This window comes from Neolamprologus multifasciatus, chromosome 17, assembly GCF_963576455.1.
Source record: "Neolamprologus multifasciatus chromosome 17, fNeoMul1.2, whole genome shotgun sequence".
NCBI classification, from domain to species: domain Eukaryota; kingdom Metazoa; phylum Chordata; class Actinopteri; order Cichliformes; family Cichlidae; genus Neolamprologus; species Neolamprologus multifasciatus.
Window position 1 is genome coordinate 10,324,501 of NC_140455.1, and position 58,947 is coordinate 10,383,447.

Here is a 58,947-nt window from a genome sequence, read left to right on the forward strand (position 1 = left end):
CTGTGGTCCCTCCACCCAGCCCCCCTCGACAACAACAACAAAGACAGCAATTGGTGCTGACAGCAGTCAGGAGAATACTTACTTGACACATTGTCGTAACCTTCCCTAAAACAAATGTCACCGTCGATGGCGGGGCTCATCTCGGCTGACACAAGCCATGTCCGGTCTTTCAGCAGAGGCATTTAAAAAGCAAAGATGACACACAAGCAGGAAGCAGGGCAGCAGAATTCATTTAAAGCCTGCAAATAGAATTGTGAAATTGTGTTTCTGATTTCCTTCAGCTTGATCTTTCATACCGTGATTTCCTTTTTTTTTTTTTTATGGGGGGGGGGGGGGGTTATATATTTGGGAGAGACTTTTGATAATGTATAATTGAGAAAATTATATATTTCGACAAACCTTTGAAAATGTTTCTCATAAAAAAAGGAAAACATTCTGCTATTAAGTGCAGCATCACTGGGAGGCCAAAAATAAAATAAATATATTTTCAACTGTATGCGATGGACATGGATGTGCTTTAACCGGAAAATAATATAGTACAGTCTGACATACAATGCTGCACAAAACTCCTGAGCCATGCTTCATTTCTTTAAAATTATCTTTAAAAATTTACTAGAGAGTCTGGATTCTTAGAAGAAAAACAAAAAGTGGTCTTGAGCAATAGTTCTCCAGGTTTTTCTGAACATCTTTCAAAGTGTTCTCTCATTTTCAGTCCAGTCCTTGAACCTGAGTATTTTCAGATCAGTGTTTTTTGGATGTCATGTCATTTAACACTGACCTATAAATCATTCAAGCATAAAAAATACATAATTCGAGGGATGAACCAGTATTGTCCATCCATCCATCTTTCTCCAGCATGTCCTGGGTCTCCTCCCGGTGGGACATGCCCGGAAAGCCTCACCCAGGAGGCGCCCAGGAGGCATCCTTGTCAGATGCCCGAACCACCTCAACCGGCTCCTTTCGATGTGGAGGAGCAGCGGCTCTACTCTGAGCCCCTCCCGAATGGGCAAACTTCTCACTCTATCTCCAAGCGAGAGGCCAGCCACCCTTCAGAGGAAGCCCATTTCCGCCGCTTGTATTAACAATCTCGTTCTTTTGGTCACTACCCTCAGCTTGTGACCATAGGTGAGGGTAGGGACGTAGATCGACCAATAAATTGAGAGCTTTACTTTTACACTCAGCTCTCTTTCACCGCAACAGACTGGTCAGTGCAGCCAAAGCACCAATCCGTCTGTCGATCTCCTGCTCTCATATCACTCATGAACAAGACCACGAAATCTTCCACTGGGGGCAGGAACTTGTCCCTGGCCCGGAGTGGGCACTCCACCCTTTTCCGGCTGAGAACCATGGCCTCAGATTTGGAGGCACTGATTCTAGCTTTTGTTTTTGGCTCAGTCCAGTATTTGAAAGGTTTATGGTCACAGCTTATGGTCACCAAAAAGGGCTTTCTCAGAAGCAGCGTTAGATTTCTTGCACATGCCAAACCGAAACAGACAGAATAGAAGAGGGACAGATGAGAACAGGTGTAGTTGACATGTAAATGAAATCAAACCACAAAAATATAGATGCATAATTGTACACATATCTTTAACTATATGTAGTGGCAATACCTGGACCCTACAGAGGTTGCACAGTTCAACTCCTCCACATTAATAATGTAGAGGAGCTAAACAGGGCTGTAGAAGATCCTTAACCCATCATATGCTCCTGTGTGCAAGGAGGAACAAGATGAATACTGCCAGAGATACCTCAAGCAGGTCACTGATGTGAGTGTATCTGACCAAACAAACCTCATGAGGGTGACCGGAAGGCCCGACATTCTCTAGTAGACCCAGTGCTCACAGCCCAGCACAATGGAGTCCAACAGGCATTTCCCATAGAATACCAGAATTGGCAGGTGACCCACTGGTGCCCTTGCTTTTCATAGATGGGAGCAGGTTCACCCTGAGCACATGTGACAGATGTGAAAGGGTCTGGAAAAGCTGCGGAAAATGTTATGCTGACTGTAACTTTGTTCAGCATTACCAGTTTGGTGGTGGGTCAGTGATGGTCTGGAGAGGCATTTCCATGGAGGGACATGCAGATGTCTACAGGCTAGGCCACTGCACCCTGACTGCCATTAGGAATCAGGATGAAGTCCTAGGACCCGCTGTCAGACCCAACGCTGGTGCAGTAGATCCTGGGTTCCTTTTTGTGTATGATAATGCCCAGCCTCATGTGGCAAGAGTATGCACGCAGTTCTTAGAGAAGGGAGGAAATGATACCATTGACCGTGTCCCCACTCAACCCTGATCTAAATTCATTAGAACACCTCTGTTCCATATGATGCATCTACACATATACATATCTACAAACATATAGATGAATATCTGCACATGGATCAAGGTAATTTTGGACCCTCCTCTGCATTTTAGTGCTGCATCTTGAAACAGTATAAAGTACAGTAATTTGGGAGAAGATATGTAGGCCAAATTACATAAAGAGATGACAGTATTGCTGGTTGGAGGTTCTAATCCTCATTGTAAAGGAAACTATTTGGTTAAAAACAAAGACTCTACAAAGTTCACAAAAAGCCAAAGATGTGCATAAAATTCTAACCGATGCAGCAGCTCCCCAGATGTTTTTGTCTGAACCACATAGACTGTCCTGCTGGTATCACTAGAGGCAAGACCAGAGATTCATGAAAGTTATTGGCTGGAAGTGAAAGAGTCTGTTCCAGTACTTTATCTACATCTCTCAGTGAGTATAGCAATGGTTACACCAACAAAAGTTCTATGTTAAAAAGAAAAAAGAATGATGTGGAAACGCTTAAATTAAACTGAAAAATATTAGCAAGTATTATATTTGGCCTTTGGAGTCTTTACTGCCAGCAGGATCTCACAATTTGTTTGGCTTCCACCAACTGAACACAAAAGCGCTTCATTATTCCAATATTCAGTGTCAAACCCCCGCCTGCCTTCCTTCCTTTTAATACATTTTTTTCTTGTGAGGTAATTTGCATTTCAAAACAGTCTCACTAAATTTCCAGAGACAAAGCTGCGCCAAAGAAAACCAAAAAAAGAAAGAAGGCAAGAAAGAAAGAAAAGACGACGCTGTGCTTGATTGCACCCTGACAGCCAATCGGCAACCTGACTCATGAGTGTAATCAGGAAGGGCTGCTGGATCTGCTGCGTCCTGCTGGCGAGCCAGTGATTGTCCACTGTAGGCAAGGTGGGAGGAAGTTTGGGATGGTGGGGGTGACTTTCATGTCAGCCTCCTGCAGAACCTTGTGGACTGATTACACGTCCAGGAAAATGCATGCGGCAAATGGATATTAAATCAGCACAGCTTATTGCCATGCCAGTATAGGACCGACCCTGAGCATGGGCAAAATGCATCTGCAGCCAGCCCCCATAAACAGGCAGTGGGAAGAATTACATTACTATGGGGGCTCCAGATGAGTTAGACGATCTTTCTTTCAAAGGCAATGATTAATAGTGATGGTACCATAAATTGCTTCGTATGAGAATCGGTTGTTTTGCACTTGGAAGCCATTCTGTTCTGTTTGAGGTCAGCAGTTTGATAAGCCTTCCACAGTAATAGCACAGATCCAGTGAAATCCACTCATCCTTCAGGAGAGCTGGTGCCTGATCCATCGAAACTTATTGCCACATGCCGTGCACTGATTTTTAAGCCCTTTGGTATAAAATTAAGCTCCCAGAGACCAAACAATACAAAGAGAAATCTGGCAGAAGTATCTCATTTTATCTCTAACCCAGTATGCTCTTACAGACTGTCTGCTGTCATCTGTACAGAGAAGTCTATTTTTGGACGTGTGCAGGGCTATAGTGACATCTCTTTCTGACATCTTTCACTACTTACACTGTTTATTTAAGAAGTGCATGTGCCAGTCTGAATTATTAGTGTCATATAAAGCACTCCATTATATTAAGAAATCTACTATCACAAAAGAAAATCTAATAGCATTAACTGAGAAGAAAGCCAGTCTTCCCTTGAAATCTAGCCAATTTCCTTATTAGGGCCTTTTGTCAAAAGTTGTGTTTTATGTTTAGTATTTCAAAAATTCATGAAGTCATGAAGATGTCTGTTTGTACTCTATTTGTTAACAAATGGCCATCTACTTCAAAGTTGTTGTTTTGTGCTTTTTTAAAGCAACGGATAAATCAGCTGATTTTTTAATTAGGCCTTTTTTTACTTAAGGGTTTTTTCTAACTAGAAACATTTTGTGTTATTCAAGTTTTAAAAAAAAGTTTATACATTTCTGTAAATCTGAATGACCATGGCCGTATTGGTGGAGGAAGTCAGTGAGGGAACTGTTCTCTGTGTGATTAGGAACCTTTCTGCATCAGGAAGGTTCCTGGTTTAGACTCCAGCCCATGCCTTTCTGTGTGACTTTACAAGTTCTCCCTGGACCAATGTGCATTTCCTCAGGCATTACTCCAACTTCCAGGCACAGTCTAAAGACATGCAAGTTCCAAAAAAAAAAAATGCAGATGCATCATCACTGAACAAAAATACGAACGCAACACTTCTGTTTTTGCTCCCATTTTTCATGAGCTGAACTTAAAGATCTGAAACATTTTCTACATACACAAAGGACACATTACTATCAAATATTGTTCACAAATCGGTCTAAATCTGTGTTAGTGAGAACTTCTCGTTTGCCGAGATAATCCATCCCACCTCACAGGTGTGGCATGTCAAGGTGCTGTTTAGAAAGCATGAATATTGCACAGGTGTGCCTTAGACTGCCCACAAAAAAAGGCCACTCTGAAATATGCAGTTTGATCACACAGCACAATGCTACAGATGTCACAGCTTTTGAGGGAACGTGCAATTGGCATGCTGACTGCAGGAATGTCTACCAGAACTGTTGCCTGTGAAATGAATGTTCATTTCTCTGCCATAAGCCGTCTTCAAAGGCGTTTCAGAGAATTTGGCAGTACATCCAACCTCACAGCCTCACAATCGCAGACCACATGTAACCACACCAGTCAAGGACCTCCACATCCAGCATGTTCACCTCCAGGATGGTCGACCAGGTGAAGACCAGCCACCCAGACAGCTGCAGCAACAATCAACCAAGCCACCAAAGTATTTCTGCAATAATTGTCAGAAACCGTCTCAGGAAAGCTCATCTGCATGATCGTGCGCCTCATTGGGGTCTGGACCTGACTGCAGTTCGTCACTTTAACCAACTTGAGTGTGCAAATGCTCACATTCGATGGCGTCAGTTCAAGATAGCTTGTGTTGCGTCGTGTGGATGAGCAGTTTGCTGACGTCAACGTTGTGGATTGAGTGACCCATGGTGGCGGTGGGGTTATGGACAGTGAACACGAGTGCATTTTATTGTTGGCATTTTGAATGCACAGAGATACCGTGTTGAGATCCTGAGGACCATTGTTGTGCCATTTATCCATGACCGTTACCTTATGTTGCAGCATATTGCAAGGATCTGTACACAATTCCTTGAAAGGTGAAAACATCCCAGTTCTTGCATGGCCAGCATACTCACCAGACATGTCGCCCATTGAGCATGTTTGGGACGCTCGGCTCGGCGTATATGACAGCGTGTTCCAGTTCCTGCCAATATTCAGCAACTCTGCACAAGTATTGAAGAGGAGTGGCCAACATTCCACAGCACACAATCAACAAGCTGATCAACTCTATGCCCATTGCACACCATTTGCCTCACACAGTGCAACACAGATGTGTTGCACTGTGTGAGGCAAATGGTGGCCACACCAGATACTGACTGTTTTGCGACAACTGTAGCATTGTGCTGTGTGATCAAACTGCATATTTCAGAGTGGCCTTTTATTGTGGGCAGTCTAAGACACACCTGTGCAATATTCATGCTGTCTAATCAGCACATTGACATGCCACACCTGTGAGGTGGGATGGATTATCTCGGCAAACGAGAAGTTCTCACTAACACAGATTTAGACACATTTGTGAACAATATTTGATAGTAATGTGTCCTTTGTGTATGTAGAAAATGTTTCAGAACTTTAAGTTCAGCTCATGAAAAATGGGAGCAAAAGCAGAAGTGTTGCATTTATATTTTTGTTCAGTGTAGTACAGTTCGTTGATTTAGTCATTTTGTGTCTACGTAGATGAGAACAGATACAGAAACTGTTTCCTCCCACAACACCTGTGTTTATTTTGTTTAGATTTATTTTATCAATTTTCTAAAATCTTTTCTACCCCTTTACTTTCTACTTATGTTTTTTTTAACCTTATTCTGCTAGTTTGTTTTTTCACTGTAACTCTACACAATTTAAATGTATGTCCTGCATTGCCTTTTGTTTTGACTGCTGTAACTCATTCATTTCATTCCCCAGTTGTGGGAATAAATAAAATATTTATAATCTTAAAACCATTCTAACCTCTTTCAGTTGCATAATGTGCTTTTTTTTGCCACTATGGGGCCGAAAAACATCAAGCTGGAAGGAGAGACCACATATACAGTATATCCACCCATCCATCCTAAAGTTTAAATGACTTGTAAAGTCCATTCGTCTATAGAAGACAGTTGGAACTCAGCTGAAGTCAGGCCAACAGAGAAGTGTTCATTTGTCAGATATTTCTGGTCTCCATTCATTTCAACCTAAATCTTGCTTTTCAGCTTTTAGATATTCACTTAATGTTGTTTACTCCCAATGCCATCACGTGCTTGGTAAGCATCTGACTGTTAATTGCAAGAAAAAGCCCCGGTTTTCCATGCAGCTGAACAAAATCTCAGATGCTCCACAGATTCATGTAATTTGACCTTTCTAACAAAAATACTGACTGATGCAAAAAGGTTGATAGGATTTTCATATTTGGAAAACCTCATTACTGCAGATTTTGGAACAAGTATTGGCTCATAAAAGTCTCGGAGCTTTTCTGGCTGTAGCTTCGGCTCAGCTTTGAGTCTTTTGGACATGATCTGGCAGACTTGGACTGAACCCAGGCCCTCCGCACTGTAGCCAGTCTTGACTGACAGTTTTATCAACACATAAAAATTGAGAATCTGACTGCAGCCAAGCTCCAATCCTGACTGAAGCCCACATAGAGTGAATAAAAACCCCACAGTGACACACTCTTTACTTATCTGTATGATAGGTGTTATAGATTTTAGTGTTAGCTCATTGAGTAACTGACTAAAAATTAGTTATTATACACTATGGCAATTGTCAGTTAGGCAGAAACTCTACAGCACTCAATCAAACTATAGCCAAGAGCCACACTTTGATCAATGAAGACTGCAATTGAGATATTTCTCTACTATTGGGTTATTTGGCCTGAAGCAACTGCTAACTGTAAAGAAAATATAATCGTGTGCAGAATGTGCAGAGAAACTCACAAAGCAAACAAGTAAAAGCTCTCCCCCAAAGCAGCTATTAATTCACAAGTCATTTTTCAAAGCTGGCAAAGATAAAAGTATTTTACAAACATTCAGGAGTGTGATTTCAGCTGGGCTTAATGGTGGTCTGTTTGATTATATAACTCCAGTTCCAAAAATCTGGGATGCTGTGGAAAATATAAATATTATCTGAATGCTATAATTAGCAATAATTTAATTAATACAACATGGAAAATATTCAAATGTTTATAAAATCAGACATTACATGAAAATATAAGCTCAGTTTGAATTTGATGCCATCAAAACATCTAAGAAAAAGAAAAAGTTGGGCCGAGGCCACCAAAAGGCTGAAAAAGTATGCGATACTAGAAGGAAACTGCTGGAGGAACATTTTGCAGCTAGTTAGGTTAATCAGCAACCTGGAATAAACTGTGTTTATCAGTGTGTGCTCTTCAACATAAAATTGCAAAGATTTTTAATGTCTGATCATCTACGGTTCATAATATCACCAAAAGATTTGGAGAATCTCTAGACAGCCTAGAATCAATATTAGATATCTGTGATCTTCATTCCCACAGGCAGCACTACATTAAAAGCAGGCATGATTCTGAAATGGAAATCACTGCATGCGCTCAGGAACACTTCCAGAAATCACTGTCTGTGAACATAGTTCACTGTGCCATCAGCAAATGTAGTTTGAAGCTCTATGTGAACGTGATTTATAAAAACAGACATGTTTTCTGGGCCAAAGCTCATTACAAGTCAACTGAGGCAAAGTGCAAAAAATGTTCTATAGACAGACAAATCGAAATTTTAAATTATTTCTGAAAAAGACTCCTCTCTGGTCTATAGGAGAGGAACCATCCAGCTTGTTATCAGAACTCAGGAAAGGTACATACAGACGATGTCTTTTCATTGTCTTCTGTATCAGCATGACAATGCTAAACCACATACTGCAGCTATTACAGCAGCATGGCTTCAAAGTAAAGGAGGCCAGATGCTAAGCTAGCCCATAGCAAAATTGGTATGGATCGGCTCTCGCCCACACAATGTGCTTACACGTGGCCCACATACCGCAAAGAATGATGGCCCTTTGGTGGCCCAGATCTGGTTTGCCAGATGTGGCCCACACATGGGCCAGCACAAGACCAGTTGCAGACAAACTGGTGGTCCTGTGCCGGCCCAGAACAGTTTCAGCTCTGGCCCCAAATGTCAGCCTAATGTGTACCTAAATCAAGCCATGTAATAACAACATGTGCACAATAGTGCAAAAGTAACACGACAAACCTCTGTTCATACAGTGAATGGACTGATTCTTATGTAGCACTTTTCATTATCCCGGATTACTCAAAGTGCTCTATACAACATGCCACAGGGGAGGCCGTGGGTCTGATTCAAACCCTGGCTGCTACTCTTCAACCCGCTTAGTGGGTGGGCATGTGGTTGCCTGCCCACCCACTGAGCGAAACTGGGACCCTGAAATGCACATTTCTTATAGTTGTGGATATACTTCCTCAGAAGTGTTTGATGCTTTATTGATTTGCTTCCGAACATCTACCAGGAGACACTGTCTGGGAATGGTTAGGATTGTTGTTATCCCCATATTTAAATGACAATGTGTCACCTCTATTTGGATCATGGCTGGTTTTCCATGATCCAAATAGGAAATGCTTGTTGGCATGGTCCTACAACATAAACTAAAAATAAGTATAGTTCAACCTCAAGTCACACAGTGTTTACAGGCTGAGATCATGACTTAAACTGAGATGGCATAGATGTCCTGTTTTAACTATTTTTTCTGCATGGCAAATCACTCCTATTTCATGCTTATGCAGTACTGACTGCCATGTAGTAGTACACCAGAAGGACTCATATGTAATGAGATTTTTATATAGCCCTCCACTGATTAAAAAGTCTGGAACAATTACATAAGTTGTTCTTTTGTAACTGCTGATAAGATCGTTACGATTCACTTGGCTGGTTCTGGTGTTGCAGTGCTCTTTTGGGAACAAATGCCTTAACAAAATAGTTCCCCTAGAATTGTTATGCTCAACAAAAATATAAGAATATAAGAAAACAAGACATGTTAAATCAAACACAATAATGACAAAGTGTAATGTCTCATGTGTTATATTTCATCTGAGCTTATATTTGACCTGATTCAGACTAGATTTTTATTATGATCTATAAAACCTTAAAAATGATAATGGGTGTACTTGTTTTATACTATGGCTGTATGTCCTCCTGCTGGATTGTAAATACATGGCGTTTGTCCAACATTGCAAGCAGAATCAGGTGTATTTGCAACAGGTCCACTGAGACGATCACCAGCTGATGTATGTATCCTAGAATAGTCTCCAACCCCACGTGACCCTGACAAGAAACAAATGACACAGATAAATGAAGTCCATTGAAACAGATTTGTATCTCAAATAATGTTAAACAAGAAGAAGCAGAGTTAAAAATGTACCCCATGCTGACTCTAATTCGTCAGAGTGAAGCATCAGCGGACTAATGACAATGAGATGTGTGATATAGATCACACTAATGGCTTCTCATTCTTTTCTAAAAAGACAAATTATCCACAGCGGACAAAGTCTATTCTCTGGCTTCTACTGTCAGATTTTAAAGCTCCTCTTAAAGTGTCCAGAAATAGTCGAAACTGTGAAATGTCCATGTAAGGCTTTTCTGCGGTTCATTGTCTTGTGTTGTGTCACCAGCATCCTGCAGTTAAAGTTTACAATGGCAAGGATATTTATGGTGCTTATGTAAACTTGTTTAAATCACACTATGCCAAGGGATTGTTTATATGTGTTGGTGGCCATTCCATCACATATGTCTCATAGATTTGATTGGTCTATAGCATTCAGTGGTGCAAATCCATGTACCGACAATTCGTCATAACATGGCAGCATATCACTGCAGCTTGAAATGGTTGCGGATGCCTAATTTGCCAGCCTGTTTTACATGTGGGGGGGAGAGCACATTTTCCTGTATGTGTCTGAAATGTTAAATGAATTAAGCTTTTTTAAATTCATGTCACTTTCAAGTGTTCAAGCTGATTATCATATCCTCTGGCCAACAGCTTTTTAGACAATTCAACCATGCTTTCTACAGCTGTACTTGGAAAATATTACAAGACTGCTGCATCTAAACCAGTGTGAGATAACATGCTTTTATGATGCTTAAGACGTCCGGTAATAAAAATGTGCTTTCTATGTACATGACATTAATGCATTTAAGGTGTATGTGCCTGTTACTGGTAACTATTAGCCAGTAAGAAACGTCTTTCTTGCATTTTGGCCAACCTTTGGACAATGTACAGTATGGACACCCCAGGTTATGTTGACTGAATGTTTCAAAGATGATCCTTGGGAAGGATGATAATCTATGCATTGGCACACTGCTGACTGAAGATGATAGACAATAGAGGCACCTTCCCAGTAAAGAAATCCTCAAAATGACTGTCATACACCAGTCAGCCACAACATTAAAACCATGGATGGGTGAAGTGAGTAAGTTCCTCTTGTTTAAAGGCACCTGTCAAAAGGGTGGGGTATATTAGATAGGGAGCAAACAGGAAAGATAGCAGTGTAAGGATGTGAGTAACTTTGACAAGGGCAAACGTGTGACATGATGAATGGCACAGTGTTCCTACAAAAGTGGTTTAAGAAAGGACAGCCAACATAGTGGTAGTACAATCATGGGTGTGCAAGGCACAATGAAACATGGTTTCACTCAAATAGAAGAGTTTTTGTAACACAAATAGATGGAAACTTTACCTTTCAGAGTACCGACATGTGTCACGTATGAGATATTTTTTTGAACGTATAAGTGCAGAACATGGTAACTCAGAACGAGTCTTTAATGGTGATTGTTTGCTACTCAGGATCAAACAGGGAATGAAACATGGCAATCAAAATACTAGACATTGCCAGAAAATACAGAATCACTGGGAGATACAAGTACACCAAGAAATTTTGTGGTAAGTTATACAGAACTGGGGTGTACACAGTCATGACAGATGAGGGCAACAACGAACAAGGCTATAAGGTAATCGGAGAAATGGATAACATCAGGGAAACTCAGCTGAAACCAGTCATGGAAGATGAGACACAGGAAACAAAACTAAAGACTAACAAAATAAATTCAGAAAGTAACTGAACACGGGTACATCTAACACCGAAACATTGACTTGCTGCGCAGAATACAGGAGGTCAGGAAAATAAACTCAGGGAATCAACTAAAAGGATAACTATAATTGCAAAAGAAAACACAATCTAACTGAGAATGGGAATAACATCATGGAAATAAGGTTAGAATATGACACTCCAAATGACAGGAACAAGTAAGAAACTAAGCAGATTCCTTGATGGCGGGGGCCTCAAAAAAAGTTTGAGGAACATGATAAGAAGTTCTCATTTGATAAGGCTTCAGTTCCACACATCTGCAGGATGTAAAAACAAGTAATCCATGACAACTTGACCCCACAGTTTCCAGGACTTAAAGGATGTGCTGTTTAAGTGCTGGTGTCTAATACCACAAGAAACTTTCAGAGGTCTTGGGAAATCCATGCCTGAATGGATCAGGACTATTTTGGCGACTTTGAGGAGGACCAGCACCACATTAAAGTTTGTGGTGGTAATGTTGCGGCTGATTGACTGGTGTGGTTAGACAGCTCTCTCATCTATCAATGCTGTGAGCAAGTGTTTGAACCGTAATGCAATTCTCCACTTTCTTTCATAACCTTTTGGTTCTGTCTCTGGATGTTATCCACTCCAGGGCAAAACTGTTGATGTCTTTGATGCTGTGAATCTGTGATGCATTTCTTCCTCGGCTTTGAAGAATGAAGGCATTTGAAGTGAAGAACTCCTGTGCTGCCTCGTCACGTATCTTTAGATTTGTTTTTTTATTCAGCCAAGCACAGACTAACACAGCAAATGTTTCCCATTTTGCTGTTACAGTTAATCCTGAATTAACTCCTCCTCCCTCTCCTGTGTTTGAAGAGGGAGGGGGAACAGAAATCTTTGAGGATATAAAAGAAGCCATGCATCCACGCCAGGTTTCATGGCTGTGCTCTACAAACAGAGTGTGAGACGGGAAGAATATTATACTGTCTTTCCGCTGATTTCTTTGCAAACATCCCAGGTTGCATCTTTTTTGGCTTCAGATTTATTGGTAATCTCGAGGCATTTGCAGTATTTTAGAGAGAAGGTCAATAATTCATCTACATGCAAGCACCTTGTGACAGTGGGGAGGAAACCCAGTGATGATGGCTCTTTGCTTCAGCAGGTTATGGTAGTGAGGAGTAGAAATGGGTAGAGAGGAGAGCAAAGGGAAAGCTGTGTATTTAAGGTAGCCACACTATTGGATGAGCATCTCTCACAGTGCTGTGTTGCTGTTGTTCCGACATCATAAATGATGTCGTTCTAGAAACAAGGTTATTAGAGTTCACTTAAACTAAATGAAAAACAAATGGAACATTGTTTAAAGCTTCTTCAGACTGACATACCACCCTGGTCATTCTACCTATAACAAACACATTTTTAGCAAGTAAAAATCAAACGCAATTAAAAAAAAGAAGAAAAAGAAAAAGCAAACCCACACTAAATGACACTAAAGTAAAATGAAAACAGCAGTTTTCCAGGAAGAGCCCAGCAACTGACCAATCATGTTTTCATGATGTAATCACCTTGAGACTTAGTTTTCCTACATGGCCCTGGAGAAAGATCAGACTGCAGCACACAGTTAATGACTATATTTCCGTCATGGTTGTTATTAACAATATTACATTTTACCACTTCTGTCAGAATATGCTGCTGTTCTTTTAAGCTGAATACAAACGTCTGTGCTTTTGAGCACTATCATCTTCAGTGGGGAGGATGTTTTTCAGTTTTAAAGCGTGCGACCAGCATGGCACTAAAGCTGCACTACAATTATCAGGAGACAAGGGAGCAAAAACTAACATAACAAATACAAAACAAAACTTTTTGCTACAAAAATAGTATTTTACGCCTTCCCAACTGATTCAACTAAAGACATTGAAACAAATGATGTGTTTTTGCAACAGGATGTTAGTAACAAAGTGCCTAAAGATTAAATTTAAAATTAGTTCTTTGCTAAGTTGTGTGTTCTGTCAAGAAAACATTGGTTCATCTCTTGATGCTAGAATGAGTCATAGGTCAGTCATAGGTTAAATCAGTGTGTTTTTCTGAAACAACAGAGCATAGTAAAGCATCCCAAAAAATACATGTTGCAAAATGTAATAAATTCCTTCTTCAGAAAGCTAAAGTTATAAATGTAAATAGTATTGAAATAAAAAAAAAACATATTTATATTAAGCAGGGCTGTCAAACTCATTTAAAATTGTAGTTCAGGCACAGCCCACTTTTATCTTAAGTGGACCTGACCAGTGAAACTTCATGTGTAAAATGTGTAATGTGTAAAATTACAAAAATTTGTTCTAACAGTTCATTATACAGACTATCCTATAATAAACTTAAAGTTTTTGTTTATTTACCATGCACTCACTAGTAATGGAAAAACGGGGAACGGGGAATTTAATTGTTCATCTGTTAGTTGCTGTGGCATGAACAGCAATGGGGCAGGCAGTTAAAAATTAAAAATCTATGCAAGCCTCCACATTTTTTTAAAGCTGTCCATTGGTCCAGATTTGGAGTCTTTGCCTGATCAATCTTGGCCCCGAGCCTTACATTTGCACTAAAGCTCAAATGACATATAATGTAATTTAATTTGCCAAATGATGTATTCTTTATGAAAAAATAATACCGCAATTAAAGGATTACACTGCTATTTTAACTGTACTTAAAGACTGCTTTATAGTTTGTTTGTGTTTTTTTAATTCGAGCGTTACATTCACGCTGCGACTTGCGTCAGAAACTACTTCCGGTGTCCACGTAAGGTAGGCATCAGGCGTAAACAGTGTAAGTATCGTGCTATAGTAAGTGTATAGCATCTGGCAGGGCTAGTGTAGCCTCAGAACGGCTCCTACACTAATCTTATGTTTTATCCAGGGCAAAGACGTAGTTGTTTTGTTGCGGTGTGCTCTGTCTTCGCCATGTTTTTTCACGCAGGATGTCTTCGTAGTTTTCTATGGACCGGCTGTCGAAGGTCATTCTCACTTGTTTGACTACAGCAACTAGCTGTCGATCTGAAAAATCACCCCCACACCAAATTTAGAAAGAAATATTCCTCTGCCTGGTAACGTAAGCAAATAATACTACATGAGTGGACAACATTGCCCGCTCCCAGGAGCTCATAATTCTTGTTAATTCACTCCCGCATGCTGCATGCTTTACCGTCTGTCATCATAACATCTCGTGCTTTAACATGAAATTCATTTTTAAATGATTTTCTCATTAACAAATACACCTATTCGCGGCCTCTTGATCAAAAGGATCCTTCTGAAAAATTCGGCATACATAATATAAATTAACTTTACATTATTGTTTTAAATATCAGTCTTTATCCCCGGCGTGCCGGCTGTTATTAGCGTTAGCAAACGCTACCTATACAGTCTTAACACGATTAAGCGGTGGTAGCTAAGCATTAGAAACGATAAAAATGACACTAAAAGATATGCCGATTATAAAAGAAGGCGGTCACTTTTCATTTAACATACAGAGCCACGTTTTATGGAGCGTTGTTAGTTTGTTATTGCCGTGCCGCCGGCTCAGTGTTGCCAGATCCTGATGGTGTTTGGCGTGTCTTGCCCAGTGCCAATGAGAAGCGAGTGCAGTGCTAATCCTGGATTACCAAGCGCACGAACCTTACTGCAGTTTAAGACCAGCGGCACAAGTGAATATTAAAATTGACCTACAGTAAACATGGTTATAATCAGAGCAGCAGTTATCCTTCAGTTAGATCTTATTTTGATGGCTCTGATATGTCCTCTCTTCGTCTCTTCCTTTCACATCTTCGGCTTCTTCTATGGACCTCTGCCTGCTTCTTGTGTGTCAGTTAATTCCACTTGATTCATAAGATCAGCACTGGACTAGTTGCCTCAAACACTGCATTTTATAATCATGTGAGTGTGATTTTTCTTTTCCAGAATGGGAAATTTAACCTCCTCCCATCCAAGGGGTCTGTCCAGCACTGCCTGTTTACAGTACGTTCAGGTAAGACCTGCTACATACAAGCAGCTTGTTACTTTGCTGGGTATGGTAGCTGCAGTGGGTCTTTATGTAACTTGTTTTCAGTTGTGTGGGTCTCACAGGCTTATGTATTTTTTTTATGGATACACAACCACGACATATTCTGTCTGTCTGATCCAATACATGTTTTACCTGAAGACTTTTGAATTAAACATATGTCATGCAGCACACCTAGAAGTGACATTTGTGAATACACGTGTTCACAAACAAATATAAATAAATCTGTGACAAGGCCCTGTAATGTTTCAGGGGTATGTCCACCTTCTGTAGACTGCATGAAAATGGGTGTAACGTCTGGGTCTGAAAAGTGAAGCCTTAAATCTGCATTCTTTCTAAGTGCCACCAGGGGGCGGTATGCGTGGCTGCAGAAACTGAAGGTATTGCAGAAATTTATGAGGAAAACTGGCTCTAATTTAGTAAATTATGGTTATTCATCTTGTGCGGCTGCATTTTACATACTTGCCTCTAGTATAGGTGTTATATCGGTCCATTACACAGTAGTCAGTCAACAAATCTTTCCATTAAATGACCTGAGTGTGATTACAAAGTGCACAACTGCATGCATCAAGATGCCTTGAGTTTTTCTTGTGCACATCAGTTTTACACTTCTCCAGATTAGTCACTCTGTGGTATCAGAGCATGTCATCTTGTCAGTGGCATGTTTAACTTTGAAGGCGGTCTGCTTATGAGTGAAGGTGACATCCTAAAATCCATTAAGACATCACCGACTCATCGATAATTAGAAATGTGTTTTAGCCACATGAAGAATGAGCAATCTTTTAGAAACTTCTTAACCTTAAAACAAAGTCTTGTGCATTCAAATTGACTGCATCCTTAAACTTAAAGGCCTTTGCATTCAGGTTTTCTAAACAGGCAAAAATTCGAATAAAACTGGTGGTTAATCAGAATTCTTTCTACATCTGTTGACTATTTTCCAGCTAAAGCTATAGATGTGTGGTTACTGACGTTATCTCCTTTACCAGCTTACCCTAAAGTGAGTAGAGCAGACAACACTCTGGTGATGAATCATCAATCTGCTAGAAAGAATACAAAGAGGAGGAGCCGTCCTCATGCTGGTGTAGAAATGTGCTTGTTGCCCTCAAAAAGGAAGCCGTGAAACTTCCACCATAATTCTGCAATTGGGTCTCTGCCCAAAGTGGAGATAAGATCCTTCTCGCCCTTCACCAACTTGATTCCTGCTATGCTGAAGCTGTTTCTAGACTCCACACTCATAACTAAGTATTCTAATTGTGTCTGCCCTTTCAGGATGTGGTGGCACAGAACTGTGTTGTGATATTTTCCAAGACCACCTGCCCATATTGTAAAATGGCCAAAAACGTCTTCAACGAAATTGGCGCAACCTACAAAGTGATCGAACTGGATGAGCACAATGACGGGCGGAGTCTGCAAGAGGCCCTAGCTCAGATGACCGGTGCCAAGACGGTAAGAAGGACCTCACCTTCGTGTGCTTTTTTTTTTTTTTAAAGTAGAAGAAGAATCAAAACACACATCTCTGACAGCTTGTTTGTTCTGGCAGCTCTGCCTTCAAGTTAAATTTAGGTGGAGTTAACAAGCATCTTTGTTGGGGTTGCAGCCAAGATTGAGGACTTTATAGGCACTCAGAATAGCTGATTCTGAGTCAGGATGAATCCCCATAGCAAGTCCCATCTTTTTACATCATAGCCTTTGCTCTGTTGCTCTTTAGTCACTTTCAAATATGCGAGAGTTCTGAAAACATGGAAACGAGGAAGGTTGTCCGCACATGAACACTGTGCATTAAAACAATGAAGCTGAAAAACACATACATAGGCCGTCTGCTTTACCTTCAGGTGTATGCCACTGCAGCCTTGCTCATGTTCCCTGGCCTCAGCTTGAAAGCTGTGAAAGTTGATAATGAATTTTATAATTCAAAATAGGAGCATCTCGACTCAGGGTCGCTGTTAGGGTATGTATTTGTTTTGTTTTTTATCAGAGAAGCCATGCGTGTCCTTGTGCTCGTACACGTTATCTGTGAAGTGTTATCGAACCAGATGTTTCAAAGCCCATGTAACTAATAAAGAACAGCACCTAATTTAAATCACCTTGATACTTTTATAGTCTAAATGTTTAATCATTACATTTTCATGGCAAATTGAACAACATCTTGCTGCCCACCATCCACAAGGGGGCAGCAGCCCACATTTTGGGGCTCATCGATTTCAACAACTATGGCTGTTTCCCAATTCAGGGTCTGCAGCCTTAAAGTACGCAGCCTTAACGGTCCACAAGGGCCGCGTACTCAAAGACCGCTAAGGCCGGAAGTGCGAGGCTTGTGAAATGGGATGGTCTAGCCTCCGTCGCACTGCCCAGGTTGCCTAGCAACCATGATACTAACAGCTGGAAATGTTTCATACAGCATTGTTTGTCAGAGATGAAGGAGAAAATCTTTTGTTCATTTGTTTGTTTGATTCTACATGAGCTTTGATCATTCTCTGTAAGATTAAGGTCAGCTATTGAACAGCGTATATTTTAAAGTAAAGGCTTTGAAACCAAGTTAGTACAAACGTCACTAATGTCACATAACTTTGCCGACATGTGGCCAACAGTAATGTTTTAATGTTCTTCGTTATTAATCATTTGCACATAAATAAGTGACATAATATTCAGTACTTACTAAAAGTTTACTCTTCAGGTGCCCCTCATCCGCCGTTTTTTTCGGCAAAATTATCCACACCCACTGCCGCGCTATGCATTCTGGGATATGTTGGGCCACGAAGTCTACACCGCCACATCCTTAAAATTCAGGGAAATGAAGAACGCATTTGAGGGCCACATTTCGAGCGGCCTTCGAATTGGGACAGCCTTCGTCGCGTCGCTGTGACGTAATTGGCCTTAAAATGCGGCCTTTAAGGCCCTTGGAGGTGGCCCATTTCCTCTACTTGTATTCTTTAGATCACTAGCTGCTCCTACTTTAAGTTGTAAAAATTCATTAACAGCTCATACAGCTGTCAAGTTGGGGCCAAGAAAGAAGACAAACAAAGTCTGCAGTGGCATAAACCTGGAGCTACAAATAGACTGTGTGTGGGTCTTGAATGCAAAGACACATTGGAGATGTGAGATGGCACATGAAACTTGGGGAAAAAAACCTAACCGAATCTGAAATTGTTGATCATTAGCAACTCATTCATAGCATGCTAAAGTATGTATCCCCCTGACACCCTCCCCCCTCTTTTTTTCTCTGTTTAGGTCCCAAGAGTCTTTGTCAATGGCCACTGCATTGGGGGCGGGTCTGATACCAAACAGCTCCATCAGCAAGGAAAGCTGGTGCCTCTGATCGAGCAGTGTGCTTCCTGCTGTGCTGCCACGGACTCTGAAGGCTCAGGCACCAGACAGTTTGAGGCGGCAAAATGACTATCCGTTCTTACGGTTTTTATCAATGCACCACTTATCACATGTTTGCTTGAGCTCATGCTACAAGGTGTACATTGCTTGAGCATGACTATAGTATTTATGCATCAAAGTGCAGTGGATACTTGATGTAAAAATACATTTTCATCCAGGGATGTACATTATTATGATAATAATGATGATATTGTTTTTAATATTATTGTTATGGCCTCTGTATTACCTGTACAGCACTTGTACATGTTTGTTTTATTGAACAATATTACACTTCACTGAACTGTGAACATCTTGATGTATTGATTCTACCTTAGCGGTTGGTTTTTATTTCAGGTAACTTTTCATATTTTGCAAGAGTAAAAGAGGTACACTTTGTAAACATATGCAGAGTATTGTGCTGTTATTTGCATAAAATGTGAATAAATTTAGTAATTTGTGTATTTTTTTTACAGTTGTCCTATTGCTTTCTACCACCCCTAAGCAGTCGCGGGGGATTGCTGCCCGTTCCTGGTTCTGCCAAAGGTTTCTTCCTGTTAAAAGGTTTTTTTTTCCCTTCCTACTGTCCCCAAGTACTTGCTCAAAGAGGGGTAATTGATTTTTGAGGTTTTTGTTGTATTATTGTAGGGTATTTTCCTTATAGTAGAAAGTGCCTTGAGGCAACTGCCCTTATGATTTTTCCTATATAAATAAAACACAGTTAAACTGAAGTAGACTGATAAGAAATCCTGTTACAAATATACGCATTTACGGACAATCTTTAGGTCACGCCAACATTAAGAAGTTCCTGAATCTTTGACTTTAGAGCTAGACATTGAATTCATTAAATTAGTAAATAATAATTACTACAAAAAATAGAGTGAATAATGATTTTCACATATTAAATATGAAGGAAATTCCGTTATAAGGTCGCAATGTGTCCCTTCTACAAAGGGCGCTCCATATGTCAATTCTTCACCTCACATGAGGGCGGGTACTGGTTGTCGTGCCGGGAGAAAGAGATTGTTTTTATTATTTCTATATTTGTTTTTATACATTTATTTCTTTTAACAATGTAGTCACGGATGTTGTTAATAGGATGTTAGTAATCGAATTATTATTTTTTTCCTTTGCCAATTAAACCATTCCCGTGCGTTGTACGCTGTGAAACAAAACGCGCGTAACCATCGCGTCCACATTGCGCCGCATCACGGTGAGGTCATTGTCGTGCTGCGGTTAAATTAGCCTGGCTAACGGGAGCAGTGCACTGCTAAGCTATTAGCATTTCGTTTATGTGCGCTGTAGGCTGAATAAGTAACAGTGTGAAGGATGTCTGGAAGTGCAGGAGAGTGGTGTCTCATGGAGAGCGACCCCGGGGTTTTCACGGAGCTCATAAAAGGTTTCGGTGAGTGACTCGTAGGGTGACGCTAGCGGCTCATTGCATGTAACGTGGCTGTCTCGACAAGCTAGCTAGGTGGTTAACTGGAAACAATAAAGCTAACAGTAGCTTCCAAATTGCTACTTCTTACTTTTGTATTGCAACAGGAATTTTTTTTTACATACTGTGCATCTTTATTACACCTTAATGTTGAATGATTTGCATGTAATAATTGGGTCGCTACTTTAATTAGGCGAGCTAAATAGCTAGCATTACTCAGCGTTCAAAACAACGCGCGTGAAAGCAACCCCTTGGACATGTGTCGTGCATTCTCAGCTGTCAGACTACAAATGCTTTCGCTCTGTTAGTTAATGGTTACTTGAACGGTAATTAGCAATGTAAATAAATGTTCGCTGCTTCACTTGTCATTGTCAGGCTGCAGAGGAGCCCAGGTTGAAGAGATATGGAGTATGGAGCCAGAGAACTTTGAAAACTTGAAGTATGTTCATCTACACCTCTTATCTTGCATGCCTCTGCTAAAGACAGGTCTTTTTAATGTATGTGTTTTGTTACAGACCCGTTCACGGGTTGATTTTCCTGTTTAAGTGGCAGCCTGGTGAAGAGCCAGCAGGATCAATTGTCCAGGATTCAAGACTTGATCACATCTTCTTTGCCAAGCAGGTACTCTTAGCATCACAATTAATGTCCCTGGGTTCATTTAGATGCATTTGACTCACTATCTTCACTGCAGAAGCAATGCATTTTCCAGTTAGTTAGTGTTGGTGGCGCTTACCAGACGAGAAATGAAGTGGCTCTGCAAAAGGCTCTAGTTCATGCACATTGGAAAATGAATGAGATCATAAATTGCAGCACATCTTACTTGGCTGGATAAATCTCACTAAGCCCACACCAAAGAATGCTGCTCCTCAGTGTAAAAAAAAAAAAAAAAAAAAATTATATATATATATATATATATATATATATATATATATATATATATATATCTTGAGCTACCTGATCTGCAGAAAATGTTTGAAGTTATCGTTTTTTTGTTAAATGTTTATGTTCATTATGTTTATGATCAACATGCAGATCCCACTTCCAGTCTCGTGTCATAGTTTGTTTTTAATTGGTCTATTTATTTTGTGCCTCTCTGATCTGTGTGTTTTCAGGTCATTAACAACGCTTGTGCCACCCAGGCCATCATCAGCGTTTTGCTCAACTGCTCTCATCCTGACATGTTGCTCGGCGATACGCTGACAGAGTTCAGAGAGTTTTCACAGAGTTTTGATGCAGCTGTACGTCAATGGTATTTTTGTCTCAAATCCAAATTAAAAAAAAAAAAATTAAAAGAGGAAGGGGAAAAATCTAACCGAAAAATAGATTTCAAGACATTTTATTATTTTATACATTTTATGAGATGACTCAGCCATCTGTCCTTCAGATTGTCATGAGAACCATACTGACTCAGTATAGTTTTTTTGTTGTTGTTGTTTTGGGTTTTTTTTTAATCGCATAAAGAGGAAAAAAGAAAACATTTTCAGCAGCATTGTAGTGTAGCGGTTAGCACTGTTGCTTCACAGCAAGCTAGTCCTAGGTTTGAACAGCCATCGCGTACCCAGGGCTTTTTGGTGTGGAGCTCTGTTTTTCTGTGCAAGTTCTCCCCTGGTGCCCAGGTTTCCTCCCACAGTTCAAAGGCATGTGTGGGTTTGGGTCATGTGTGATTCTAAATTGGCAGTAAGTGTGAATGTGAGCGTAAATGATTGTCAGTCTTGTGACAGTCTGGTGACCTGTCCTGGGCATAGATAGCCTTTTAGCTAGTCTTTCACACTATGAGAGCCGGGATAGGCTAATATTTTTGTTGGGAAGCCTTAGCTACTCGAAGCACTTAAGACTACAAGCCACATTTTACCCATGTATACATCGGTTTGCACTCTAGACTCTGAGCGCTCACACCCATGACCACCTTAGAGTCACCATTTAAAATGAAATGCATGTCTGTGGATTGTGGGGGAAAAATGAATACCCAACCACACTGAGAACATGCAGACTCCACAAAGAGAAATCCCAGCTAATCCACAGACTAGATTAGGAGTTATTCATGGACCACAGCAGTATTCTTGGGCAAGATTCATTTATTGGAGTCTTAGTGTTGGATAGAAAGCACATAGACAAGGGAAAGAAACACTTGTAGAATGAGACATGTTGTATAAAACACTCGAGTTGAGTATAAAAGTGCTACATAAGAACCAGTCCATTTACCATTTTAAAGATGTTAACTTTAAGATGTTTAACTGTATCATTGTCAAAGTTCATGCATTTGTAACAAAGATCAGTTCAAAATGCAACAAGATCTGAGGATTATGTTTTTAATTGTATACGGACCTTGGCCTCTATAGACAGACATGGGAAGGCTCGGCGGCTCCACAATCATGTTGACACATTGTTCTAATGAACAGTAGCATCAGTCTGTTTATTATATGTACTATACGTTGGTAGCAGTCAGTAATATAATAATTTACTGTAATGACTTGTTAACAAGCTATTTAAACACATGATGAGAAAAGAATTAAGTGGTGTCTTGTGACGACCCGTAAAATCAGCATCTTCTCCTCTCCTCAGATGAAAGGTTTGGCTCTCAGCAACTCAGAAGTGATCCGACAAGTTCACAACAGCTTTGCCAGGTGAGGCTCTGCTCCTGTCATTTCCAGCTGGGGAAAATGAAAAATAAAAGAGATTGGTCGATTTGTTTGCCAGTGGACGAGTGTGCCTTTTTTGTAAGACGGGCAAATGTGAGAGTCACTTCTGTTCTGTCCTGCATCCTCGCTTACTCGATAATTTGTGTATAAGGTTTTTTGTAATTGTGTTTTTTGCATTTGCAGACAGCAAATGTTTGAATTTGATGCAAAGTCTTCGGCGAAGGACGAGGACGCATTCCACTTTGTGAGCTACGTTCCTGTAAATGGCAGGCTATATGAGCTGGACGGGCTTCGAGAGGGGCCGATCGACCTGGGTAAGCAGAAAAATGTCATTTGTTATTTTTTTCATTATGGTTTTAACAGCTTAGTACAAACTGACAGTTTAATGTTTAAAGTCCCTCGGTGTGCAGCCCTGCTGTGCACAGCTGATTTTTGTCTTCTTGGCTGTGCTCCATTCCTCATAAAGCTGCCTGGTTTTTTTTTTATGATGATGTAGAGTGCGTGCTTGGGGTTAGTGCAGGTGTCAGTGTATGTGCTATTATTTTTTTTTCCTGTTTTTTGTCACCAGGTGCATGCAACCAGGATGACTGGATCAGCGCAGTCCGCCCTGTGATTGAGAAAAGAATACAGAAGTAAACATTGTGTGTTGTACATGTATTTCAGGAACGGCTTGTGTTAACCAGATACTTTGTAATTACACGTCATTGTTTCCTTCTTCAGGTACAGTGAGGGTGAGATCCGGTTCAACCTAATGGCCATCGTGTCTGACAGAAAAATTATATATGAGAGGAAAATTGCAGAGCTCCAGGCCCAGCTTACTGAGGTGAGAGGCAGTGAAAGGGGTTGAATCCAGTGAAGACGTGACAGAGAATCATTTTTTATTCTGTTGCTTTCTGCCTCTGAGGCAACCTGTATAATGCGTCAGCAGCTTTCAAAAGTTGGAGATCATAAAGCTCTGCTACACTGGAAGTGAACAGAAAGAAAGAAATGAGGCAAGAAATGTTTTGTGGACTTCATCTATTCTTTTATTTTTTTTCCCCATAAGTAATACGATGGGTCAGAGAGGTTGTCTGTCATGTTGATGGACAGGGTTGTAAAAATTCTGTCATCTCATTTACCCCATTTAATTTTTTTATTTTTTTTGATAACAGGAAATACTTAATAACATTGCAATTTCAAACCCAGCTGAACCAAAATAACATGCAACACAGAGTCCGCTTATGGGGATATGCAACCGAAACAGACTGCACATGTGTCATGTTGTTATTACAACAGGCAAAAATGGACTGAAGCACAGTGCTTGCTTGAATATAAACAAATATAGCAGGGATGTTGCTGCAGAGGAAATTACGGGTAGGGGTATAAACGGTATATGGTAGAAACGATATAAATTTGGCCAACGGTAGAGATTTTTACTATACCACTCTACCACGATAGTTGATGATGCCATCAAGCTGCGCCTGTTTTGGTGGAAAGCATTGCAGCGGCTGCAAACAACATCATCTGCAAATTATGCCGGGCGACAGTCATAGCAAAGACACGAAGCACTTTTGGAATATGAGGAAAGCCAAAAACTGCGCTTCCTCCACTTCCGTACCATTGATTCATTAATGCTGAATTCTCTCGCAGCTGTTCTATTCCCATGTTGTTGCAGTATATCAATGACTAACCTCATATTGTGGATGGATTATCTCATTTGTTCTCCTGACTGAAATTTGGTCCGTTTATAGCCTCTAACCACCAGAAACCCTCATGTTAACTTTTATCGAGTGGAAAAAAGTTAGCATTCATCCTTCAGCTTCACTGTGCTAATGTTATGCTAACATAGCTGTTTTGCACGTAGGACATCATTATATACCAGCTAGCCCATCTTTAGTAACCCTACAAATGTCACTGCTTAGTTTTCTGTCTTCATTTATGTTGGAAGTGATAGCAGAGCTGTACGTTTTCATTTTTTCAGATATCTCTGTTAGAACATGCTATATCATGATTAGGTGGAAGCTAGCGAGCTAACTTCCTGCTAACTTCTAACTCTGTTGAGTTGAATAAATTCTGTTTTCATGGATGCCTGGATGTTGAACTTAATTGTTACACCTGGTAAAGCAGCAACGCTGATCATTTTATTAAAGATGAAATAATTTAGACAGTTTTTAACTCTCAATGATGCCACAGTGTTCGTTTGACTTTGGGACCTGAAGCAGACGGAGTTTTGGACCCAGATTACTCCGCGAGGCTCCTCATTACGGCAGCCATAATGCTCCAACAATCCATCAGGCGGTGTGGCTTTGTAGCTTACCAAAATCGTACTAAAACATTTTTGAGTGCCGTGTACCACATAAAATCTGTTTGAGGTCAGTAAGCACAACCAGAATTCATACATAAGGCACACTGTCAATTTTTGAGAAAATTAAAGAATTTTAAGTGTGCCTTATAGTGTGTAAACATACGTTATACTGAAGAAAAGAATATATCGCAATATATATCGTTACCGCACATGCTTCAAATTATACCATGATATGGATTTTAGGCCATATCCCCCAGCCCTAGAGGAAATTCATTTGTCCCTCTTGTTTCAAAACAGCCGCAAAATAACCTCGAGAGAGGTTCCGAGCTCCATCTGAACCAACTTTCAAATGTACACTTCAAGTTTGAACTACAAAACATTCATAGCAGCGTATACTTTATTATTATTATTATTATTATTATTATTATTATTATTAGTCCTTTATTTATCCAGGTAAAAAGTGTCATTGAGATTAAAAATCTCATTTTCAAGAGAGACCTGGCTTCATGGCAACGAAAGTCAAAATACACATACCACATAAGTATATAACATTTAAAACAAATACAATATCTCATACCCATTTATATTCTTAATGCGGGAACGTTCTATAGATGTCCAAACATTTGTAGGGGCTAGCAACTAGCTGTGAAACAAACGTAAATTCTCAGTCTTCTCAAACAGGAAACAGACTTTTGTTGCTCTGCCTCGGTGGAAAAGCTACATGTTTAAAAGCTTTTTAAAAAACTCACTTTTTATATAAACAAATAAATTGAGATAAATGTGTAACTGTACATACTTGTGATTAATTTCAAACTGAATTTCTGTTATTACTGTGGCCGACCTGCAGTACCATCATGTCCCACCAGGGGGCCCCAACGCACACCTTAAATCAGTGCTGAAATGATGGGACTGAAGTACTGAAAACGTTTTACCTTTTGAATGAATATACAAGCAGAACGGCTGTAGAGGGGGAGAAACAACCCTATTAGGCTTACTGTGAAACAGAAGCTCTGCGGGCCACTTTGAGGCCCATCTATGTATTAGTACATAACGACAGCCTAACAGCTTTTTAAAATGGTAAAAGGAAAAGAAGCAAGCCGCTCTGAATTAAATTTAGGCTAAAGTCCGGCTGCGGATCTCTCCGTTCACTGCTAAGTTCTCCCTTCTCCTGTGTCACTTTTCCTTTTTTGGATGTGGAGCCCAAAGCTTGGGGAACGGAGCTTTTTGCCATTTATGTGTATACAGCTGTGCTCCCCACCACTGTCGAGGTTCAGGAAAGTTGAGACGATAAAGCATCAGGTGATGCACACATTCACTTTTGTGTCTGTATAAGCTCGACATCAGTCATCATCAATGATGAATAAAAATGAAATGCCCACTGTTCATTTTCATATTCATCTATTTTTTTTTCTTTGCCCCCCCCCCCTTATTAATTAAAAACCACAGTGAGCCACTGAAGATGAGCAGAGAGCATCATGTGGCTCTGGCTGTGGTTCAAGACTCCTTTTAGCTGTGAGTATTTATGTTCATTGGTTCAGGATCAGAGATTGCATCAAAAAGACAAGCGTGGAAAAGTTTTACATCGGCTGCTGGTTTACACGAGTAAAAACTAAAAGTTAACCCAACTTTTCAAACAACACAAGAACTGCATATCATCTTACAGTAATGGATACTCTGCTGAACATAACTGGCCTTTTCTCATTCCTTCTGTTTAATAGTGAGACAGTTCCTTTTTTTTAGTCTCTCTGCACAGAAATTTAGTTTCTTAAAGCTTTTGAAGGCAAACATTTGTAGGAACTTGTTTCAGAAAAGGAGTTTAAGACTGTCTACGGCTGATCTTTACGCTCTGACACTGGTTAAAATGTCAAACCTTATTCCACTGCTTGATAACGTATATTAGATAAAATATTGAGTTTACATGACCTGACATGAGTGAAAGATTTCATATTTATGAAATCAATGGGATTTCATGTTTATGAAAGGGGCTGCACAGATACATGAGCCAAACATGGATAGCAGCTTATCAGCAAATTGCCTGACATTTCTTTATCTGTTCACATTCAGTTAATGATTGGAAGTTTCTCAAAATCTGTGATTTGTAAAGGGTTATGGATTTTAAGTCCCGGCTCCCCCTTTTTAAGAGGGCGAATCTTTGAACTTCAAATTAAAATGAAAGAGTTGGAACAAATACAACTTGGCACCTTTTGCGCTGTTAGAAAGCGGCCTGTTTGTTGCTGTTGTGCTGACCTTTATTTAAATACAGTTCAGGCTAGGGCTGTGCGATATGACCAAAATCTCACATCCCGATATAAGACATCTATCGTCCGATAACGATATAAATCACAAAAATTTAACATTTTCTGTAAATTCTGTGAATCTCGGGCAGCTCGACGTGTGTGAAGTGTTTCCAGCTGGGCGCCACGTACCTGGAGTCGAGTGTTTTAACTGATGCATGAAAAGATACATTTTTAAACATAAGTTGTAACGGCCACCGTTTTCTTTGAGTATTTATTACACGGCGTGCTGCGGGGAAAAGCCTGTTCTAATGTTTGAGTCTAAGGTTTATTTTTTTAGCACCTGATGGCTCTTTTTTGCTTCTCATCCGTAAACATTCTGCAAACTCTTTCACGTGATTCAGTTTATTTTGAAAAGTCTCAACAGGATCTTGAGCTTTATTGTGAAAGGTTTATGTGGAAAATAAACAAGCGGACACGCGATGGTTTTACCGTCGTTGTTGCTAACGACAACGCATAAAAACAGGCGCTTGTCTGTCCGTAGTGTGGTTATATTAAATATAAGAGAAAGAGAGAACTTTAAGAAATTAATATAGCCACTACAGTGACCATCAAAACGGTGAAAAAATATTGCTGTAAACAGTTTATTTTGCAACACCACGAAACAAACGATAGCGTAAAATGAAACAATAGATGTTTTTATACCGTCATCCGATATATATTGTTATATCGAACAGCCCTAGTTCAGGCTGGTCCTGCTGACTGATCAGAATAGCAGGGCGTAGGTTTGAGCTGTTTTTATTTGGGTTTTCAAAGTGGGGCCTGCCAGAGAAGAGCAGGTGTCTTAAGAGAGTGATGAAAGAAAGCTGGCCTCTCTCTGATTGAAAGCTTTAGTCCGTTGCCATGGTCCTGTGCACTGTTATGGGATGTTGCTGTAACTAACCACACCTAACCTTCACAAAAGTTTTCTGAATGATGGGTGGAAGAATGTAAAAATGACTAAACATATTGTTCACTGCAGCTCATTATCTAGTGTCTTGCTTCTGTTAAGACTAATAAAATCGTTGCCTGTGTTATTTTTCCATATCTTGGTGATTAAAGCCGTTTGCAGAGGTTTAGCTGCTGCGTGCGTTTCATCTAAGTATCATTACCGTTTGTTCTGAGTGCAAGTATTCAGTGAGTGGACGGAAACCTTCTCCCGCCTTCTGTTTCCAGGATGAACCAATGGACACAGACCAGAGCAGCACGTTCCTCAGCTCCATCCAGTCAGAGATTGCCAAGTACCAGCTCCTTATTGAAGAAGAAAATCAGAAACTAAAAAGATATAAGGTGGGCCTCTTCTTCACTAATAATTTCATAATGTTGCATGTGACGGGTCTTACAGAAAGCCGGTCCATGAAGAAGTAATTCTCCTTCCAGAAAGATTGGTGGATGCGGATTTTTTATTTTTATTTTTTTCTTACAGATTGAAAATATTAGACGAAAGCACAACTACCTTCCTTTCATCATGGAGCTGTTGAAGACGCTGGCAGAGTACCAGCAGTTAATACCTTTGGTGGAGAAGGTAATTCCCCCCCACTTTCTCCAGCTTTCCACGGCCCTGTTTACTTTGAGCAGGCGAGTGTTCTCAGAAGACTCGAGTACTTTGACATTTTAAAACATTGTTCTTTTAACAAGCACGTTATTTTAATTAATAAGCCAAGTGCTGCCAGCAGGTAGCTTTTATGAGCATTGGAGGAGTGATAATGAAATACCTTTTCTTAATGTGAAGGGTCTCTGTGAATTAAGAATTCCCTTTTGAGATTTTGGTGAGGGCATTTCTTTAAGAACACGCTGATTAGTGAAACTGTGTAGAAAGCCAGACTGTAATTGGCTTTTGTGTCCACTAGGGGGCAAACTTGATTTGAAAAGTAGGCGCTGTCTTTCAGTGAAGTCATTTCTGTTTATTAATACAGGACCTTTTCATGGGAAATAACTTTTCATTTCATTAATTGATTCCAACTGGACAACAAAAACAGAAAATAAATGCATTTATTAATCTATTAGTAACTAGAGCATATGAGTTTAATTGTTGTGACTATGATAGTTTAATGGGAAATAACCAGAGGAATTATACAAAGAAATTATATGTGAAATGAGAAGGTCCTCCGTTGCTATTAATAAAAATGTCTCTGGGTTTGTTTCCCCAGGCGAAAGAGAAACAGAGTGCCAAAAAAGCCCAGGAGGCCAAGTGAACAAGAGCACACTATGATGTATACACACACACACGCCCATCCTGAACCCTACAGTCATCGCGCCCCCCCCCCCCCCCCCCCACACACACACACACACTGTACCTGTCACATATGTATTAATGACCGAAGATGGTCTGCAGCACACTCTCACCATGGCAACCCATTAAACCATCCAGAGACTGAGGACTGCCCTTCAGGTGTAGCTGAAAGACTGTCTGGCAAGGAAAAAAATAAAAATCATGTGTCCATCAGCGCTAATGCATGCTCGAAGGAAAACTGTTATCAAATGATGTTCTGTCTTATTTTCATAATAAAAATGTCTAGATGTTTGTGGACTGCTTGCTTTTATGGACCTGTATTATGCGTTCCCCTGATGTTTAGATGTGTCTGCAGATAGTTTACCCATCAGTGCTGTGTAGCTAAATTTCTAGTAGTGGATCTTTGGCTCCATCTGGTGGCGTAGCAGTGAAATAGCAGGGAATGTGTTTACTGTACTTCTTGAAGGCCGTGTATCAAGACTATTTTTTTTTCAAGGCTTTGTCATTTAATTAACGTAGTGGCACACTCGTACTACAGCTGTTTTTCTAAAAGAGCTCCTACTTAAGCAATCAGACATTCAGATCTTTGTTTTAGAGCTGGACCTGATGGGAGGACACAATCAAGCCGCGAGGTCCTTATAAGTGCATCATCAACAATGGACTGGAAATTTAATGACGTCTGTGTGGCTTTTGGATACATTCCCATTGCAGTGTTTTTTAACACTGAAGGCAAAGTATCTCCTCTTAATTTGTCAAGTAAATCAAATTTGGGACGGCGGTGTACAGAAATTGGCTGCGCTCGAACAGTGTGTGCGTCTAAAGGCCTGTGCAGACTGATGTATGTGCAGAGTGCTGACCAAAGTAGGACGTGGCCCGTTTCTAAATTTGGATCCAGCATTTACACACCTTTTGAGTACTCCTGGGATCTGATCCCAGTAGTCTGTTGCCATGATCGTCCATGGCAACAAATGAGAACCCACAGGTTTTACTACCAGTTTAGAGAGAGAGGCAAAGACAGTTTTATTTTCTTGCATCAAGCCATGTGGATCAGCAAAGGTGTTCACTATGATGACATACCAGTTTTGCGTTTGTGAATACCTTTACCAACACCCTGTGCTTTTTTTTTTTTTTTGGACTATCTGCTGCTGTGTACACTAATTGCCATTGTTTTTTCACACCTACTGTATCCATTATTTGGCTGTTGTCACAAAAATGAGTGTGATGATGTGGTAGATGGATGCAGATGTTAGATAAAAGAATTAAGATTCTAAAAATAGCCAGGCATCTGCGTAATGGAATGTGTGCTGGGTAAGTCTACTTTAAAGGTCAAGGCAAGTTTATTGGCACAGCTCATTATCACATACGATTCCTCAAAGGCCTTCAGAGGCCTGAAGCGATGACGTTTCCATAATCAGACATGGACAAAATGTGCGGCAGAATAACATCAGCACTAGGACACAATTCACTTTTTTGTATTCCCTTACTGTTAAATTTCTCGGTTGCTTTCTTTTTGTTCAGCCAGCATTTCAAAACCCAAAAGAACTCGATTTCACAGTGACGCATAAGCATTGAGAAACAGGAACCATCGAATGTTTGGCATTGTTTGTTGACTAAGATTAGGAAGATTCATAGGTTTTCATGATTAGTCTTTGGGGAAAAAATAGAAACTCTGGAAGAAATACTTCTGTAAAAAAGTTTTTTTCTCCTTTGACAACTAGATGTGCAAACTGTATAAAAAGTCTAGCAGTGCTTTGGAGATGTATCTATGGGCTAAACACAAAGCATTAGTTTACTTTGTTTTGGGGGGTTTATTTGTTTTCATTGAGCATTAACCTTCAGCTCACTCTTCAAACCAAGTGCAAGAAAGCAGCTTTCATCTGTTGTGGTGAAGAGAGCTAAAAATGAAAGCCAAGCATTGAAATTAAAGCTATTTACTGTAAATTTGTGTTTCTACCCTCACGTATATGGGCAGGAACTGTAGAAAGTCACCAACAGAAAACAGTCACAGATGCTAGAGGCGGAAATGGGCTTCTTCCGGAGGGTGTCGGGACATGCCCTTAGAAATAAGATAAGTCATTTGGGATGGACTTGGGGTAGAGTTGCTGCTCCACGTTGAAAGGAACCAGGGGATTTGAGTAGACACACCTTAGGCAAGGTGTTTCAGACATGTCCAGTCACTACGACATACTGGTTTCAAAGTACCTCAGGGGGTCTCCAAGGCAATGGAGGTCAAATAAATATGACGTGACTAGAAGAAATTTTCACCTAAATTACTGGTGTATCAAACATCTTTGGAGACTCCATATCCTAAACATCCCTCACCCCATAGATGTTCTGCAGTTTTATGGGAAAATGAATCCAGCACAAAAACAAAGAAAGAGCAGAGTTAAACGCACTGGTATAAAATCGCTGGCTGATGGTGCTCACATCACAGAGAACAGCAGAACATATGGTTCTGGAGAGCAGCTGCTTTAAAAGATGATTCCATCTCGTCACGACAGCAGGGCAGACGTCTGACAGAGAGAGCAGAAGCGAAGGTCTGGGTGTCTGGCCACTGTCAGCCACCACTGTGAGTTCACAGAAGGGGACTCTCCCTGCTGTCAGTCAGGCGGCCCTCTTCTCCTACACTTATAAATTTAAACATAAGGGGTTACTGTTACAGTGTGTGAACCCAACTGTACAAAAAGGAATGCAGTGTTCTAGGAAAGACGAGGAATGTTGTTGTTGGGCAACTGAACATGCTGCACGTTATCTAATTTCAATTCAATTCAATTCAATTCAATTTTATTTATATAGCGCCAAATCACAACAAATGTCGCCTCAAGGCGCTTCATAGATACAGAGAAAAGCCCAACAATCATATGACCCCCTATGAGCAAGCACTTTGGCGACAGTGGGAAGGAAAAACTCCCTTTTAACAGGAAGAAACCTCCGGCAGAACCAGGCTCAGGGAGGGGCGGCCATCTGCTGCGACCGGTTGGGGTGAGAGAAGGAAGACAGGATAAAGACATGCTGTGGAAGAGAGACAGAGATACAGAGAGGTCAATACAGAGAGGTCTGTTAATACATAGTGAGTGAGAAAGGTGACTGGAAAGGAAAAACTCAATGCATCATGGGAATCCCCCGGCAGCCTACATCTATTGCAGCATAACTAAGGGAGGATTCAGGGTCACCTGGTCCAGCCCTAACTATATGCTTTAGCAAAAAGGAAGGTTTTAAGCCTAATCTTAAAAGTAGAGATAGTGTCTGTCTCCTGAATCCAAACTGGAAGCTGGTTCCACAGAAGAGGGGCCTGAAAACTGAAGGCTCTCCCTCCCATTCTACTTTTAAATACTCTAGGAACAACAAGTAGGCCTGCAGAGCGGGAGCGAAGTGCTCTAATAGGGTGATATGGTACTACAAGGTCATTAAGATAAGATGGGGCCTGATTATTTAAGACCTTGTATGTGAGGAGCAGGATTTTGAATTCAATTCTGGATTTAACAGGAAGCCAATGAAGGGAAGCCAAAACAGGAGAAATATGCTCTCTCCTTCTAGTCCCTGTCAGTACTCTTGCTGCAGCATTTTGGATTAACTGAAGGCTTTTCAGTGAGTTTTTTGGACATCCTGATAATAATGAATTGCAGTAGTCTAGCCTGGAAGTAATAAATGCATGAACTAGTTTTTCAGCGTCACTCTGAGACAGGATATTTCTAATTTTAGAGATGTTGCGCAAATGGAAGAACGCAGTCTTACATATTTGTTTAATATGTGCGTTGAAGGACATATCCTGGTCAAAAATGACTCCAAGGTTCCTCACAGTGTTACTGGAGGCCAAGGTAATGCCATCCAGAGTAAGAATCTGGTTAGATACCATATTTCTAAGCTTTTCAGCGCCGAGTACAATGACCTCAGTTTTATCTGAGTTAAGAAGCAGAAAGTTAGTGGCCATCCAAGTCTTTATGTCTTTAAGACATTCCTGCAGTTTAACTAATTGGTGTGTGTTATCTGGCTTCATGGACAGATAGAGCTGGGTGTCATCTGCATAGCAGTGAAAATGTATGCTACAGTGGGGCAAAAAAGTATTTAGTCAGCCACCGATTGTGCAAGTTCCCCCACTTAAAATGATGACAGAGGTCAGTAATTTGCACCAGAGGTACACTTCAACTGTGAGAGACAGAATGTGAAAAAAAAAATCCATGAATTCACATGGTAGGATTTGTAAAGAATTTATTCGTAAACCAGGGTGGAAAATAAGTATTTGGTCAATAACAAAAATACAACTCAATACTTTGTAACATAACCTTTGTTGGCAATAACAGAGGTCAAACGTTTACTATAGGTCTTTACCAGGTTTGCACACACAGTAGCTGGTATTTTGGCCCATTCCTCCATGCAGATCTTCTCAAGAGCAGTGATGTTTTGGGGCTGTCGCCGAGCAACACGGACTTTCAACTCCCGCCACAGATTTTCTATGGGGTTGAGGTCTGGAGACTGGCTAGGCCACTCCAGGACTTTCAAATGCTTCTTACGGAACCACTCCTTTGTTGCCCGGGCGGTGTGTTTTGGATCATTGTCATGTTGGAAGACCCAGCCTCGTTTCATCTTCAAAGTTCTCACTGATGGAAGGAGGTTTTGGCTCAAAATCTCACGATACTTGGCCCCATTCATTCTGTCCTTAACACGGATCAGTCGTCCTGTCCCCTTGGCAGAAAAACAGCCCCATAGCATGATGTTTCCACCCCCATGCTTCACAGTAGGTATGGTGTTCTTGGGATGCAACTCAGTATTCTTCTTCCTCCAAACACGACGAGTTGAGTTTATACCAAAAAGTTCTACTTTGGTTTCATCTGACCACATGACATTCTCCCAATCCTCTGCTGTATCATCCATGTGCTCTCTGGCAAACTTCAGACGGGCCTGGACATGCACTGGCTTCAGCAGCGGAACACGTCTGGCACTGCGGGATTTGATTCCCTGCCGTTGTAGTGTGTTACTGATGGTGACCTTTGTTACTTTGGTCCCAGCTCTCTGCAGGTCATTCACCAGGTCCCCCCGCGTGGTTCTGGGATCTTTGCTCACCGTTCTCATGATCATTTTGACCCCACGGGATGAGATCTTGCGTGGAGCCCCAGATCGAGGGAGATTATCAGTGGTCTTGTATGTCTTCCATTTTCTGATGATTGCTCCCACAGTTGATTTTTTCACACCAAGCTGCTTGCCTATTGTAGATTCACTCTTCCCAGTCTGGTGCAGGTCTACAATTCTTTTCCTGGTGTCCTTCGAAAGCTCTTTGGTCTTGGCCATGGCGGAGTTTGGAGTCTGACTGGTTGAGGCTGTGGACAGGTGTCTTTTATACAGATGATGAGGTCAAACAGGTGCCATTCATACAGGTAACGAGTGGGGGACAGAAAAGCTTCTTACAGAAGACGTTACAGGTCTGTGAGAGCGAGGGATTTTCCTTGTTTGAGGTGACCAAATACTTATTTTCCACCCTGATTTACGAATAAATTCTTTACAAATCCTACCATGTGAATTCATGGATTTTTTTTTCACATTCTGTCTCTCACAGTTGAAGTGTACCTCTGGTGCAAATTACTGACCTCTGTCATCATTTTAAGTGGGGGAACTTGCACAATCGGTGGCTGACTAAATACTTTTTTGCCCCACTGTATGTCTTCTAATGATGCTGCCTAGGGGAAGCATGTATAATGTAAACAGAATTGGTCCTAGCACCGAACCCTGTGGAACTCCATAATTAACCTCAGTGTGTGAAGAGGACTCTCCATTTACATGCACAAATTGGAGTCTATTAGATAGATATGATACAAACCACTGCAGTGCAATACCTGTAATACCTACAGCATGTTCTAATCGCTCTAATAGAATATTATGGTCAACAGTATCGAATGCTGCACTAAGGTCAAGAAGGACAAGCACAGAGATGAGTCCACTGTCAGAGGCCATAAGAAGATCATTTGTAACCTTCAATAAAGCTGTTTCTGTGCTGTGATGAACTCTGAAACCTGACTGAAACTCTTCAAATAAACCATTCCTCTGCAGATGATCTGTTAGCTGTTTGACAACTACTCTTTCAAGGATTTTTGATATGAAAGGAAGGTTGGAGATTGGCCTATAATTAGCTAAGACTGCTGGGTCTAGAGATGGCTTTTTGAGTAAAGGTTTAACTGCAGCCACCTTGAAGGCCTGTGGTACATAGCCGATTATTAGAGATAGGTTGATCATATATAAGATCGAAGAATTAATCAATGGCAGGACTTCTTTGAGCAGTTTTGTAGGAATGGGGTCTAAAAGACACGTTGATGGTTTGGAGGAAGTAATTATTGAAGTTAACTCAGAAAGATCGATTGGAAAAAAAGAGTCTAACTTAACATCAATGAAACTAAGAGTAGCTGTAGATAATATTACATCTGTGGGATGATTATTGGTAATTTTTTCTCTAATGATAAAAATTTTATTTGTGAAGAAGTTCATGAAGTCATCACTAGTTAACGTTAAAGGGATGGTTGGCTCAACAGAGCTCTGACTTTTTGTCAGCCTGGCTACAGTGCTGAAGAGAAACCTGGGGTTGTTCTTATTTTCTTCAATCAGTGATGAGTAGTAAGCTGTTCTGGCTTTGCGGAGGGCTTTCTTATAAAGCAACAAACTATTTCTCCAGGCTAAATGATGATCCTCTAAATTTGTGACACGCCATTTCCTCTCCAGATTACGAGTCATCTGCTTTAGGGTACGTGTTTGAGAATTATACCACGGGGTCAGGTACTTCTGATTAGAGACCTTAGTTTTCACTGGAGCTACAGTATCCAGAGTCGTACGTAGTGAGGAGGTGAAATTATTAACAAGATAATCGACCTCTGTTGGGGTAGCGTTCAGATAGCTGCTCTGCTCTGTGTTGGTACAGGGCATTGACGATGATAACAGTGGCTGGATTATATTCTTAAACTTAGTTACAGCGCTTTCAGAAAGACATCTACTTTGATAAAGTCCACTCTCCACTGCTGCGTAATCAATTATTGTAAATGTAAATGTTATCAAGAAATGATCAGACAGGAGAGGGTTTTCAGGAAACACTGTTAAATGTTCAGTTTCTATGCCATATGTTAAAACAAGATCTAGAGTGTGATTAAAGTGGTGGGTGGGTTCTTTTACATTTTGAGAGAAACCAATTGAGTCTAACAACAGATTAAATGCCATGTTGAGGCTGTCATTTTTAGCATCTACATGGATGTTAAAATCACCCACAATAATTATTTTATCTGAGCTCAGAACTAAATTAGATATAAAGTCTGAGAAATCAGACAGAAACTCTGTGTAAGGCCCAGGTGGACGATAGATGATAACAAGTAAGACTGGTTTCTGAGTTTCACAGCTGGGGTGGACAATGCTAAGCATCAGGCTTTCAAATGAATTAAAAGTCTGTCTTGGTCTTTCATTAATTAATAGACTGGTGTGAAAAATTGCTGCCACACCACCCCCTCGACCTGTGCTTCGAGATTTCTGGTAGTTAGAATGACTCGGGGGTGTTGATTCATTTAAACTAACATAATCATCCTGCTGCAACCAGGTTTCTGTAAGGCAGAGTAAATCAATTTGTTGATCAATTATTAAGTCATGTACTAACAGAGACTTGGAGGAGAGAGACCTAATATTTAATAATCCACATTTCACTGTTTTACTCTTTGGTTCAGATGTGGATACTGTATTGTTCTTTCTTTGTGATTGTTTAAGTTGTTTGTTGCTGGTTTTTAGTTTGTTTTTTGTCTTTTTGGAAGCAGACACAGTCTCTATGGAGATGGGTTTTTGGGGGGGTAGCAGGAGGAGAGAAGCTGCAGAGAGGCGTGTAAGACTGCAACTCTGCTTCCTGGTCCCAACTCTGGATAGTCATGTTTTGAGGGGTTTAATAAATTTGTCGATATTTCTAGAAATGAGAGCTGCTCCATCCAAAGTGGGATGGATGCCATCTCTCCTAACAAGACCAGGTTTCCTCCAGAAGGTTTGCCAATTATCTATGAAGCCCACATCGTTTCTGGGACACCACTCAGACAGCCAGCAATTTAAGGAGAACATGCGGCTAAACATGTCACTCCTGGTCTGATTGGGGAGGGGACCAGAGAAAACTACAGAGTCCGACATTGTTTTGGCAAAGTTACACACCGATTCAATATTGATTTTAGTGACCTCCGATTGGCGTAACCGGGTGTCATTACTGCCGACGTGAATTATGATTTTATTGAATTTACGTTTACCCTTAGCCAGCAGTTTTAAATTTCCTTCAATGTCGCCTGCTCTGGCCCCTGGAAGACAATTGACTATGGTTGCCGGTGTCTCTAGCTTCACATGTCTGAGAACAGAGTCACCAATTACCAGAGTTTGACCCCCGGCGGGTGTGTCACCGAGTGGGGAAAAACGGTTAGACACATGAACGGGTTGGTGGTGTACCTGGGGCTTCTGTTTAGGACTACGCTTCCTTCTCACCGTTACCCAGCCTTTCCCCAGCTGCTTGGGGTCTGCCGGGGAACAGCTAGCGGGGCCTACGCTATCTTCGGCTGCACCAGCTACAGGGGCCTGGCTAGCTAAGGGTGAGAGCAGGGTGCAAAGCCGAGTCTCCAATTCAGTAATCCTGGCCTCCAGAGCTGCAAATATGCTACATTTGTTACAGATATCATTACTGCTAAAGGAGGCCGAGGAGTAACTAAACATCTGACACAATGAGCAAGAAAGTGCAGAAGGGACAGGTGAAGTAGCCATGGTGCTAACGGGTCGGCTACGAGCTAAGCTAGCGAAACAGTACAGAGACAGTGAGTGAATACTATAAATTAGGTAGTGAGTACACAGAAAGTGTGCTTCGGATGAAGCACGTGAAGATTATACTGTGAAAAAAGAATGTATTTAAAAGTTGTTAATTAAACTGCTAAGCAAATAAGCTACTCAGAAACACCACTGTGTTTGAGCAGGAACAGGAAGCGATACTATACCACAGAGCGAGCGAGCGAACACCAAGTGACAGCGCCACCGACTAATAAGTCTGACTGCTTTGTTAAATATTGTGAGGTATTTATCTCAGTAATCATTTGTTATTGCTATTTTAAACAAAGAATTTGGGATTTTAAAGATCCTCTAAAACTTTGTTTTGGTACGTATTTCTTCAGCATTTCAGCATACATTCATTTGTATTTTGAATGTAACACTTTCCTCGAGCTCGCATTACTGTGCACAACCTCGACATGCTGCACGAACTGGGAAACATAACTCGTATATAGAAAATGTATGGAAAGAAAATATAGAACAACTAAGGACGTATTTCCCTTGAGGCCTGGTGGAGACCAAAATTTGAGTTTAAAGACTAGAAACTAACTTATTGTATCAGTATGTTAGGTAACATGGCAGAAAGTAAAAAACCACCAACAAATGTGATTTCAATACTGCTGGTGTTAGCTAGCTAGCTAACACCAGTATTTTTAGGCACAGGTGTTCAAGTATGTGAAAATATCACCTTAGAGTAGAAGAATTTAGTATTATATGTGTTATATGTATATGATAATGTGTTCTGTCATGAACTCTGCAAATGCTGCATAAAAAGAGCTGGCGTGACAAAGGCAGTCATTATTTCCGTCAAGTCTTTCCTGTTTGAAACATTTGACGTTGGGTGTTGGGTCTGAGCCAAAAGTACTCTGTCAACACTTTGCAAAACGAGTACCTATGCTTTAATGTACATAGCGTACTACATTCAGTTGTAAGTATGCAAACTCAGACAAACTATATTTGACTATATTTATGCTGTAGTGTGGTTTAAAGCAACGGTATACTAAACACTTCGCACATATTAGCTTTGTACCTTGAAAAGATGTCGACTATGAGTTTTTCTTACAGGCCCCAGTTACCCCAAAAAATTAGCTTGGGCACAAGCTAGCCTCAGCTAGTTTATTTACGTCAGCTAGCTTTTTTTTTGTTTTAATTCATTATTTTAAAATTTACTGTTGAAGTGAGTTAAGAAAAGCTCACTCTGGCAGTAATGTAGATTTTACATTTCCGAGTAGTCTGCTAAAAGAGGATCCAGCTAGAGAGCTACCTTAAATCCCTTTTGCTGACGTACTACTTTTTCAGACAACTGGTGCATTCTTCAGTGCTACATATTTTGTGCATTAAACTGGTAAACAAACACATCCAGAACATTCCAGTGTTGAAGAAAACATTTTAATAACCAAACAGTCCAGCTGCTCAATGCTTAAATTCACATTAAACACATAGTGCAACATCACATATTTACAGTATCTTACAGTATCACAGTAATTTCAGGCCAAACATAGGCATTAGATGAAACTGTGTCATATAAATTACAATTGTAATTTTGTTTTAATGTAAACTGCTGCAACCAGCAGAGAAATGCAAACTAGAGTTACACGTGAGGTGTGTTTGACCGTACAAAGCCTTCAAATGGATACTGTGACAGAAAACACTTCCTGTCACTGTGTTTGGTTTGATGTAAGGTAAGAGATGCAGGCAAGTGTTTTGACTTTGAATGCAGTGGAACTAGATCTGCATCATTGGTCAAATTGTCTATTGGTATTGAAAAGAAGGTTCAGGTAATGGCTCAGTGATAAAAGCTTAGCATTAGTCCCATCTGCTTGAGACGTTGAGAGCTCTTGACAGCACTTTGCATTTTCCACACTCGTCCGTTAATGTTTATGCTACGAATTTGCATTCAGCTGTATTATACCGAGGTAGCGCCTGGAATGAACACGGTGGACAGTCTATTTACAGTCACAGGGGTAAGCAAATGACTCCACAAGTGGGTGTCTAGTTATGCTAGGACTTAACGTCCATGTCCTCTCTTGCTGCAGCTGCATACAGTTCTTTGTAGAGGTCAGAGCTGATAAACCTGGGGTAAGAGTTGTTTTCCATCAGGTTGTAGATTTTCCTCTGAGCTACCAGGAAGCTAGTTGCAGTGGGCTTGTGGAGACTCTGTGCGATGGCATTTTTGGTGTGGAAATCCAAGTTGACCTGTGACCAAAGACAAAACATCCAGAATGAGCCTTTGACCCCCATTTTAACAAAGAATATCTTTATTATTAAAAGTGTGTGAATTCTGATTAAAATCAGCTTAAAAAGAACAAACAAATCCGAAGCCATCTGTTAGCCGTTACCTCCTTTGGCGCTTCACTTTTAATGAACTCCTCGTAAATGCGGTTTGCCTTGGACGCCATTTCCTTCCGTGACTTGATCTTCTTGAACTCCTCGCAGGCCGACCAAAAGTCAATGTTCTCATCGCAAAATTCGGACCTCAGAAAGATACAAAATGCAATTTTCCCATCTGCGTGAGAGATACAGAGAGGGAGAAGAGAAAGATTAGAAAACTACTTCCGTCACACCTACTGGCTCTTTGCCCATTCATGTAGGTGAAAGGAGTGCCAGCTTTGTTTTACTGATGACTATAAAAAGATTTCATTCGGCTCACAGTAACCGTGTAACCTTAGTGACTCAATGTGCCAATAGAAGCGTGAATGATACTTACATTTATGACTGAGCAGCTTGTCAAGCGACTGCGCCCATTGGTTCATGTCATCTACGCTTGGCCTGAGGGTAAAGAACGCAGCTCACGTAAGTGAAATTTGATACATTAAATCCACAGAAATCATTTTAAAACAACTTGTAAAACAAACAGGGCTTACCGGCAGAGTCTGTTTTTCACACGCTGTGTAGAATTTGTCTTCAGGAGAAGTCGTATTCTGTTCCTCCAGTTTTTCCTCCTTTATAAAAGAAAATTTAAAAACAGAGTTCACTCATCTGCTTTTAAAGATGTGCAATTCTTTTACAAGAACATAGTGACCAGGAACGTGCTCATTAAACAATGCATCAACTTACTTGATCTCCTTGTCTGCGGCCAGCTCTGTTGGTTTCATGCAGTCAGTAAATGCCATGTTTGGGGATGACACACTAGCAAGGTTCTCTCTCATTGTTCAGTCCTCCTCTCTTTCTCCCTCTTGACTTGTCTGGCAACTTTATAGCTCAGAATCATGCGTCGCAGCAAGGCGGAACTAGAACGGCGGGTCTGTAATGTGATTGGCTCTTCCTGAGTAAACAGCAGCTCGCCCCGCCGTGACTCTCAGCCCGAAGCAACGATAGGCTGACACTGCATAAATATTCCCTCCCTGAGTTGCCTGCGGGCTTCCATTTTTAAGAGTAAGGTCAAGACGTGACGTATATAGCACACTCAGTGCCCCTGTTCTTAAAATAAAGTTGTGTTGGGAGAGTAATGGAACTTTTCTCTTCTTTTTCTTCTTCCCCCCTGTGTTTATAGCCAGACACAATCACAATATCTTTAAGACTGTAATTGGTGAGTTGAAAACGAATAGATGAAACAGGTGATTCATTGTTACAAACACTACCTTCTGTGTTGATGTTTAATTAATTACTCATAGAGGGTGTGGATCAGTCACTTCGCATCCTGACTCCTGTCTTGATGGCATGTTAGATATGGGCAAGTTGGAACAAACGTGACGATGTAATATCCTCTTACCTCTTAGGTAGAAATGTAGGAATGTTTTCATTCCTCACATTATATTCTAATAAAAAAGCTTTAATTGAGTCCACCAGTAAACTTTAAGTGGTTACCGCCGGTATTGTTATAAAGCTCAAAAAAGGTTTACTTGTTTTTAAAGCATAACCTTATCTAGAGGGGAGTACTACCTGCTTCACTTGTGTGTTTTAGTCAGTTAGAAACACAGTAGTTAAGGAACTGACCATTTATAGCAGAAGGTTACGGAGGCGAGATTTAGTGGATAAGGCCGTGCCTTTTGAGGGAGCTCTCAGAGGGATCTGAGCTGCAGTAAGCTGCTGCTAAAGAACTGATCCGCCTTCACCAAACACATGCTCAAACATGAGATTTTATTAAAGCGAAGACAGCCAAAAACTTTCAACACCAGAGGCAGAGATCTGAGTAGCACTCCAGCCCAATTATGTTAGCACGGAGGTATCAGCAGTCACATGTGAGAGATTCAACTTATCAAAGCTTTCTCAGGCACCACTATGAATACCAAAGAATAACGCTGGTGACTGATCAGACACGAGATTACAAAGTATGACTGAGGTATCTGATACTGATCACGCTGAGATTCCTGTCAGGAGTCTTTCACTGATACTCGATTAGATTTTATATAAAACATGGATACAGCCACCATGAGCCCACACACACGATTGGCATGCTGATTTGACTAGCAAGACACAGGCTTGTTTACTGGAAAAACTAAACAGTAGACTCCTTAGAACTGTTGCTCAGTAAGAAAAAAATGACATCCATGTCACCCTGAGCCTCAAGGCCTTAATTAGTCATAACTTTAATGTGTAAAACAATTTAAATGTGTAGCTTATATCTATCTATCTATCTATCTATATATATATATATATATATATATATATATATATATATAACCATCCTTGTAAATGTTAATGTTATCAGCATTAATTTGCGCTTGTAGGCTGTCTGTGAGATGTATGCATGTAACTCAAGCATATAGCTCTTAGCCGCTAACATTTTATTTTCTACCTAGTATTTAAATGTTTTCTCTTAGGGTAAAGCCTATTCTTTTTCTTTGGTCTTTTTTTTTTTGCTTTCTGTCTTTTAATCATTTTCTTCAAGCAGCCACGAGCTAGCACTGGAAACTGAATTGATATGAGCTCACTTTTGAGCCAGAAAAAAATTCAATGTTGCTAGCAACATAGGGCTAGCAACATCAAATTCTTAAATGGACTTAATTGGGTTAATTCACTTAACTATATGTAATTAATGGGTCAAACTATTTTTGGATGTGTATTAGATTTAGCTACACGCAGAATAAATACTCTGTTTCTATGAAAAGAACTCCAGTCTGTAAGCTAATGCTATTCCAGCTTTCAGGGGCTAGGTTTTGACTACGTTACTGATATTATTGAAAGGACATTGTGTTCTTGTTACCAAACATGCCAGTCATGTTTAAACCTGCCTATCCTTGTACACGCATTCTGTTGATTTGCATATTTTGGCACAAGTAGCCAGGTGTCATATAAAGAAGATGAGTAACTGTTTTGCTAAACCTGCAGGCCCGGTTTTTATATACAGTCAAAGAGTAACCCATACCACCTTCACGTGGCACTAACCCTGCCATCTTTCCACTCGCTTGTTGTTTGTACCGATCAAGTAGGAGAAGTGCAAAAATAATGTGATGGTCCACTTGGTTCAACCATCTGGACAACATCTATCACGTTTTAAAAACGACTGCTTGTAAAAGTCACCTGTTCAGCTTAGTGAACCCTTTGTTCTGGGAACTTGAGTTGAAAGTGACATCACAACCCAGAAAGCCTACAAGAACGTTTCTGCCATTGAACGGGATGCACGTATGTAAAAATCCTCACATTTTGTCCCCCAGTATTGGCAGCATTTGCAACTGCGTCACCTGCTGTGTACTGTTGTGATAATCGCTGGCCTCCCTCCTTCTCTCTCAGCTCTGCAGGGTGAAAACACTGGTGTTCGCCTCACATGTTTATTATGATGTGCAGACAGTGTATAAGCAGCTGTCTGTCTAGAAGTGGATGAAGCGCAGGGCCAAGTTTCCATTAAGGCGCGAGTTGTGTCCAAAGGGGGCTTACGCAGAAGAAGGTGATTCCCAGCACCAGTTTGCAGAGTTTGTCCTCTTTGTGTTTGGACTTTACAGTTGCACTCATTAACCCTTCCAGGTGATTTTCTTTCGTGCTTTATGGCTTGTCGAGCCAAGTGCCAACAGCCATCCTAAAGTTAGCATGGAGCTCCAAACCCTTAACGAAAGATTTGCTCCAGACCATAGGGGGGAAAAAAATCCCTAAGAGCCATTCTGGCTGCATCACACGCACTCGTTCCATTCTGCAAACTAACACAAGCTACTATCACCTTTATTTCAAAGCTAGTTTGTCTGCTCTGAAGCACGTGATACTGGTTAATCCTACGTGCTAGGAGAAGCTGATTAATTATTGAAATGAATCGTCAAAAAATTATATCATTAGTAAATTGCAGGCTATTTATCATGAATTAGCACACAAAGAAAACACAGATATATATATATATATATATATATATATATATATATGTATTTGTACGAGAGACTCTCCTTTATTCTTCACTGGGCATGAGGATACATACATTGTTGAGCACTATTCACAAGTAAGTGTCATTTCTCCTAGTTACATAATCTAAAGAGGCTGCTTTAGTATCTCAGATGAGGAATTGATAAATCTTTTTTTTTTTCTTCAGGCTGATGCCTCCGCAGAGCCAGTTCCGCTTTACTGACTTTTAACAGTCAGCCCATATAACAGAGAACCAATCATTCAAGCGTTGGAGTTACGTAGCACAAGTGTTGTAATTTCCACAGGACACAATGCATTTGCTTTGGGATTATGGGTGTAGCTAACACCAGTATCAGCAAATATTAGCCTTCTAAACCATCGGGCTATTTTCGTGATGTAAAATGGACAAGAAATAAACAAAAGGTCTTGGACTTGCTTTGGTATTGAGTTTATCATCCTTGTGTCAAAGACTACGTGAAAATGTCTGGTGGCACGAGCTTTCTATCATTTTCTGCACATACCAAGAAATGCCAGTGTGCTTACCCATGTGGGTATGTACTGTGGAACTGGGGTACTGTGACACAAGAGATCACAAGGTCAAAAAAAACAAGTGCCCTCTATAGCATGACTGGTGGAGTGTGTTATCTGCGGAGCATCCTGTGAGTGTCTGTCTATGCCCTTGTTTAGACACTGGATGTGTAATATTGCTGCCTTAAATCCCACTGATGTCATCCTGCCTTTTAAGCAGGTACATTTTATGTTAATGTTCCTCGTGGATTCAGAGAGACAGATGTCCAAGAATGGAAAGTACATAAAATGGCACATGAGGTCATAGTGTATGCTCACTGAGTGCTCACTGAACACATAATGTAGCAATGTGTGCTATCCTTTGTGCAGCCAGACCTGAGCTGGGTGATTTGAATACTTTATTGGCATTTGGTGTGACAAAGTAAGACTATTGCCGCAACTTTTTATTAAGACGGGTTAAGATGCCATCAGATTAACAGAAAGGAGAGGTAATGGTCTTGTGAAGTCCCCAACTTTAGGGCTCATCTTGAGTATACTTGAGTATACAAGTGAAAGCGAAAGGTTCTGCATTGTCACTTATCTCTGACCCCTATTTCCTGTATTTTTCTGTATCAGCAAAGCTAAGACGAGAATAGTATATACTGTCTATTTATGCTGTCTGCTGTGCCCTGGGATAGCAAAAACCTCTCCATGGCAACTGATTCTGCTATGTTGTTGTTTTGGCATATTAACAGGAAGTACAGGTTGCTGGCTTACTCATAACAGTGATCCTGTCCAAGTGAAAAAAATAAACAGTGGTGCATACTGGCAGCCTGTTTCATTAGCACAAGCATTTTGCTCTAAATTTGCCTCCATAATTGCTAACTCGGTGGCTTGAGACTCAGGTCCTGGCACATCTTACACAAAGGCTCGGAAGGTTTTGTGTCAGGTGGGTTGACAGAAGATGCCAATTTCAGCACATTCTACTATGGAAAGCTGTTCATTGTATTTTTATCGTCATTATTTATTCATTTGTTTATCATGCGGACATATTTAAGTCTCGGAGTCATAAAAGTCGTAGCTGGTCACTGGCAGCAGAGGATGATAAATTTCATGGGTCCACAGGGGCAGTACGGGCAGTCAACAACATAGAGGACAGCACTAACCCATAAAAACTCTGAAAGAAATACAAGAGGACATGATATTGTTCAAGAGGCAGACAGAGCCAGCAACAATTCATTGTGGCACCAATACAATAAACACAAAAGCCGTTTGTTTATATAGTGGAGGCCAGTACAGAGTCAGGGCAAATGAGTAAAAACTACACCTAATCTAATCTGCATCTACAATAAATACCCACATATGCAGATGATGTCACCTACATAGTAACAGCTTTTATTTTGCATCTTCAATTGTTCAGTCAATCACTTTTCTCTCAACACCACAGTAATAACCATAAAGTATGAAGCTGAAACATGAACACCACCAGTTTGTTGTCTTCAACTTTTAGCTGTTAGTTACAGCGTGTAACTCTGGAGCTTTCTTCGATTTCATCTTGGGTATGATTATAGGCACTATAAAAGGCACAATAAGTCACAGATGTCAAAAGACCTCTAAAAAGATGCCGTACTAGAATGTGGATTGCCCTTTACGCTAAATTTTAGTGTCTTTACACAAGAAACGCTTTAGTCAGTTTGTCAGAAATGGCATCTTTCTTCTAGTCATGTATAATATCCTTAGAGGCTTAAGTCAAAGGCGTCACTGCCAACTTAAAGCTCTTACATTTATTTCTGACAATGCAAAACACACAAATTAGTTACACAAGTTGGATTTAGTTTTGGTTCTAAATATCAAAAATTGTTGGTATGAACTCTAAGCTGTCTCACATCTGCAATCCTTAGCAGTGGTACTGTACAGATTGCACTCTAAGCAAATGCATATTAGGACATGCAGTAGCAAAAATATAAGTGACTCTTAATTTAAGCGAAAACAGTCCTGATGCTTCCAAGTAAATATTGGCAGGGTTTCTCTCGGAGGTTTTACAGTACTGTTTTTTGTCCACTTAAGACTAATGAAGAAATGACTGATGTATTATTTTCTTCGGTCCTCAAACAGCCAGCCTTCACAAGCATTTGTAGATATGGCCAATTTTTATTTATTTATTTATTTTTTACCTTGTTTGCAATAGGTTTCCCAGTAAATCCTAAAGCTTTTCAAATTTCATGCCAAGGTTTTGCATATTGGAAAATATGTCATGTCAAGGGGAAGCTCAAAAGCAACCAATATCTAACACAACAAGAGCCATAATATATGCACATGTGACTGTGACTGCAATATGCCTTATTTCACTCTTATTGACCAACCATTCTTGACCTGAGTGGCACTCTTTTATTCAGGGAAACTCAATATTTGCAGTGTGAACTGTGTGACTAGCTGTTGTCAATGAGAAAACATTAAATAGTTACATTACCCATTTGACAATTTCTTTAAAATCTTTTTTTATTGTGTGCTGTATTTAGCTGAAATCCTAGCTACAGCGACGCTCATCAATACTAACATTTTTTAGCTACGTTTTCAAAATTACATTTTCACTGTTGGCTAATTTAGCTGTTTTTCAATCCTTTTATTGGAAACTACAAACAATATTGATCGGTAGTGTTTTGGATGTGAAATGTAAGATGTGGCCAAAGTTGTGTAATGAATTCATACTCTGCAATGGCAGACATGTACTGTATTGGGAAGTCAGACAGACAGTGCATGCAAAATGCACTGTGTGTAGAAATGAAGGCTGCACCCTTAGCATTGATGTTAGTCAAAAGTTACAAGAAATTATTAACACATGCTGCACAGTACCGATATTTTTGCACCATGTTACCGAAAAAAAAAAAAATTCCCCCCATTGTGAGGCATTGTCCTTATAGTGTTGACATGCCCACATGAAGGTGCACTTTGCCAGCTGAGCCCAGTCCAACAGTGTATTTGTGAAACAAGCACATAATTAAGTTGACAACAGTGTTGATGGGGGTGCATTTTAATCAAAGACTGTACCACAGCAAATCACCTGCTGCTGTGTTGACAAGCGTCCTGTCCTCAACCACGCAAACCCTGTTGCTGCTTGTGTTTAAGCATGCAGATGATCTTCAAAGGAGACCAAAACAGTTAGCATTGCTTTGGTGGCCTTCTTTGCTTTAGTGTACAACTGCTCTCCAAAAAGGTGTTTTAATTGTTACTTTGTAAACTTTGTAGAGCAGGTAATAATTTAAATTCCATTGGCTAATGTGGTAACATGCCACATGTGAGCTTTATAATGCATTACTGCCTGTTCATTAGACCTTGGAGGAATGAAACAGAGAGAAACTTGACCTAAGGCACTGCCAACATTAGATTTTGCACCTTTAAGTGGTGCAAACATACCACATAATAATCCAGGACTGAAAAAAAATCAGGCGATGCAAGTCCTTGAATGGCCACTTGATGTTGGCCTATAAGGCTGTATAGAAAAGACTGACATAGATTCCAGTTCTGAAAAGTGAACCCAGTGTGGAAATACTTGAAACTGTGATGGTTATAGCCAGCAGAGAGCAAATCCTCTATATAGAATTTTCTTTTTCTTTTTTTTAAGTTCATTTGTGTAGAAATCTATAATATGATATCTTGCTCTGCAGTAACTAAAAACTATATAAAAAAACAAACCCTGATGAGATTGTGGTCTTTTTGGATTGTCTCAAGTCATAATCAATAAAACATGAAGTTAATTTTGTATATTATAATCAGAAAATCATACAAGGGCTAATTAGACCATTAAATCATCAGAAAAGTAGTTACAGTTACATTTTATTACTTAAAACTCAAAGTTTGCATTATTATGGGTTCACTTTCTCTCCCTATTATGGTCTCTTTTTGCTGTAAAAAAAAAAAAAAAAATCAAGATAGTGATGGCCATAAAGCTAAAATTGAGTATATTAAATGCCTGCGTTACTTGAAGGTGGCTCACACTATCGTTTTATCGAGTCTGTGCATCAAGTCCAGTGTGAAGATACTGAAAAATTATAATTTTGGCACAGAATTCTTTAAAATTACCACAAAAAAAGTTTGTAATGATTGTGTATTTTATTGTGTATTGTGTGAATATCATGCCACATCTTCAGCCTTTGTGAGCCTTGTTAATCTGCTCCACTGACGCCTGTTCAGCTGCACTACATTCCAGGAAGGAACAGAGAAGGTACAAAGTCAGGCAGAGAAAATCTCATTTCTCACAATGTCTGATTTCACAAGAAACTGGAAGTTCGTGCCTTCCTGTTTCTGAAACAGCACGTATCTGTTACGAGCTTAATTTTCAAGACACCAGATGCCTTTCAGTGATTGCAAAAAGAGGATAGCAGGACACTGCAAGAAATCAATATTAATATTATTAATAATATTGGTCCAATATCTTAAGAGTATTTTTTTTCTAATGTCATTTCATAAACTAAAATTAAAACTGGAAGTTAACACTCGTTGTGATCTTTGAAAGGATTTTGTTAAGCGAATGAGCTTAATCTGTACTTAAGTACATACATTCCCACGCATATATGTTTGCATGCAAAGGTTTGCATATGTCTGTTATAACATAAAACCCACAACCACATGCAAACATCCCATTTTTTTTGAATGAAATGCATTAAGAACGGTTTCACTCTAAGCATCTTGAAGCCTTCTATAAATAAACCACAAAACTGTAATCAGAATTCTAAAAGTGACATTGTGAGTGAGAAGAACCTACACCACAGGGTGGTGAACACTGAAAAGTTCACTTAGTTGCAGGTAGGCAATTAAAATAATGTAAATGTGGTTCAATGTAATAATTTAATGTAATTCAAATCACTAACAAGTTTAACAAGTACTTAAACACTGCAGCAAACTTTGTACTCAAATGGTGACAATGAAAAATAAATAACACAACATTGAACTTTTTAAGTTAACTTAACTATCAGCTCCCTAAGAGTACATTCACACAGTGCGCTTTGGACATCAGCAATCAGGCCTATTCTCATGGTATAAAAGGAGTTTTGACATCCCGGCATGCAATGTGAGACATCCTACTTCTATAATCATTCCACGCCAGAAAACTTAAATAAACAAAATCACAATTCATGACATTTCAGCGTTGTAAGGACTCTGCTTAGATTTTAGTCTTTACGCGCTGCGTCATTAGGCTAGACGTCAGCGGCTAGAAACGGCAAGTTCAGATCCCACACAAAAAATATACATGATTAGGCTTCTCGCAATCACAAAACTATACCATTAATAGTTATTTTTATTGAAACAAACTATTTTTACTTTTTGTAGTTTCAAAACAACCCTAAAGGATATTAAATATTGGCACAAAATAACCCCTATAGAAAGCTTAAACTAAAAAAACCCTAAATCATCAGTTTTTCAAACCCCATATCGGTGCAATCTACATTATTAAAAAAAAAACCAAAACAGAAAGTGTTCATGAGTGGCTCTTGTTAGGTTGCCTTCTGCATGCTTTTACTGATGATGGCTTATCAGTGTTAAATCTATAGATTTGTTGTCTTCCTTGGTGCTGTCATCCTGTAACTGGGCGGCTCTTTTCATGACAGCTTATTCTAAATCAGTGACGGTTGAAAACACTACATCTAAAATACTCGCTCTCTTTCCCTCTTTCTCTCAAAAACACGCATGCACACACGCATACACGCAGTTTCTCAAGTGTGACCGTGACATGTTACATCCTCTATCCTTATCTGCATAGGAAACACGTGTCCAAAAAAGGCCAAAGGGCGTCTACTGAATGGTTTGCTTACGCAGCTCTACAGTCAGACCGAGAGGCAACCAGCCCGCTGATTCATTCACTGTCAAAAGTGCGCACACAAACTCATGATCCAGTGCGAAAATGCACACTAAGTGCTTGATATTGAGAAATCTGCCTGTGCTTCTCATTCTTACATAGTCCTCAGGTGTGTGATGCTAAGTGTGAGGTGGCAGGGAGTAGGGGGGAGATACTTCCGTGACGGGGCTTGAGGGCTGATTCTGGACACTGAGGAACAAGACCTCTGCACGCGTGTGCTGCGCCGGTTGGCCCTTCTTCCATCTTTGTCGTCAGTCCTTCCACCTGAAGGAGCTCAAACATTCCAGTTATGGGTTTTATGTCCTTTCTCTCCCCTCCTCTGGCCATGCTTTCATCCCTTCATGGCGTCGGCGGCGAGGCTCTCCAGAAGAGTTCTATAAATGTCCGAGCGGAGGAACCGCGGGTACGAGTCTCTTTCCATCAACCCGTAAACGATCTTCTGAGCGTCGTCAAAGCAGTGCATGGTGGGAGTCTTGACGTTCCTTTTGATCTGCTCTCGGGTGTGATAGTCGATGTTGATCTGGAATGAAGCACAAAGATAGGAATGAGGGGATTTGAGCCAAGAGCAAAAGATGTGAGATTCAACATTTCAGCTGGCACTTCTCTCCTCTTTCAGAGGACTGCTTGCACTGACATATAAAGACAATATGTAAGGGAAACGGTGTCTGTGTGTGACTCTGAAGTTACCTCTTTAGGCGATTCTGCTTTAATGAACTGCTCATAAATCTTCTTGGCTCTTGAGGACATTCGGAATGAAGACTTGATCTTTTTGTAGTCCTCACACGTGAGCCAGAACTCAATGTTCTCGTCGCTGTATTCGGACTTGAGAAAGTTGCGAAAAGTAGCCAGTCCATCTGAGGTGAAGCAAATAAAACAGCCCATTTTCAGCTTTTATTTAAAACAAAAAAAGAAGAAAAACCCAAATCAGTCTGCCCAAACTGTCATTCTTACAAACACAATATTGTCTTAGCAGCATTCTCACTCTCGGGGGGAAAAGGAACCTACATTTAGACTCGAGAAGCTTTTCCAGTGACTGTGACCATTGTTGGGTATCTTCTAAACTTAGCCTGCTGGGAGAGAATGCAAGTTGGATTACTTAACAGAATCAAATTTGAGCAAAGCGAAGCTGTAAAGGGTGCGAGTCACAGAGAAGCACACTCATTAAGAAAGCATAGCAGATGGGCTTATCGAATTCAGACAAAAATGCCGAACCCTGGGATATGCCGGGTTGGTGTGCGTGCTGTGCCAAAGCAAACATGGGTGTCTCAGGATCATTTGAATCCTTTCAATGATGCCATAGATGGAAATCATAGGCGCAGGCTGGCTATTTTAAAACTGAAATGTATGCAAAACACTCCATAAGTCTCCTTACCTCTCAGAGCTGGAGGAGTGAGAGAACATGCACTGGAGTCGGCACATAAAGTTCTTTCCACTGTGTAGGGAATAAAAAATATATGAATATATCCCTGTTGCCTTTATTGCTGTTCGATTAGCTTCCAATGAATGCGTCAAAGAATGTTAGGAGTGCTGGTGTTTAGAAAAGACAGTGACTGGTGCCGTTATATAAGATGAATGGCTATTTTCAGAGATAGTATGAAGTATTTTTAACATATTTTTTTATGTCACCACACTATTTGCTATTAAACAGCTCGAGATTTTCTCGTCAAGCTCCAAGTCAGCACATTTACTGGAAACTCCAGCTCAGCGTTAAAGTCAAAAGTTTCACTCACATGTTTTTGTTTCTCTTCCTGTCATCTCTGTCCATGATGAAGCGCTGTGTGTTGGGTGGTTCGACGATTAAGCTTGGCATTGTTTTATTAAGTCCACTCTCGCGGGCTCTCGGTCCTGGTCATGCTGTGGCTGAGAGACACTGAGGAGGATTCCCCCTGCAATGCAGCTTTTTATACCAAGGTTTCCTGTTGGCGGTCTGGGGTTGATGGGATACATCAGAAGCTCAAACTAAAGAGGAAGCACCCCTTCCTTCCCTCCCTCTCCTCCTCCTCCTACCTCACAGTTAGAAACAACACATACTCACTCGGTGCTTTGCATGCGTGTCTCCCTTCCTCGGCTTGATGCCTTACTCCCTATTATGTCTCTGCTTCTTTTCCTTCCCTTCTGCTGTTGCTGCTCCTTCCCGCCTCCTAACTGGACTAGCCAAACAAACAGCACTCTCTGTGGCTGAAAGCTTGCTGTGTTCCCATTATTTTTAGTCTGCCAGCACAGATGCAAATGACAGCAACAGTGACTTTGATAGGCAAATCGTGACCTTCGCACGCTGTTTGTGTAGTGAGTCCATTAAATGGGATGTAAAAGAGAAGGCGGTTGAAATCAAATATCGGGATTGTCCTTCTGTCTTTCATGTTTAACATTTTTTGATCCCAAAAAAGGGAAATTCGTCAAGATGTGGTAGAAATGTGCACAACACAAGGCTACAGTCATGAGTAAAAAAGAGGAAACAGCAAATTGATTGCAACAGAGAGGCTCCGCAAGGCTACAGGAAGCCAGAAAGACTGTCAGAACATCATATCCTGACCACTCTCATCTTTCAGCTGCAGAGTTATTACTTGATTATTGAAGCCTTCCACCATCGTCAAACTGCAGGCGGAAATCCTTATATGGTGGCTAAAACTAGTGTAAAAGGCGGAAAAAAAGTTGCAGCTTTAATCCAATGCCAAATATCTCCAGAAAATATAGAAGGGTTTGGAAGTGCCTAAAAAAAAAGAGGGTATTCTGTCAGCCCCCACATCAAGCACGATTTGTAGACTACAAAAAGAATTAAAAAAGAAAGAAAAGAAACGTACAGTTAAATTTTAGGCATATTTTGCCGTTAAAATGAAGAAAGTGTAACATCAACCCACACAAAAGGTAGACATCCAGCAAAGTCAAGTACTATGATAATGAGCATGATTTCATTGCCAATGTCAGAGACCCATACATATTTGAAGGGCCCCAATGTTTTACATCTGAGCCTGTTATTTGTTTAAGGGACAGGGGAACAGACGAGGACTGAGGAGAACCAACCGAGTCAGCCAGAACTAGTGGCTGTGGCCAAAGAACCTTTAGTGAACTGGATGGGGTCTTGGCAAGAACTAGCATTAGCTGAAATTAGCATTAGTTGTGGTGACCCTTCACATTTCACGTTCCTTTCAGTTCTGCGGTGATCTACAACAGATATTTTCTCTGGCATTTAAGTAGACGTTTCTGCTGATAGTTGTAGCACAGAAAAGAACTGTGGGAATTCAAATCCCAAACTCTTATCTTAAAGATAAACTAATTTATGTGTTTGTCTTTCGGCTACATCTGAAGGTTTCAAGTAAACTGTTTGGAGCAAATGGTTGGATGAGAACAGTGTGCTCTTTAGTAGAGTAAATGCCAGAAGGCATTCTTGGTCTCATGCTCATAAACTTTGAAACTTCTAAATGTGCTAACGATATTGCCAGAGAAAGCCCCTGGTTTAAGGTGTTGTCAGTCAAGGTTTCAAATGATGATTGTTGAGCGAAGGTCCTTGTTTGAAACCCACCTAAAAATGGAAGTGATTTGTCTATTTGGATAGACAAATGGATGCTGGGCTTATACAGGTGTGGTCAGAAGTTTACATACATTTATTGGAATGGATATAATCGGAATTTGGGGCTTTTCTGGATTTTTCTTAGCTGTTCTTTTTCTGGTGTGAAATAACTGTACAGCATACTTTTAAATACTTACATAGTCTTTAATCACTTTAAAAAACAAGAATTGGGTATACAACTTTGAATTTATTATGGATATTTTTCTAATCCACACAGGGTGAAAAGTACATACACAGGCTCAAACAGCCTGTGTATATATAGTCCAAGTATACCTAAGAGGGAAAATGGTAGATGTACACAAATGGAGAAGTCTTCTTTGGAGCCATTTCTAAACAATTGCAGATCCCAAGTTCAAGATCAAGATCATCATAACATAAGTAGAATTTTTATAGATGTGACACAACTTTGTCAAGCTATAGAAGAATGGTAAATGGTATTTGTATAGCGCTTTACTAGTCCCTAAGGACCCCAAAGCGCTTTACACGTCCACCCATTCACACACACATTCACACACTGGTGATGGCAAGCTACATTGTAGCCACAGCCACCCTGGGGCGCACTGACAGAGGCGAGGCTGTCGCACACTGGCGCCACCGGGCCCTCTGACCACCACCAGTAGGCAACGGGTGAAGTGTCTTGCCCAAGGACACAACGACCAAGACTGTCCAAGCCGGGGCTCGAACCGGCAACCTTCCGATTACAAGACGAACTCCCAACTCTTGAGCCACAATCGCCCGTAGAAGAAGACCCAGGGCATCATTCTTAGAAAAGCAGAAACTGGTTAGGATGTTTGGGAACAAACAGGGACTGCCATTTATTGGAAAAAGCAGGAACACCAGTGTCACTGTCTATTATGAAGCAAGTTTTACATCACTACAAACTGAAAGAGCGCCAACCATGAAACAAGCCCCTGTTTCAAAACCAACCATGCCTTACTGAAACATTCAGTCAATCTTGACAAGCCAAATGCCTCACGAAGAAATTCATGCAAGATAAAGACTGACACCACAATGATGCTATGTTTGGAAGAGTAAAGGTGAGGGATTCAAACCTAAGAACACTGTACCAGCTGTCGAGCATGGTGGTGGTAGCTTCATGGGTGGGTCTTTTTTGTTGCCAGGAAAGTGGATGCAGTAATGAAGGAAGAATACTTCCGAACTCTTACAACTTCTGCTCAGATGAACAGCTAGATTGTTGAAACTTGAGCACACGTTGGAACTGCCTTCTTAAATGGCCTTGTCAAACCCCTGACTTCAACCCTGTTTAAAATTTGTGTACTACACTTAAAAGCCAGGTCCATTCCAGGGAACCAACCAATTTATGAGGAAATGTGCCAAGAAAAGTGGTTAAACATACAGCCAAAATTACACCAGAACCTTTTTGATTGCTACAAAAAGCGTCAGGTCAAGAACAACTTGTTAAGAGACATTTAACCAAGTAATAATATTTGAGCCTGTGTGGATTTGAGAAAATCCAAAAATAAATTCAGTTGTGCACCGAATTCTTTTTTTGTTTTTTGTTGTTGTTGTTTTTTTTTAGAATGACTAAAGATGTATGCTGCACAATTGTTACACCATGGAAAAAAAAATTCATAGAAATTGTTAGAAGCCCAAAATTACCATGATATTTATGACCATGAAGAGTTTAAGTAAACTTTTCACCACAGCTTCATTATTATTGTTTTTGGAGTCCACCTATAACAAAATTTGAAAAGAAAAAAAACATCCCTGATTTGAATTTTATCATTTGTACAGCACGGGAACTCTTCCAGGAAGTTCCTATTTGACTAGAGCGCTTATAGGTCTAGTTTGCATATGGGACCTCCTCCTGTCTGAAGGGGCTACAACTGTGTTAGCTGGGCTAAAACACATTGTACTGCCATATGCTGGCAATTCGGGTAGTTTGCAGCAAATCATCTTCATATATGCCTCAGTTTGAATAGTAGCCTGTTTGATTTTGATACCCTTTGGGCTTCAACACTCTGGTGGTCAGTTTGGCACAAGTTGAAGTTTGAATGTAATTTGCAATGGCTTTTGATCTGCAGAGTTGCAGAACTTTTCAACAGCATTGCTTTCACTGCAATGTATCGCCCAGTATAGGAAAATACAATCATGGGACATTAAACAAGCAAGGCCGCTCTGGGTTATCACTCATTGGTTACAACTCTAATAAATGTACTGACTATAGTCACTATGGTCAGTTTACATTTAAAGCAAAAATAGATCAGGTTATTAGCAAATGTAGCCCATAGCCTTGCACTGCCATGTAAAACCTAGCTGGGAGTGTGACAGTACTGAGTCACACCATCTGCCTCTGCCTTCACATGTTGCAGAAGATTTCCTACTCATTTTGTATAGAGAGAGGATGTTGGTGCTTTATTCATTCTCATCCTTGACCACATAGCACAGAAATGTATGTTCATTTTTTTCCCCCAAAATCAATAGAAACAGCTTTGCATTGACAATATAGCAAATACACAAAACCAGACAAAAATAGCAACTCTGCAATCTTATTAATATTTGGTAGTGTGAATAGATTTACTGTTAGAGGTGTGAAAGCCCAAAACAAGTGTATTTCACAGATCTAAGATGCGAACTTTGGTTCCTAACTGGGGAATTTGAAGTCTTTAAAGCTTTTTGAAAGCTTCCACTCGAAACCTGATGCCATAGGCTACCCTGTTATAATCTACCCTTAGGCTTTGCCTCACTGACGCTTCCCTTTTTTGCCCAAACACGGTTATAAGTACTGAGGCGTTGCGATAGAGTCACCAAACACTGAGAGGTGAAAGCTGCATTCCCTGTCTGAAGTTAAAATGTGGACAAGCACATCAGTGTATAAGATTTAACATTCAGCATCCAGCTCTTATAGTAAAGTTCCTCCCGACCGTCACCGTCTTGACTAACACTGTGCCAGCAGCAGTACTCACTTCCTTTTCACTACCATGGTAACGGTTGTGGGCTATGAGAAAACAGTGACAGATTGTGTACCATGTGATGGAGGAGATGTGAGACCTCTGTCGTTTATCAGGAACAACCCGTGACACTCGGTGTACTGAGAGTTTTCTGACGTACGACTGTACACCTGCAAATAGTTTCAGCCCAAAATTACAATCAAAACCAAGTCAACCATAACATTTCCTACAGTATCCACATTAAATTAGAGTGAGCACTTTCAACCTTTTCATAGCACACATGGATTTTGTCCTGCTTTAAAACTCATTTTAACCTTTTAAAATTGTAATGCTTTCAGAGTTTACATTCAAAAATTAAAAAAAAAAATATTCCCCAAAATACTGACTTTATTAAGCAATTTGCTTACATGTAAATGTTCCATGTAATTTGCTACATATGTAATAATAATGTAAAACATTAAATTTAATGGAATCTGTTGATTGGTGTACATTCGGTTTACACCAAGAATATTCTTTTTTAATGCTTAATTATTTGATTAAACATTTCAGTTGCATTTTACACAAAATTATTGCTTTATGTTCATGAGGGAAAAGTATTTTTTTTCTTCTTTTTTTGTGTGTAATTATGAGATTAAGGATCCAAAATAAACTTTCCAATAGCTATATCTCTGAAACACAAGTGGCCCTGGATATAATAAATAAAAATAATAATATTGTTATTAAAAGAAAGAGTTGTAGTTACTAGTCCATAGAAAAACAGTATGAGTGGATGTGTCTCTATAAAGATATTTCTCCCTGAAGTAGTTTGGTGTCTGAAGCTTTTCTGGTTTCTCTCGGCGACTATGAAACATGGATGTTGGGACATGACTAATTGTAGGTTCAGTTGCAAAGTTTTAAAGTTTGCATTTTTGCTGTAGCCAGCACGGCAACTTAAAACTGGAAGAGCGAGCGGCTAAGTTGACTGAGACTTTATCCTCCTTTTTTTAATCTAATGGCAACCATAATTTACAAAATCACCATGATATAGAAAACACTTCAGTCTAGTGACCGATACCATAGAAAGTCTTTATTGAGGTCATGCATCGAGGAAGCCAAGGGGTCATGTTCCCATAGAACCATAAAGGATGTTCTGATGGTTATACTGAGTGTATGATTTCTGTTTCTATTTCCCACGATGTCCAAATAGCATTAGAGCAACCTTTCTCACATCAAAGTAAATAGTTTGCATGGAAAGCAATAGCCAAAACCTTTGGCTTTTGTCTGAAAACGTAACTCTTCCATCGCTTTT

At 40.3% G+C, this 58,947-nt stretch overlaps 4 protein-coding genes and 1 pseudogene across 11 annotated transcripts; 2 read left to right on the forward strand and 3 right to left on the reverse strand.

Moving 5' to 3' along the window:
* Positions 1-3,843: 3,843 nt before the first annotated feature.
* On the reverse strand, positions 3,844-5,686 carry LOC146498963 (uncharacterized; annotated as a pseudogene). Its single transcript, XR_014870260.1, has 2 exons — positions 4,992-5,686; positions 3,844-4,953 (listed from the first exon to the last, which is right to left on the reverse strand). The product of XR_014870260.1 is annotated as an uncharacterized LOC146498963 (transcript).
* Positions 5,687-14,251: 8,565 nt separating this feature from the next.
* On the forward strand, positions 14,252-19,493 carry glrx2 (glutaredoxin 2). 5 transcript variants are annotated; one of them, XM_085138712.1, is made up of 4 exons: positions 14,252-14,270; positions 15,420-15,486; positions 16,789-16,965; positions 18,748-19,298. In XM_085138712.1, the coding sequence occupies exons 2-4, from the start codon at positions 15,421-15,423 to the stop codon at positions 18,910-18,912; spliced, it is 408 nt and encodes a 135-aa protein (XP_084994838.1). In that variant the 5' UTR covers positions 14,252-14,270; position 15,420; the 3' UTR covers positions 18,913-19,298. The 5 variants fall into 5 exon arrangements, with proteins under 5 accessions (XP_084994838.1, XP_084994837.1, XP_084994835.1 ...); XM_085138711.1 differs by lacking the exon at positions 14,252-14,270 and adding an exon at positions 14,276-14,292 and having other exon boundaries at positions 18,748-19,296; XM_085138709.1 differs by lacking the exon at positions 14,252-14,270 and adding an exon at positions 14,289-14,479 and having other exon boundaries at positions 18,748-19,323.
* A 596-nt stretch (positions 19,494-20,089) lies between these two features.
* Positions 20,090-30,120, forward strand: uchl5 (ubiquitin carboxyl-terminal hydrolase L5). Of its 2 annotated transcripts, none has more exons than XM_085138699.1 (11): positions 20,090-20,284; positions 20,693-20,756; positions 20,833-20,938; positions 21,430-21,555; positions 22,880-22,941; positions 23,140-23,270; positions 23,525-23,588; positions 23,677-23,779; positions 28,690-28,803; positions 28,940-29,091; positions 29,664-30,120. In XM_085138699.1, exons 1-11 carry the CDS (start codon positions 20,209-20,211, stop codon positions 30,103-30,105), a joined length of 1,440 nt encoding a protein of 479 aa, XP_084994825.1. In that variant the 5' UTR covers positions 20,090-20,208; the 3' UTR covers positions 30,106-30,120. The 2 variants fall into 2 exon arrangements, with proteins under 2 accessions (XP_084994825.1, XP_084994826.1); XM_085138700.1 differs by having other exon boundaries at positions 20,096-20,284; positions 28,940-29,038; positions 29,664-29,926.
* Positions 30,121-39,918: 9,798 nt separating this feature from the next.
* Positions 39,919-41,742, reverse strand: rgs2 (regulator of G protein signaling 2). The gene is made up of 5 exons (XM_085138704.1): positions 41,609-41,742; positions 41,416-41,493; positions 41,259-41,320; positions 40,891-41,057; positions 39,919-40,747 (listed from the first exon to the last, which is right to left on the reverse strand). The coding sequence occupies exons 1-5, from the start codon at positions 41,698-41,700 to the stop codon at positions 40,553-40,555; spliced, it is 594 nt and encodes a 197-aa protein (XP_084994830.1). The 5' UTR covers positions 41,701-41,742; the 3' UTR covers positions 39,919-40,552.
* Positions 41,743-47,147: 5,405 nt separating this feature from the next.
* Positions 47,148-53,621, reverse strand: LOC146498967 (regulator of G-protein signaling 21-like). Of its 2 annotated transcripts, none has more exons than XM_085137853.1 (5): positions 52,910-53,621; positions 52,552-52,611; positions 52,185-52,249; positions 51,867-52,033; positions 47,148-51,699 (listed from the first exon to the last, which is right to left on the reverse strand). In XM_085137853.1, exons 1-5 carry the CDS (start codon positions 52,987-52,989, stop codon positions 51,511-51,513), a joined length of 561 nt encoding a protein of 186 aa, XP_084993979.1. In that variant the 5' UTR covers positions 52,990-53,621; the 3' UTR covers positions 47,148-51,510. The 2 variants fall into 2 exon arrangements, with proteins under 2 accessions (XP_084993979.1, XP_084993980.1); XM_085137854.1 differs by having other exon boundaries at positions 52,185-52,246; positions 52,910-53,125.
* Positions 53,622-58,947: the final 5,326 nt, after the last annotated feature.

Coding starts and splice junctions, on each gene's coding strand:
- glrx2 (XM_085138708.1), top strand. CDS start 15,196: ATGGTTATAATCAGAGCAGCAGTTATCCTTCAGTTAGATCTTATTTTG. Junction 15,324..15,419: donor CCTCTGCCTGCTTCTTGTGT/GTCAGTTAATTC, acceptor TTTCTTTTCCAG/AATGGGAAATTTAACCTCCT. Junction 16,966..18,747: donor AGATGACCGGTGCCAAGACG/GTAAGAAGGACC, acceptor TTCTCTGTTTAG/GTCCCAAGAGTCTTTGTCAA.
- uchl5 (XM_085138699.1), top strand. CDS start 20,209: ATGTCTGGAAGTGCAGGAGAGTGGTGTCTCATGGAGAGCGACCCCGGG. Junction 20,285..20,692: donor GGAGCTCATAAAAGGTTTCG/GTGAGTGACTCG, acceptor TGTCATTGTCAG/GCTGCAGAGGAGCCCAGGTT. Junction 23,780..28,689: donor TCCAGGCCCAGCTTACTGAG/GTGAGAGGCAGT, acceptor TTCTGTTTCCAG/GATGAACCAATGGACACAGA.
- rgs2 (XM_085138704.1), bottom strand. CDS start 41,700: ATGAGAGAGAACCTTGCTAGTGTGTCATCCCCAAACATGGCATTTACT. Junction 41,321..41,415: donor GTGAAAAACAGACTCTGCCG/GTAAGCCCTGTT, acceptor CTTTACCCTCAG/GCCAAGCGTAGATGACATGA. Junction 41,058..41,258: donor CAAGCTGCTCAGTCATAAAT/GTAAGTATCATT, acceptor TCTCTCACGCAG/ATGGGAAAATTGCATTTTGT.
- LOC146498967 (XM_085137853.1), bottom strand. CDS start 52,989: ATGCCAAGCTTAATCGTCGAACCACCCAACACACAGCGCTTCATCATG. Junction 52,612..52,909: donor AGGAAGAGAAACAAAAACAT/GTGAGTGAAACT, acceptor TTCCCTACACAG/TGGAAAGAACTTTATGTGCC. Junction 52,250..52,551: donor CACTCCTCCAGCTCTGAGAG/GTAAGGAGACTT, acceptor ATTCTCTCCCAG/CAGGCTAAGTTTAGAAGATA.